The 72,089-nt window shown below is 23.9% G+C and overlaps 1 protein-coding gene across 1 annotated transcript; it reads right to left on the reverse strand.

Moving 5' to 3' along the window:
• Positions 1-9,866: 9,866 nt before the first annotated feature.
• Positions 9,867-49,233, reverse strand: LOC145842363 (uncharacterized). Its single transcript, XM_082949790.1, has 2 exons — positions 47,989-49,233; positions 9,867-10,067 (listed from the first exon to the last, which is right to left on the reverse strand). Exons 1-2 carry the CDS (start codon positions 49,231-49,233, stop codon positions 9,867-9,869), a joined length of 1,446 nt encoding a protein of 481 aa, XP_082805916.1.
• Between the last annotated feature and the right edge of the window lie 22,856 nt (positions 49,234-72,089).

Consider the following 72,089-nt stretch of genomic DNA (forward strand, 5'->3'; position numbering starts at 1 on the left):
TAAATTAAACACACATTTTAATTACATTTTATTATAATATATGATAAAATAAATTTTGTTTGTAGTTTAACCAAGTAAAAATAATAAACTAAACAACCAGTTGCATCTGCAGTTACTCTTGCATAAATTATTTTGCTTAATTTTAAATATTACGCTTATAGAACTTTTATGTTAACTATTTAAATAAACGTTAAAATTTATTTACTGGTTTTTATAAGTAAATTATCAATAGTAACTAATACTTTATTATAGCCATCACTTTGTTAAAAAAAACATGTTTAAAAATAAACAAAGTATAAAAAATTTAAATGACCTCTAATACTCCACAAGTAGTATAAGCTCATATGGTAGCTAGCATTTTACTGTTTTTTATCACTTTGTGACCAATATTTTCTGAATAAAATTTCTTTGATACACGTTGCCCTTCTACAAGACTTCTTATGTTATCTTTATCGTAAAAACCTGTAAAATTATCATGTATATAATTGTTATACTGTTAATTATACTGCTGCTTGAATTTCTATGAACTGTAAGTTTTTTTTTTCTTGTGTTTTTATCAACTAAAGTTTTTTCTTTAGTTTGCAAACCTTAAGGCATAAAATTATTTAAAAAGAATTAAAATTGTAATATTGTTTTGAAATTAAAAGTAACAGATATATATATTTTATAATAAAACCATCAAACAGGGTTGCCAAATGTTTTTGGCAAATTTTCTTCAGATTTTTTAAATTACCTCCAGGTTTTTAAAAGTACACATTTTTAGATCTATTTTTAGTTTAAAGTTGAGTTTAAGATAAAAAATTATGTTAAATAGTATAAAAATATTGAAAAGACACATCAAATGGGCTTTTTGAAAAAAAGTTTGATGATGACAAAAACTTTTAATATATGGTAGACTTTTTATGTCAAATCAAAATATTTCTACTTAGCATGTATAAATTGTCTACAATTCTAGGTTTTTCAAGTTTTTTTAGCCTAGATTGTCAAACTCTAGGTTTCTTAAGGTTTTTCCAGGATTTCAAGTTTTTTGGCAACCCTGTTCAAAATTTTGAACAAACTTTAACAACAGACTTATAAATCATAAATCCGTTAAAAAAACTTTAAAATATACTTGTAAGTTAAAATAAAAAGAATAAACTAATTAATCTATTAACCATCACTATATTTAATAAATATAATCATGGTTAATAGTAAAGTTTACATGTATTTTAAAAGTTACTTATACTTGTAAAAGTTTTATTATTATAAACCTTTTACAAGCTTTGTATGTTAACAATAAAAATATCTTCATTATTTATCGAGTCTATTTTTAAATAAATAAAATACTTTTAAACTAAATCTTTAAAAATGATCATATACAGTTAGTATTTATAAAAATAATTAAAATTAAGTTTCAGATAAAAATTATAAATAGATTTGTTTGATATATTTTTTTAAAGTGAAAATTTTAGACTAAAATATGAAAACATAGTAAGTATATTGAAAAAAAATCATTGTTTTTATAAACCTTATACTTTCTACAAAGATTTTTTTTTAAATTTAGGTCAAAAAAAATTAAAATAAATTGTAAGAAAAAAAACTAACATATAAAAAATATGCTTACTGTAGTTTATAAGCTTTGAAATATTTCAAAAAGCTATTCTTTAAAATATTGTAAAAAAATAGTTTTTTTGTTCAAACCAAATCTATGGTCACTATTGAAAGAAGGTAGATTTTTACAATCGTTGTATAAACACACAAAAGTCATAAAGTACGATTATAGAAAATAAACATATGATAAAGCTTCTTTACACCATATAAACGCAAAAAATTAAACAAAATAAACAAATCTAATCTCCTAATATGTTATCTAATTTGTGTAGTTTTTAGTTAACCCTAGTAAAAAAAATTTCATGGTTCTACAAATACAAAAACAAAACTTTTATTAAAATAATTTAATAATATACTTTTTTTTATAAATTTTACATTAAAAGACGTATTTTTCCTTAAAATTTTTCAAAACAGTACAAAAAGGCTAAATTTAAATACTTTCTTTAAAATATTTCAGATGTATTTTAATTAAAACCCTAAATAGTGAACTATCGAACTGTCATTTCACAAAAAAATAGCATAACTTTTGTAAAAACAATTGTAAATGGTAATAACATATTATCAAGAAGTAACTTATTATACTTTCAACTTCATATTTGGTAACACTTTGCTACATAAACATTAGCTCACTGAAAATTTAAAACAAAATTCTAAAAATTTTACTTAACCGAAAATTTAAAAAAAGTATATAATTACATTTTTATAAAATAAAACTAAATTTAACCTAACAGTACAAAAATACAAAACAAAGTCAATTTGTTTTCTCATCACATTATACTTAGATATAAACTAGACTAAACAATATCATTATTTTTTTCTACTGTTTACACTTATTATTTTATTATCAGTATTGTTTTTATATATTAAATCACAATATAAAAACGTAAAAAAAAGTTATTTGTTTTATGAAGTGAACAAAATTTACATGCATATGCAACATATAATTTTATTTAATAATAAATATTCATATCAGGGACGTAGCTAGCTTAAAAAAGTTACGAATCTACAAAAATTTAAACATATGAAATGACGCGTGATAACGTCCTAGCGGGAACACAGCTACCTCTAATGTTATTGAATTTAATTTGAAACTCTGCTGTTATGTTAATACAAAAAAATAGAATGTTGAAGTACGAGTGATAATTGTATACAAGGCAATTTATTTTGCTCCACACCCCATATGACTCTTTTTGTGCTGCCACTTGTGTAAACCCAGAAAACATTCATTAAAAATAAGTTTAAAAAAATTACAATTTAACTCAAAAACATTTATATTCATTAAATCAAACATTTAACGTAGTCAATAGTAACAACAAATTATGCAATGCAAACTTTTGTAAAATAAAATTGTATGATTTTGGTTTTTGAAGTTACAGCTTCCATTAAGATCAATTTTGCATGCAGCTTTTTGTCAAATTATAAGCTTTAACGCCCTAAATGTTACAATTTTGATGTATTTAATTCGTTTAATCTTTACGACACTAAAAACGCTAGAGAATACATACATGTCTAAATTGTCTCTCAGGAGTGCATAACTAAGTTTAAATGAATACTTAAAGCTAAGAAAGCAGGGTCTTTTTAAGCTGAAATAAAAGCAAGTTTTTTTGCATATAAGTATACGTTTCTGTAGATTTACAGAAACGTACAAAGCCACGTGCCTGATTCACATTAAAAAACATCAATTTCAAGTTTAAAATACTTAAATTAAATTAAAAAAAACATACTTAAAGTTTAAAAAACATTGTTGTTGTTTTTTGTAATACTTTTTTTAAGTAAAAGTTTTCATATTGCAAAAGAAAACTAATTAATAAACTTGAAATAGTTTTTATTTTATTGATACTTTAGCTTACTTTTACTAACTGTATATAAAACAAAATAAGTTTTATCAAGAAAATTTTACAATTTAGCATTTTATAATTTCTTTCTACTTTATATTTATATACTATAAAACATTTAAGTTTTACAAGATTTATAAGAATAACAAATTAATAACAATCTTAAAATTATATTTATCAACAAAACAAATATATTTCATGTTTAGTAGTTTATATTTAGAGAAGTTTTTATAATCATTTTAGCTTATAAACCGCATACTTAAACATATAAACTAGCTTTAGAAAAATTTCAAACTATTCATTAAAAATATTACTTAACAACTTTAAGATAAATGAATATTTACACTGAAAATTTTGTAAGAACATGTGAAACTTTATTTTTCAAAAAACATTATAAATTTTTGTAACAACTTTAAGTTGTGATTTAGTTAAAATATAAAAATCATATATAATAAACATTAAAAAGCTAGAAACTAAACATACTTTTAAAGTTAGAACAAACTACTAAACAATATCGATTTTTTTTTGATACAAATAACTCTGCTTAATTGTTGTTTTCTGAATTCGAAATCTTAATTATTTAATTTAGTTAAATACTTACTAAACGTTTCGTTTTGTGTATTCTTAAAAAATCGTTATTTATTAAGTGTTGAATTAAGTATAATTATCATAATTTGGTTTTGGTGAGTAAGCCATTTCAAAAAATATAAAATATATTTGTAAGATACATTGTCATGTATGTTTTTAGATATGTGATCATTTCAAATTTATACTTTGAGGTTAAAATGATTTAATATATTATGTAACATATAGGTATTTCACTTGTACGTAAACACTAATGGCGTATTTATACTTTTTTAGTAAAACAAATGACTATAAATGCTTTTAAATAAGATCCTCTGTATATTTAATATCTTCATTAGTATTTAGTTTTTCATTTTATAATAAAAAAAGTGTTTGGTAAACATTAAAAAAAATTGTAATAACAAAAAGTTGTTTTCTAATTTATGATAAACATGACAAAATTTCATGATGATAAATAAATGTATATAAAACTTTTACTTTAAAAAAAATAATTCAACATGCAATTTACTAGTAGGATTTTTGGTAGCAAAAACAGTATAATTTCCTTACTTTTATTATTTAGAATGATTAAACAATAAACTCAGAAATTTAGTGACAAAATTAAAATTAAGACCAAAACTCTTTATAAAAATAACTTCAAAGTTATAACTTGAACTTACTTCAGTAGTTTCTTGATTATTTTGTAAACCTTCATTACCGGTTCTCATTAATTCTGCAGCTTCATTTCTGCATTTTGTTCAAGTTCTCTAAAAAAATTACATATTTTCATAATTTTACTTTTTCCTTTTTTTCTAATAAACTTAAACATCATTTACAAAAGTTTAAATTTTTCATTAATTTTTTATACTTTTAACTTTAAAAATTTATACGCAGGAGAAAATTGACTTTCAGTTTTTTTATTTCTTCACTGTTTTAGTGTTAATAGTGTTAGTTTTTGTATGTGGTACTATTCTTCTAACTTAAAAAAAAAAATTAAACTATAAACAAATTAAGTTACGTAGTTCAAATGTTACTCCCTATTTGTCATTTACCACAATAGCTTAATCTTTAACGTTTATAAATAGAATGAACAAATTATTTAAAACTATAAGATTTTACAGCGACTGTTTATAAGTCATATGCCATACTTATAAAGTGTATATTTGAATAAGTAAAAAGTAAATATTATACATTATAAAGTTATGTCTAGCTATAAATCCATTCTGTTTATTTATCATACTTATTTAAAATTGCTCTAATATATAAAAATAAAAACTATGAACAATTTATGTTAAGCTAAAGTTTTGATACTATTACTTTTTAGTTTTTATCAATTATATGCTACTAGTGGTTAACCCAGGTTAAAAATTAAATAAAATATCAATAAATATAACTAAACATAAAATAAAATTGGTTTAATTAAGATAATCGCAGGCAAGAGTAATGTTCATATTTAAACTAGTTAGATTTGATCAGTTACCAAAGCTCAGTTTTAGTATATCTGGTATTTTTGTTTAATTAAATTTATGATATTTTTTTAAAGGTTATTAGTAAATCAAAAATAACATGACTTTCATAACTTTTTTAAATTATTTGTAACAAAAAAAAAAATTATAGTTTTATTTTCAAACATAATTTGATAAAATTTTCAAGTTTTCTTACTAAAACAGTAAAGCACTGTATATTGTTTCTATATAACTTTATTTCTAGTGGAAAAAATATTTACCTTTAGTTTCAAACACTGGAAAACCATTTTCAAAATAAACAGAAATTTCAGTAATTAAATTCAAGTGACTTATTTGTTGCTAACCTGAAAACGAAATTTATGTGGTTAAAAATCTAACAGAGTCAATAATTTTTATGATACTTATTCAACCATGTTTATCTGTTACAGCTAAGAGTTAATAATTATTATAGTTTATTATTTTGTATCAGGGTTGCCACCTGAGAAAATTTTTTTAACTTTTACTGACTTTTTATTAAAATTTTCTTGAATTTTCTTTGTCAAATTCTTAATTTAAACTTTTTCTAAAATACATAACTAAACATTTGAAACTTAAAAACGTTTTCAATCTTATATTTTCTTTTATCATTTAGTATAAAATTTGATAAATCTACTCTTATTTATTTTGAAAACTTCAGTTATTGTACAAAAAATACATAGTGCTTAACTATAAAGAACTTAATTATTTACTTAAACAAAAAACACTTTGATTCTAAAATCCTGCAAGATAAACTTTTGTGTATATATCAAAACTTCACTATGAATTTGTTGCCTCTCAAAAATGAAAATTTGGTAATCGAGCATGTTTAACTTTTTGTGCAGGGCAAATCACATAAATTGACAGCACCAAAAAATTAAGCTCCCTTTCTTTTACCACCGTCACGCTATTTATATTTTTCTGAAAACAACCCCTATGTAAATTGTATAGGACCTTAAAATTTTGACCTTTAAGTTTTTGGCTGATGCAATGTGGCAATCATCACAAAAACACATTGTATGTATTTTCATATAACTTAAAGAAAATTTCTTGGAGGATTTTCTTGGTTTCTTCAAAAAAAACTTTAGAATAACAAAAAATTATAAAAAAATACCAAAAATCTAAAAACACCTTAATGAAACTTTCTTCAAATGGTCTGAAAACGCGTAGAATGTGTTTTTGTGATGATTGCTACATTTAAAAATATTTTCAGCAAAAAACTAGAAGATCGAAATTTTAATGTCCTATACAATTTACATAGGGGTTCTTTTTAGAAAAATATAAATAGCGTGACGGTGGTAAAAGAAAGGAAGCTTATTTTTTGGTGCTGTCTATTTGTGTAATTTGCCACTTACAAACAAATGAACAAAGCAAAACTCCAATGTCCGGGCAACAAATGCATTCTACTATGGAAGTGTCCTTGCCACATATCACAAAAAGAATACAAAAACTACTTGTACAAGTTAGTTGTCTAATCAATGTATTAATAAAAAAAAATGGAAATTTTTTAATGAATATTTTACTATCTTTACCAGATGAAGGCATTGAAAAATAATTACTTTTGTAAGTTTCTAGGAAAATTTTGCAATCATAGTCTGACTTAAAAGGATTTTTAATTAATTTTTACCATTTGAAGACTTTTAAAAATAAGAAATTTTCTAAATTCAAACTGACAAAATCTGACGTTATTTCAATTTTTGTCAGATTTCCTGACTTTTCCTGCCTATAAAAAAAAACATTTTTACTGACTTTTTCTGATTTTCTTGTACTTCTAGGAACCAACTGTATATATAATGATTAAAAAATAAACAAAAACATTTTAGTATTATTAACAAACTTTTTACAGGGTTGTCAAAGTTTTTTTTTTTTTTTTCAATAGAGTTCATAATTGATTTTTAGCAGCCTTAAATAGCATAAACATTAAAAATATGATTTAAGCTACTTTGAAGATGTTTTTAATAAAAATTAATAATGGTACACACAAAAAAAAAATACTGTATAATAAATTTTTCATAGTAAAACAAATTTCATTAACTAACGTATGAAAATAGATTATAACTTTTTTTTAGTGATTTTTGTTAAAAATTTATATTTTTACCATTTTTTGTACAACATTTCTCAAATTCTTTTAGCCTAAGTTGTTAATTTTCAAATTTTTTGGCAACCTTGTTTTCATTAACTGCGAACAAAAAATTAAATCAACAGATTAGGTTAACTCGTCTAAAAATAACTATCAAATTTTAGGTTAAAAATTTAGTAATTTTAACAAAAACCTGCTGAGCTTTAAACAGATCCAAGTTTTAATATTTATAATCTGTTCATTAAAACAAAATTAGTACAAGCAATATATCAAAATAATTTATTATTCAAAGTTAACCTTAATTATTATCTAGTTTAAATGTCTTGAAGCCTAAATAAATTTAAAATAGAAAATTGCCATTATACCATTTTTTAACATCAATTTTTTAAAGTGTGAACATTATTTTCTACATAAAAAAACAATTTAAACAACGTTTTAAATTGGTAAATTAGTTAAAGTTTTTGAAATTTTCTTAAAAAAATTTTTAACCATTTTAGTTTTAGCCTCCTTTAAAGAAAAATAGTAGAACAACTGTTATGAGCTTTTTGTATTTAAAAAAATAAACAATAAGGGTTTTATAGTCATAAACAAAATCATGCACAAAAAAAAAACACTTGAATATTTAAAAAACTAAAACACTTAAATGATAGGGAGAAATAACAATTTAGCCAATTAAAAAAGAATTTACTTTGCAATATAATAACAGAAGTAGAAAGAAACACAGCTAACTTATTATTTTAATTATTGTCATAATCACAATATTTTGTTTTAAATACTATTTGAAATTTTAAAAACAATAATAATTGTAAAGAAATTTGAAAGAGTAAACATAATATTTTATATGTACATTTTAAAATATAGTATTTTTGAAATTTTAAAAACAAACATCCATAGACTAAAATTTTTAAACATTATGAAAATTAGTGTAAGTAAGAATTTCTTTTTATCTAACTTTATCACTATCAATCGATTTTATTTGTTTCAATAGTTTTTAGAATTTGTAATTTTTATGCCATTTAGAGTATGTTGTTTTTTTTTACTAATTTTTAATTGATTAGTGTACTTCGAAATCTACATTCAGTTTATATTTTACTTAACTTTCATAAATATTTTTTCTTAATTTTAGAGTAAAACAAAATTAATTTTAATATTTTATACTAATTGACTTTCTCAACACTTCCTTAAACTCTTCAAATTCTTCCTCCAACTTCTGCTAGTGATTTGGCTTGATTTTTTTTTTACTTTCCAACGATTGTAAGAAATATCAGAAATATATTTGTATTCACTCTTTTTCAAACTGATTGCAAGCTTGTCTACTACTACTTGTCGTAGTCATCAAATTCACGCATTGACAAATCCCTTACAGTTTTAAGGTCTAGTTCAAATAGTTTGATATATTTCTCACAAGCGTGTCTTCGCAAGTTGAGCAGATGGTCATTTCTTGCACTCATTTTTTTTTGTTTTATACAGTATATAAACGACTAGTGAAATACTATTTGTTATCACACAAAATAAAAACTAAAATGTTCAACTGAGAGAGTTTAATTCTATAAATAAAACAAAAATTTAGAGCTTGTTAAGTTTTTAAATAAAGGTTTTATAAAAGAACTGAATTTTTGATCGTTTAATTTTAATTTATCTGCTTAACAAATTAATAAAATAAATTATCAAAAAGATTAGATGTAAAACCTGAAGTTAATATTTAGATTTCAAAATAGACAGCTTTTAAAAAAAGCTTCACTTTTTTAGAGATAAAAAACTAGTTTTAAGTCAAAAATAAACAAAATTAAAACATAATAGTTATAACAAAAACTTAAAGATCAAGAAATATTTGAAATAAATTTTGATTTTAAAACATGGTTTATGTCAAGTAAGTTTCAATTAATCTTAAAATAAAAATGTTTAACTTGAGTTAAAAACAATAAAATAATACTAATAATCAAATTTCATATTTCTTTTTATTTAAAAATTCTTTTAAATATATTTCAACTTGTATCCATGTAGACTAGAAGTCTTAAAAGTCTTTGAAGAAATTAATAAATAAACCTGTTTTAATCTAATATCCTTATAAAATTTTACTACGTCACAATCTAACAATGGCATTTTTTCAAAATAGTTAAAACTTTATTATTTCAATATTAATTTTATTTTTAACAATAATTCACAGATTTAAATTTTATTTGTTATGTGCTATAACTTATAAAGTAATTTTTTAAATCTAACAACTTATTTTTTTAGTTTGTTTGTATGCATTTTTTTAGATTTTTTTCAGTTATTGGTAATATTTGCTTTGTTGAATCAAAAAGATCAATAGATTCAAGAGTATATATTTAGTGATTTTTTCATCACTGCCTTAAACTCTCCAAATTCTTCTTGAATTTTCTGCAAGTGAACTGGTTTGTATTTCTTAATTGCACTCTTCAACGTGGAAGCTCCTTTTTTATACTCATCACACTCTCTTTCGAAATTGTTGCAAGCTTTTGTGCAGTATTCAGTGTACAGATTTTCAATATCAGACTAATTTTTTGCACTCTTGAGTTCTACTTCGAAGAGTTTGATGTATTTTTCTACAGCATGTCTTCTTAAGTTTAGCATGTAATTACTGACAAAGGTATAATCCTTCATTTTTATCTATTTATAGGTAATTCATAAGCTATATAAAACTTTGACCTGTAAGAAACAATAAATATAAATATCATTAAAAAGTTTTCTTGTATTAATTTTTGCTACATTTTGTTGTTTGAAACTTATACAATATAAACAATTTTGCACAAGTTGGTTGGTTGAAACTTTAGCAGATTTTTTTTAAATTATTAAAGAAGTAGGGTGGTTTAAAACATTCAAGGCTGCCAAGTGATTTTGGTTAATTTCTTCCACGTTTTTAAAAATATACATTTTTGGTAGACATTTTTCTATTTTTAATTTATTGTTTAAAACTGTATATAAGTAGTATAAACAATAATAAAAAGTTACTGTTAAGCTACTTAAAATGTGTTTTTTGATAAAAAATTTTTTGATGATGACAAAGCATTTTATCATGTAAAGAAAATTCAAAATTCAAGGTTTTTAGTGATTTTTGTTCAAAATGTAAGTTTTTTTCTCAAAACTGCTCAAATTCCAAGTTTTTCAACCTAAATTGTGAAATTCCAGGTGTTTTCTAGGGTTTCAGGTTCTATTTTAACCCTGTCTGGACAAAATTTAAAAGCTTATAATATTTGTTAATAAAAAAACAGGTTTACCTGATATGTGTACTTATTTATTATTCTATTAAAATGCATATAACAGCATTTCATTTTTAAATAAATATTATATTCCAATAAATGTCATCTATATAAATTAAAATATAATAACAGTTCACACAAAATTTAAAAAAGTGTTTTTAAAATCTCACTAAAATAAAGACTAATATTTTTTTTATCAGTTTAGTAATATTAAATACCAAAAATATACATTTAAACATTTTAGTTTAAGATGTGTAAAGTATAATACTTAAGCATTATTATAATATTTATTACTGATATCCTTTAAATAAAAATTATTTAAAAAAAAAGTTGCAATTCTTTGAAGAAATATAATACCCTGAGTCATCCTGAGTTTTTTTGAATTCCTTAAGAAAATTTAACTAAAACAATTTTTTTAAATAATGTAGGTTCTTAAATATAAAAATATTTAAACTTGATTTATTCATAATCTAAAAAACTAAACAAATATTTCAAAAAAATTAGAACTAACCTGAGTTTTTTTTATAATATTGGCCTAACTGCCCTAAGTCACACTGAGTTTTATTTTTTTAACTACCTGGAATACTGAGTATCCTGAGTGTGGGACAACCCTGTTACAACTGTTACAAATTAGACTACAAAACAATTAAAAAAAACACACTATGACTATCAACTTTTGATGTAGTTACTTTTGCCAAAGTTTTTTAGACACATCATTGTAAGAAATAAATTATTTTATTTCTTTTTGTATTAACTTTTTTAAGCTCTGATTGTGATAGTTAAATAATGAGTTGTAAACAAATTAAAATACAAACATCTTATTTTAAAAAAGTTGTGACAGTGTACACTAGGTCGCATCTGTTGCCCCTCAAAAATGAAAATTTTGTAGTGGAGCTTAGTTTGATTTTTTGCTTGTGGCAAATCACAGAAAATGAAAAATATAGTTCCTTAGCTTTACCAATATCACGCAATTTTGATATTTTTCTGAAACAACCCCTGTGTAAGACCTTAAAAATTTTGACTTAAAAGTTTTTGGTTGGAAAACTTTTTAAATGCTGAAAATATCACAAAAAGAAAAACATCTAACACTTTGAAAAATTTTAACAAAGTTTTAAAACAAAGACATTTTTTGATTTTCTGTAATTTTTTTATCATTTTCATTAATTTTTTTTGAGAGTAAATCAAGAAGCACTTCCTTAACTTTGTTTAAGCTTCAAAATGTTTTGAAATAACACATTTTCAAGCTTTATGATTAGAGCAATTACAGCAAAAAAAAAAACATCAAAAATTTTTTGCTATTCTTATAAGAAAATACCATTTTTCTTCAGAATTTCAATAAAACAATTTAACATGTAGGGCTGCCACCATACTTTAAAATGAAAAGCGCTTTTGTTTTTGGTGTCAATTTACAGAAAGTTATTTCTCATTTGCTTATGCTTTCTGATTCATAAGTTAAAATTCATTAATTTGTATTACTCAATTTTGTGTCAAAGTTAATAAAATTTGTGATTAAAAGCATTTCAAATATTTCCATTAATAGTTTTTAGTTAGAGTTGTTTTCTAGGGTAAACTACCTTATATGAGCATAAACTATGTCATTACAGTTTCAAGGTTAACATTAATAAACTACGAGCGTGAACTTGGCTTGAATGGCTTTTTTAGTAATTTTTTTTAACCAAACTTTATATTCAATTATTTTCATTTTTTTTTATTCTAACTTGGAATTTTTTTTTTATTCTAAAGGACGTTTTTTACTTTGGTTTTCACATTAACTTCCATCAATTTGGGTTTAACTTTTGTAGTGCCCTTTAAAAATTTTGAGTTTTTTTCTATTTTTTTAATTCTACAAGCTTTTTTAAAAATATATAACAGAATACATTTCATTTTAAATTTATTTAAGTACTTTCAAGTAGGACTCGTCAGAAATTGTTTCCTACTGAATTTGAATGAACACAAATTGAAATAAAATTATACTACAGTTTTAAGTTTTAAGATATAAAATACTGTAATAATCAAAAAGTTAAAATTAAATAAATGCTAATGTTAAACAAATTTGGTATACTAATAAAACTCGGTAGATTTAAAACAATCTAAATAAAGAAGCGATAAAAATTTTAATATAAAACTATGCTTAAAAATAAACTTTAACAAAAAACTAATTACTTTAAAATTACTCATATAAGGATTTAAAAAGTCTAGTTTAGTAAACAAACTTTTTCTGCTTGCATAAACTGGGCCTTAAAGATTGAATACATAAAGCTTCCAGAATATGCAATTGAAAAGAGTTCTCCGCTCTCACTAGGACTGAAAAATTGTCCTTTTTATAATTTTTAACACACTCAGGATTGTCCAACAAATGTTGCCCAATCGCCGAGAAGTATTTTTTAGTTGGTTTCTCAGAACGGCCATTAAACCATTTTTTCAAGACTTTTGGAACATGTTGAAAGATTCTTATATGAAACCTTTGAGATGTTTTTCCCACGTAGTCACTACCACAGTGACAACTAAATTTATAGATGATGTTACTTTTTTCATGGGTGGGAGAAACATCTTTGTAAATTCCACTTAGTGGTCGATCAGTATACAAAACTGTTCTTAAATGAACAGAGCTGAAAACTTGGCTTATTTCCTCAGAAATTTTCTTAGAAAACCTCTCAGAAATATTTCCAAGGTAAGGAAGTTTTAAGTATACTGGACACTTCTGAGGACCAATCATTTTTAAAGCTGTTGAACTTCTAGCTCTTGTTATAACTTTCGAAACTAAGTTACCTGGATAACCAAGCGAAAGGAAAGTGTTTTGAAGTATTTTCTCCTTGCTTTCTTGAATTTAAACTGTAGTATAATTTTATTTCAATTTGTACCCATTCAAACTCAGTAGGAAACAATTTCTGACGAGTCCTACTTGAAAGTACTTAAATAAATTTAAAATGAAATGTATTCTGTTATATATTTTTAGTAAGTTATGCACCGGAAAAAAGCTCTACAAGTGTTTTTATTTTTTTTTTTCCAATTTTTTTTTAACATAATTATTACACTTAGTTGAAAATTTTAATTAATTTGGTATTAAAATTTTATTTTTTATACCATAAGCCTAAAAAAACATTTTCAGAAAAATTCCAATTTTGCACGATTTTCGATTTTTAGGTTTACAGACTTTAATGGAAAAATATTTTTTTTAACAAACTTGTATAGTTAACTTTTATGATGTAATTAAATTTTTTCCCAACAAATTATTGTTTTTAAAATATATAAATATGACCTATACAAGTTTTATCTAAACTATTAGCACTTGAGCAAGAAATCTCTCAATTAGCTTTGCTAAGAGTTTAGAGGTAAAACTTGTATGGGTCATATACTCTAAAAACAATAATTTATAGGGAAAAATAATTGCAACATGAAACTTAACTATAAAAGTTCGTTAAAAATAATAATTATTAAAAAAAAAAATTGTTTTTGCATAAAAGTCTGTAAACCTAAATATCGAAAATCGTGCAAAATTGAAATTTTTCTGAAAAAATTATTTAGGCTTATAGTATAAAAGAAGTTAGAAAAAAGTATTAATTACAAGTTTAAACTTAGTTTAATAAGTATGTAAGAAAAAAAAATTGAAAACAATTATTAACTTCGGAGAAAACTTTTAAATTTAAAAAAATAGAAAAAAAAAACTCAAAACTTTTAAACTGTCCCACAATAAAAGTAAAACCCTAATTTGATGGAAATTTTGTAAAATGCAAAGCAAAAGATCTTTTTTAAAAACAAAAAAAAGTTCCAAAATAGCATTAAAGAATTTGAAATAATTGATTTTAAAGTTTTGTTTATTGAGCTACAAAAAAAAAAACATCTAAGTTAAGTTCACGCTCGTAAATAAACTATTTAAAACTGAGCAACTATGGCGTTAAATTCTGTAAAATATCTGAATTCAATATCCTAATGAAATATTCTAATTATAACAAACATATTATATTTAAAATCTCAAAGTCTCTAGGTTATAGTTTCATTTTTAGTCTGTTTAGAATTAAAAACAATAAATAAAACTAATAATATCAAATTGAATAGACAAGTAATCTTTCTTTATTACTTTAAAACACAGAAACATGTACTAGTGTAATAAAGAAAGAATACTGCTTAATTTGTTATTATTATTAATTGCTGTGAAGTTGTTTCGTTCGGATCTTTGTTAAAAAACGTTAAGTTTATATTTTCTATTATTTAATTAGAGCTGTTAATCTTTAATTATATTTTTCTTAATTTACAAAATATCAATTAAAGCTTTTTTTGTGAATAAATAAAATATACAGAACCTATACTGTTCTTACTTAATTTATAATATCAATAGTTTATATTCATATTAATAACAGCCAGTCCTGAGACAAAACTAAATCCGTGAATCGATAACCGAAAATTATTTTCGTATACTTGGTCCATGGGAAAATTTACTATTTATTGTCGTTGAACAATTATAGTTATATTACAACAACTCTTAAGCACAATTTTTATTAATAGTTAAATTTAGTATATAACTTTTTAGTACTACATATATTGTACAGAAATCTAAGACAATATTCATTCAAAAACATCTTTATTAAAGCAAACAACAAATAAAATCGATTTCGGCTAACGCTTCGTAACTACTTTTGTTAGCAACTAATTTTAAGACTAAATTTTGAGTAATTAAATAGTCAAAGGTTGCATCAGAAAAAATCAATTAACACTAATTAGCATAATTGAACAAAAACTAATTAGACATTCACAATTCATAAATACATATATAAAGCATTTGATCAGTAATTTAACTAAGATAAGCAACAATAGAAATAAAAATATGAGCGACAAAATTTAAATAAAATTAAATAAAAAAAGAAATAATTTACTTAAAAAATTTTCGTTTAATTTAATCTCTAACAACTTATAAAGATTTAAATTATAAAAGCATTGTTGCTTACACAAATTAGGTTGGAACGTTTTTATAAATAAAGATTCTAAAACACTTAGGTGATAATCGTTACGAGCTTTACTTATAAATAAAAATTTTCTATCACTATAGTTCTTTGCACAATCTGAATTGTTTTATAAGTGTTCGGCAATCGCTGATAATCTATTAGATGGTTTTTTTAAACCAGTGTCCATCCATCTTCTGAGGGATTTAAAAACGTGTTGGTCCCTTCTTATATGGAATCTCTGGGACGTTCTGCCAATGTACACACTGTCACAGTGGCATTTGTACGTATAAATAATTTTGCTTTTTTCATGATCGGCAGTACGGTCTTTATAAATTCCATTTAAGGGCTTTCTTGTAACATGACTGATTCTTAGTTGTACAGAGTTAAAAGTGATGTTTACAGTGTGTTTGACAGTCTTTTCGAGAGCAGTTGCTACTTTACCGAGTTATGACAATCTCAAATATACAGGGCATTTACTACGACCAAGTTTAACAGGTTTTTCAAATTTTGAGATTGTATTGTTAATTTTCTTTCTGACTATATGTGATGGATAACCAAGAGCTTCAAAAATATTTTTTATTTTATCTAATTCTTCTTTAAACAACTTTTTCGAACAAATCTTGTGTGCTCTGAATACTAAACAGGAAATCAAACCGAGTTTTTGTGATAAAGGGCAAAATGACTGAAATGGAATACATAGACCAGCAAATGTTGGTTTTCTATAAACAGTAGTAAGCAACTCAGAAGATGTACGCAACAGATGTACGTCCATGAAAGGTAAGCAATTGTCTTTTTCTTTTTCAATAGTAAATTTTAAATTTGGATCTAAATTCGAATTTTGCTAAACAATTCCTCAATGTTTATTGATTATTTCTGATGTAACTTCTAACTATTTATTTACTCAAAATTTAGTCTTAAAATTAGTTGCTAACAAAAGTAGTTGAAAAGCCTTAGCCGAAATCGATTTTATTTGTTGTTTGCTTTAATAAAGATGTTTTTGAATGAATATTGTCTTAGATTTCTGTACAATAATAGTTAAATAAAAAATATAAAAAGTAATTATCAAATTTATGCAATTACAGACACTATTTTCTAAAAATTTCATCAAATTAAAATTAACACTATTGATTGCTCAATAATAGAAATTTGTCAAACAAAAAAGCTTATAAAAATAAAAACGAGGACACTTTAACCGTAACAGACTAAATATTTAAACATATTTAGAATTTTATGGAGCTTTTTTCACTGTAGGCTGATATAGTTAATGAGTAAACTTCAAGTTACAACGAAACATATCAACAACTTTTAATTGACTTATTAAAAAAAGTGGATTATTTTATAAAATGGCTAATGTACTAGGAATTTCTGTAACTAAGATATTAAAAGAATTTTAAAGCTAGTAAAGTATTAATAATAAAACGTAAAAAGAAGTTGTGTTTATGCATCTATTTGATTTCAAAAAAAAAAAATAAATAAAAGTATAAAATGCAGTAAAATGAAAAAAGGATGATTGGAAATAGAAAGCTAACTTGTTAAGCACAAAATCATGAAAACTTTTAATTGAAATTCATTAAATTAAACTAAATTGAAAAATAAAATTTTGTATAAGTTTTATAAAAGTTACTCTTGTATCGAATTTGTATTTATTAATTACAAAATAAACATAACTTCAATATATAATACATTCTAAAATAAATTTATATTTTACAGAAACCCGTTAACCTATGCTGTTAATTAAGAAAGAGAAGGTCGTTTATTCTGTAAAATAAGTAAATTAGTCATAGTTTTTCTAATGCTATAGTCTTAGTTTAATAATTTTGTAAAAATACAATAAGCTTTTTGTAACATCCAAATTTTAATTACACTTCGTATAACTCTCTTTTATTTAGTTCTTTTTATAAATTTGATAACAAATTGAACTTTATGCTGACCTTAACTTTAATGTCAGATAAAATTGATTTTATTTTAGAGAGATTAATAGTTTTCGATACACATTTCATAACTTTATTTTATTTTGAATATTTTTTTTAGAATAGTGTTTAAAGTTGTGAAGATTCCTAGTCTTATTTTGTATAGCTTCATTAAGCTTTTTGTTTTAGATTTTGGATTTTGACTGCAAATTTTTTAGCTAGCTATTATTTAGATTGAAGTTGGTTTGCGATGACCAAAAGATTTTTTCGTGCACCCTTGGACTAAATTGTTTAATGTGTTTTTGTTTGTTCAATAAATTTAATGTAATATATTAGTAAGAAACCATTTAAAGTAATTCAAATTTTTAATGTGGAAAATATTAAAAAAGACATCACATAAATTTGAAAAAAAGTACAGAAAACTATGATATAAACAAAAAGTCGGAAAATTGTAGACCAAGTCGGAAACCTTTTAGTCGAATGGATAGAATTAACGGCAGAGTTATTCTACTTGTTTATTTTTGAGGTAATTTAGTTACCAAGACCTAATGCTAACTCACAAATTGAGTCTCAACAGTAATAGAGATATTGTAAAAAAACATTTTAAATATTTTAAATTTATATTTTAAAACCAGTTTTACAATTACCTTTTGTGTAAAATATGTTGTTTTTATTTTTGTTTAGTGTAATACTTTTGATCAAAAAGTTTTTTATTAAGGATCGTGTTTAAATTATGTAAAAGAGAATTTTGTCATTATTTTGGTAGCTTATTTATTTTAAATTTTAATTTAAAAGCGTATATAAATTATTTTAAACGCAAAAAACTTTCGATTAAGTTTATAGATAGCTGCTTAAAATCGAAATAACTTTTAAGTTGTAAAATTTTAAACCAAAGAAGAAAGTTTTAAGAAAGTACTTTTTAACAAATAAAAAGTTGCTAAAACATTTATAATTAAGTACTATAATTAGAAGTAAACTTGAATACTAAACATAGATCCAATTCGAAACTAAAGACTTTTTAGTCTTTAAATTAGTATTATAAACAAAAATATGCGATTATTTTGTACAATTAAAAACAGAAAAAAGAAAATAAACACCTTCAGTTTTCTAAATCTGCATCTGTTTAAATTTCATCAAAATTTTCAAAACTGTTATTGTTTGAAATTTAGTCTGATCATCCTTCAAGACATTATTTGTTTCTCTCTCTTTCTCTCTCTTGTTTGAATTTAGACGTTCTTGTTTTCGTTTTATAGTGTAATCTAAACTCTATTTATTTCTAGTTTAAGTAGAAATTTTTCTAAATTTTCTTTTAAAAAAGGAATAAATAACGTGTTGATTTTACAAACAATATATTAAATAAGTGATTAAACTATGCGTCATTATAATTTACTAGATAATGTTAGTTAAGTTTACTTGTATAGTCCGTAATCTGGATTTTACAGGCAACTTAAGCTTTAGCTTGAGACCCACATAAAGTAAACAGATTAAAACAGTTTTTCTGCGAAAATTCTATATGAATGTGCTTTTAACTTGATTTAAAGTGTACAATAGTACTTTTAATTAAGTCTTATGATGGTTTTGCTCAAAAATACTTTACATATACAGTGTACACTACGAATGCTAATGAAAAATAAGACCTGTAAGTTGTAACTGAAAGTTTATTTGCAGGTGGCAATCATTACAAAAATGTATTTTTCGGAATTTTAGACGATTTGAAGAAAGTTTTACAGGTATACTTTTTTAATATTAAGACTAAATAGTAAACATTACATAAAATCCAAAACACTTACGTGAAACTATCTTCAAAATGTCTAAAATTCCGCATAATTTCTACTTGAAAGGTTACATGACTATTCAAATTCTGACAATTCAAATTCCGACAATTCAAATTCGGACAACTCAAATACGACAATTCAAATTCCGACAACTAAAATTCTGACAATTCAAACTCCGAAAACCTAAATTCTGACAATTTAAATTCCGACAATTCAAACTACGAAAATTAAAATTCGGACAATTCAAATTCCGATAACTCAAATTCGGACGATTCGAATTCCGATAATTCAAGTTCGGACAATTTAAACTACGACAACTCAAATTTGGACGATTCAAACTACGACAACTCGAATTTTTATCATACAAACTCTAACATTTTAAATTTTCAAACTCAAAATGTAACAATTAATGTTTCGATAATTTAAATTCGGACAATTAAAATTCGAACAATTTAAATTCTAGCAACTTAAACTCCGACATTTCAAACCTGACAGTTTTAACTTTGACAATTCAAATGCTGTCAACTAAAACTTCGATAAATAAAACCAACAACATAAAATAAAAGTTTCAACAATTATTTATTTTTATAGCAAATAACCATGTTTCAGTTTTTGCTATTTAAGCTTTGACAGCATTGATTGTTTTTTTTGTTATTATTTTAAATAATAAATTATAGTTTTTAAATAAATACAAAATATAATCAAAGTAAAACTATATTTAAAAAAATTTTAACAATAAGAATTTATTTTAACTTAACTTTTGATTGTATATCTCCATACTTGTCGTTTTTAAGCGATGTATTTTTAAATTTGTTAAGATTTTTTTTTAAATATTCAAGATGTTACGTCCGGTTTTTATTTTCTTTTTTTACACATTAGGGTTTTGCAACGTATGGCCCGCGGACCGGTTCCGGCTCTCAGAGTGAAAATGACCGGCCCACTAAAGTCAATATGACAAAACTTTTAAAATTATGTGTAATAACTCGTAAGAAACTTTATAAGTATGTAGTGTACGACTCGATAACCAAAAAGTTCCTTTGTACCCAACGTCTTTAGACCAAACTTTTTGAGCGCTTTTTATTATCGTTATTAATATTAAAACTATTAAATATTAATACTGATAATTTATTTACTTACAACAAAAATACATATTTTTTAAGATTACTTAATTTTCATGTCTAAACTATTCAAAAAATTTTAATTATTTTTATATATAGTCGTTTATTTCTCTTATATATTTTTTTATCTAACAACTTGTTTGTTTTTTTTTTAGAAAAACTTAAATATTTTTTAATAAATAGAAAATTGATTCTATAGAAACTTTAAAATCTCAAATCTAAAAAACAACGTTTGATAAAATTTATAATTCTCATTACATAATTTATTATAACATATATGTACATTTTAGTCGTCTTATTTAAATAGTTCAATCGTCGTAGTTTGAATTATCCGAATTTGAGTTGTCGTAGTTTGAATTGTCCAAACTTGAGTTATCGGAATTTGAATTGTCGGAATTTGAATTGTCCGAATTTAAATTGTCCGAATTTGAATTGTCCAAGTTTAAATTGTCGTAGTTTGAATTGTCGAAATTTGAGTTTTCGGAATTTGAATTGTCTGAATTTGAGTTGTCGGAATTTTAATTGTCCGAGTTTGAATAGTCGTGCACCCATTTGTAGTTATGGTTACATGTAAAACCAATCACACTAAAACTTTTAAACAAGGACACATGTTTTGGTCCAATATAATTTATATTGAGCTAATATTCAGGAAATAAAAAATTACACTTATATTGTTCTTCACATATTTTGTATCATAATTGTCACAAGTAAAAAAAATCAAGCTGAAAACTCAAAGACTTCATTTTTAAGCATCCTAATGTACATGCAATTTACAGAATTTTAGAATACGTCGATGTCAAAATCTTTGCCAGATCCAGATTTAAAACTAAATTAACTTTAATTGGAACTTGGTAGAACTATGTTTTCAAACTAATATTTAGCAAAAACATAATACAAACCATTATCTAAAATAACAAATCAAAGTATTGCCAGGTTAAGGCCATACTTGGCACTCATTGGTGTTTGGGTCCGATAGTTAAAAACCTAGTTACATAATTATTTGTCGTAGAACTTTTACTTATGTAATCAAGAACTAGAGAACCACTGATCATCTTTACTAGCATAGTTCATTTACTTTTAAAGCATTTAAGTTTCTTACGTTGTTGTCACTTTTTAAAGCAAAACAAAAACAGCAAGAGCCAAGCAAAATTTACTTAAGTAAGTCTAAGTTTATGGTAAAATTTGAAAATAATAACTTCAAAACACATAATTGAAAAACTGATTTGCAGTTTTAATAGATAACCGTTTAAAAGTTATACAGGGTAAGTTAAGTGTAAGCTAAAGGGTAAGCTACTATTGGGCCACGTGATCATATGTGATATTTGAATTTTATGGTTTATATAAATAAAATTAAACGACCACTTCAGGGATCCAAATCTGGAATTTTCCAACTCGTAATCAGACGCATTATTCATTGGTCAGCTGACAAGATTGAGTTTGTAAAGGTTATATAATTATGGTCTACAAAAGTTTTCTACAAAAGGCAACGAATTCAGTTGAATTCAATTTTGCAGTGGTCTTCCATTCTAACTACATTTTTTTTAATTTTTCGTTTTTCTTTTAGTATTTATTTATTGTTTTTGAAATTTTTTAAAATTATATTAAATGTAAAACAAACAAATTCTCTCGGATAACTGCTTGGCTAGTTGGAGAAGGCATCTAAGTAATAATCAGAAGATTCCGTGATAATTATACCAATATTAATAACCATCTAACTAAACTTAATAGATTTATTATATGAAGTTATAATACTTGATACTAGTTAAAACTGGTACAATAAAAGTACTACCCATTCTGAATAAAAAAAAAACTATCTAATCACTTACTTAACTTAGATATTTTAATTATATTATCGTTATTTAGTTCGTGTTGCATTTATCAATATTCAATTTAAATAAGTTTAATCAAAAAAAATTTATTCAAGTTTTTCTATGCAAAAACAATTATTCGTTAGTACAAAAACAAATTCTAGAGCACGTTGAAATTAAAACAGAGCATTAATTTCTTTGGAATTTAGATTATTTTTACAATAAAAGTTATTTTTTGATGCTTTGATAGAATTTTCATCTTTTTAATATATATAAAATTTATGAGAAACTCTACAATTTAATAAAAGCAAATTTTCTCTATATTTTATTCTATTTCATATTTTTTTAGTCTAAGTATTAAGTTTTGGACAAACTCATTATCCAACATATTTTTATTTTTATTGTATTTTTTATTTTTGGAAATCTTAGATTAAAACAAGATTTTTTTTACTTTAAAATCTTTATTAAAATAATTGTTTTACAATTTTTCGTGAAATTATAAAATTATTGTTTACATGTTCTATAAGTATGTTTTTAACGTATAATTTATTTTGAATAAAATTCGATTTTTAGCTGAACTATTTTAACTGAAACTGTTTGACAAAGTAGTTTGTCTACCTATCATTTAACACTATTTTCGATTATTAAGAATAGTTAATTACTAAATTTTATTACTATTTGTTTAGACACGTTTCTAAAGTATTGCGTAAACATAACATATGAGGTAAGTTTGACACTTTAAAATTTATATAAACCTTAAATTCAAAACAGAGTCGGCAAATTGCAGCCCACAGCCAAAATTCAGCCTTAAAGTAAATTTCAACTAAATAAATAATTGAAAAGAAGTTTTTGTGCAAAATTTTTTAAAAACTCAATAACAAGCAATAATTAGTGTTTTATTTTACTTTATGTAATTATATTCTTTTTTATTATCTGTTTTATAACGGAAGAATTTCTTCATAAAATGTAGGGCGCGAGCAGGTTTTCCTTTTAAACTAGACTGCATCTTTATAAATGTGAAAATGTTTTTGTAACAATATCTCATAAATGAGGCTCATTTACAGACAAGTAACAACTCAAATCTAAGTAACCATACTATTTACAAATTTACATAAGTTTAAAAAAGAGACCAGACCGGCCGCGACTCGAACCCGGAGTCTTCTAATCAGAAGTAAAACACCTTCTGAACTGGGCCACTCAGTTGCCTGAGGTAATTGTTTTTGTATGGTTTAATAAGATGAATAAAAAAGACGACCACGCTAGAAAATTTAACCACATCAGACGCCTTATCCAAATGGGTCACGTGGTCGACTGAGAAGTTTGATTTGTAATGTTTATATAATTATGTCTACAAAAGATTTCTACAAAAGGCCACTAATTCCGTTAAGAGGACTAAATTTGCAGTGGTCTTTTATACTAAAAAAAATCATTTTCAAAATTTCTCTTGTTTTTCTCTTTAAGTATGAAATAATGTATAGCCAGTATTTAAAAAACATTTGAACTATTTTATAAATAAAACAAACTAAATTCTCTCGGACAACCGCTTGGATAAATGGAGAAGGCTTCTGACTTTTTATCAGAAGATTCCGGACTCGTGTCCCGGCGTTATCCCAGTTTTTAAGCTTATGTAGAATTAATTAATAAAAACGTTACAAATTCAACTACATCAGATGACCGCGTTTCCCAATGGAGAAGGTGTCCGGCGTCTTATTGTTTAAAATTATGTAGAACCAAAATATTTAGCTTAGTACAGCAAACTAAGATATAATATAAAGCACATTTGAAAATTTCACTTTAGTTAATAGTAATGTCAAGTTAGACATATATATTTAATTTATCATAATCTATGTGACATACGTATGCTTAAATAAAAATCGGTAGCACAAACATAATTAAGTCAGTAGCCTAAGAAGCATTTTTATATTCAAAGTATGTATAAAGTAAGTTTGTCACATATTCATTCGTACTTACGTATGGTTTCATAAACTATTGTTTTGACCATACTAATATATTGAAATATTATTAAGAATACAAATCTAAATATTTATTTTTCAGTATCAATAATAATTACATCATATTTTTTAAAGAACTAAATCAAAAACTCAAAAATGACAAACGTTTATAATTAAAAAAAAAACTTTATAAAATTTTATATCTACGTTAAGTGCACAATTTGAAAACTAAAACTTTTCATTTAAAATTCGCCTATCAAAAATTTTCATAAAAACAACTTTTAAATGATTATTTAACTTGAAGGGATTCATTCTTAACTTTTGGAAATTTTTGAAAAATCATATTTTTAAAATCTAATTTTTGTTAGTACTTGATTTTAAGTTTTTTATATTTAATATAAAGTATTTCGTTATGCACTTAAGATTAAAAAGAAAGGCAAAAATTATCATTTATTTAAATTATTAATTTAAAACTTTTAATTATTATATTTTAAATATGAATTAAACTTGGTTTGATATTAAAATTTAAAAATTTAGATTTGAATTGTTAATAAAATATTTCTGAATAGTAATATGTTGAAAACCATAGTTCATGAAACCATAGGTATGTAATCATAAAAATGTAACCAACCTACTTTAAACATACTTACATTGACTAAATATAAAATTTTTCTAACGCTACTGACTTAATTATGTTTGTACAACATTTTTTTTTATTATAATTAATATACAGCGATTATGATGAATTAAATATAGATGTCTAATTTGTCATCAATAGTAATTGAATACAATTTTTTTTTGCAAAATGATTAACTCGATAATTTAATGCTACTACAATACTTTTCCTTGCATAAAAATATGTTGAACAATGAGTTTGTCTAAAACTTCTTACTTGTACTAAAAATTGACGACATAAAATTAAGATATAGAGAACATTTGCTTGTATTAATTTATAAAGTGTCTTAAAAACTCTTAATATATTGAAACGGGAAAATATACTTTATTAAATAATGTTAACAATTTTATTTAGTATAAATTATTTTTGTTATAAACTGATATGTATTTTGCATAAAAGTTTTTATAACAAAATAAAATCTAAAAAATAAGTTATACTTAATTAAAAACAAATATATTTCAAATTATAAAACTGGTTTAGTTAGTAAAGTTTAGACTTTAAGATTTTGACTGTAGAGTTTTGAAACTTTAAAACAAAATTAAATGTGACAAGCACACCTGCATAGATATCTGAAAAGTAAATAAAAGAAAATTTTGAGTTTACGCCAGGACTCGATCCTGGAGTCTTCTTATTAGGATTCAGATGTTTTATCTATTAGGCTGAAAGAGTTTATTTTGGAGTGTAAATATAACAAATGTAGTCAAAACTTAAAAAAATAATGATCAATAATTTAATATTTTAAGGATTTTATTTTTACTTAACAAATAAAAACATAAAACAAAAAGAAATATTCTACATTTACTGTAAAATTTATAGAATTTCTTAAACAAAACCAAAAATAAACTTTGTGTTTTTTGTTGTGCTAGTTTGTTCGTGTAACCAAATAGTGATGTAACTACATCAGCGCTCAATTATTTCTCCTAATAATATCTCCATTTGAAAGTGTCATGTCTTTTTCGTATCTTTTATACGTTGTTTAGTAAAAAATTAACTTATAAAATCCTTATCAAAAAATAACTTTATGTACATATTATTTTAACTCTAGTATTCCTTGAGCTTGTATTTCATTTCCAGAATTTGGTTCACAATATATTAGTTTATATCCTTATTATAGAACTTTAAGGATTTTTACCAAAAATTTTTTCTAACACTCATTTAAATTTTATTTTAGTTTACCTTTTTTTAAGCTTATTTTGCTAATATTAAATAATAAAATTAGAATTAGCAATGTTTTTGAAGTAACTGTAATTTATTTTTACAGAAAATAAACAAGATAAAATAAGAGAAACAGATATTAATACTGAAAACATATTAAGTATATTTGACCATGTTTAAAATCTTGTTTTAAATGTTTCTCTATGACTACATATATATTCTTTTTACTTAAACTTATTACGTCTCAAAAAACAATTAAACTCGTAGTTCGTTACAAATAAAAGTTTTAAATAATTGTTTTTCTAAACTTGTAAACGCTTTTAAAAATTTTCAGTAAGTACTAATAGTACATAAAACTCCCGTTTTGTTTCTATGTAAACATGTGCCCGGAAAAAGTTTGAACAAAGTGTTATGCTGTTTAAACTTGTTTAAGTGCTTTAATTTTTTGAAGTAATTTGTTTTATCTTGTATTTTAAATTTTAAGCTTCTTTTATCTCATCTACTTAAGTATACTATTATAAATATGATAGTGAACTAGAAAAAGACAATTATTTTTTTGAACATCAATTGATTATAAAGTATTTTGATTGTTAGAGGTCAATTTAACTATTTTTTTATAGTATACTTATCTTTGATATAAAAGTAATATTTATGTTTACTTACATTATAAACACAACTCGTGTTGTTGCTGTAAGAAAATAAGTGAAAACAAATAGTTAAATTTTGTTTTCTTTCACAGTTTTGAGCAATCTTACATAAAAAAGTTCATCAAAGGATAGTATATGGTTTTGTTATACTTATAAAATTTCCTATGAAAACACCGTTCTTTAGAATTTGTAATATTTCATTTTAAGTAGTTTTTTACCTGTTTTATTTTTATTACTCTTTAATTAATACTATTAAAATGTTGGCTTATTAATTACTAATGTATTGTTTTTAATTTAATGTATACAAATTTGGTGCTGAAATTTAAAACAGTGTTAGATTAAAAATCCCTTAATTGTTTAGTATTAACATTTTTTAATATTTATTTTTATTTTTGGGTATATCGAACAATTTTAACTTTTCTACTTTAGATTTTTATTGGAGTTTTTTAGCAAGATAAAAGAAGTATTTTATAAAAGACTTTTATAAACACTAAATCTAAACCATTGAGACCAGACATAAGACTTGTATGTTGAATAAAATAATAATAAAATAAAATTTTAATTGTTACACAAAGTTTAAAGAAATATTTACAACCATTTTTGTATTATTTAATTGGTCTAATATAAATAGCAGATAAATTCGATTTGCATTTAAACAATTTAAATCGTAATTAAAAATGTTTTTGCTTCGTTTTGCCTCTTTATGAAAACAATAATATGCACAGTATTTTTTTTATTTAACTAATATATATTTCACCGATTAAAACAATTTAGCCCAATTCTATGGAGTCGTTAAAATTCATAAAATGACTTACATTTATTTACTTCATAAAATAACTTTTGACCCTGCAAAAAAAGACTTGTAAAAAAGACCAAAATTTTAAAACGCCAAAATAAACATCTAGCTTGATCTAGATCAGGGGTCGGCAGGCAGTTGATGGTCGAGGGCCAAATTTCAAGTTTCTTAAGTCTTCGCGGGCCGCAGTTTTAGTTTTAGTGACATTTCAATAATCTTATGGTTTTAGTTTTATTCACACTAGAGAAAATTTTTACTTTTATTCACCTTATTATTTACAATGACTTTTAGCTATACATAGAATGCCTATTTAAATTAATATTGATTATGATTCACATTGACTAATATACTTTAATAAATATGTACTAATATTGTTAATAAAGTATGTACTTTAATATGCACTTAATAAGTTAAACTTAATACTTTTTTAATTTTACTTACAACCTAACTCTCTAAAAAAACCTAACTTGAAAGACAATTTATGGGTTACTTTTATACATTTGTTATATCATCAACACTTTTTCATATTTCTAAGAATATTTACTTCGAAAAAAGTTTTTGTGAGTTAAATAATTTACACTCAATAAGAAATTTAGTAATTAGTTAACATCATAAAATTAATACCTGTTTGTATTCTAGAAAGCTAAAACAAATAATTTAACATAATTTATTCTCAAATATTTTAATAATTAAATATTTTATCAGTAATTAGACTTTTACATAGTTTCCACTTAAAAAGCAAAAATGTCTGAGATGCATCAAACCAGCTTAAATTTATTTAAATTTTAAAAAGCTAATAAATAGTTATTAATCAAGCTTAAATACCTAGTTAAAATATCATCATTATCAAAAAGTACACAAAGTGTAAAAAACAAGAAAAAAATGCAATTAGTAAACTACACAACAGTCATAAAAACTATTCTGAGAATTGGAATATTTTTTTAAGTGTTTGAAATAAAAACTTCACACAAACCTGAGTTTTCAAGCTTTTAAAATAGCCTGTTTGTGTAGCAACCCAGTTGATATAAAGTTCACTACATAAAGAAATAACAAAGGTTATTAACAGTAAATAAATTACATGCCAAAAATATATAAGTCAGCTGGAATGGACAATTAAGTTTCTTAAACAAGTTTAACAGCAGTATAAAATTTTATTTAGTCATTAGCAAAGTAGAATTTTTTTTTTCTATTAATCATGATAGCAATTCTTTATTTGCAATAAAAAATATTGCATTTAAAAATATTAATTGTAAAATATAAGACGAGCTACAAGAATAAAAAAAGCATTAGTTAGGAGTTATTGCGAGAAACAATAAAAAAATCACCAAAGTCATTTTCGACTAGAGTACATTATATCTTCAGTAACTGCAGAATAATCAGAAAAAATTGTTAAGGCAAGTAATAAAGTAGCAAAATTAATTACCTAAAATGAGATATCGTTTATAATTGAAAACTTTTATAAATAATTGATGTTGGCGGTAATGAAAAACTTTTGTTTATTTCTTCAATGACAACATGAAGTCGTGTTTAGGAAATGCATTAAGGTTATAAAGTCGCATAAATCCATTTAGGACTTTAATCAAACTGTTAACATGAGAGCAGTGATAGAAATACTATTGCTCATCTGAGAATTTTTTTTAGAGATATTTTTACTAACTTTGACATTTTAGTAGAATTTCTTGGTTTAGTTCCAACGCGAAGCACAACAATCCGTGAAATTTTTCAAGTAAAGGTGCAATTTACCAATACGGAGTTTTTGGAAGTACAAATCCTTTTTTTTTTGTATAAAGTTTAATTAAAGTTTAAAAAAGTATCTTATAACATTTATCAATATTAAAAAATACTGTTAAGCTACTGTAATATATTTTTCAATAAAAATCATTTATTTGGTAACTTTTTTGAGTCAAATCAAAATTAATTTTAATGTAGAAATTGTTTGAAATTCCAGGTTTTTTCAAAAATTCTCACATTCAAGTTTTTTTTCTAGAATTTTTAACCGTAAATACACAAATTCAAAGCTTTTCCAGGATTCAACTTTTTTGGCAACACTGATTGTTCATTCTTTAATGTACACAATAATATAAATAATATTTTGAATTATATCAGCTGCAAGACTTAAAATTTAACATATATTAAAACTCAAACTAACACTGTGGATTGAGCAAAACATACATCATAAGTTTAATTTGCCACTCTTTCAAGCAAAAAAGCCAGCTTGAGTCAACAAAAACATTCCAGATATTTTTGTATACAAAAAGCAATTCTAGCCAAAAACTTAAAAAATGGCTTAGTTGGCCTGAGATTTGAAGTCTTCAAATAGTGATGTGTGGCAATGTTTAGTTGTTTATTTGCTTGAATTTGAACTATTTTGATTAACAATGTACAAACTTTATAAATTTACAATCCCTATATCTAGTTTATATTACATAGGTAGCTCCAAAAAACAACAATTGTGTGTATTGATAAGCATAAAAATTAACTTAGCTTGAAAAAAACAATGTTTGAAAAATGGAATGTATACCTAACAAAAATTATATTAACTTATGTCATATATATTGTTTTAAATGTGTCTGTACAAACTTAGATATGACATGTATAAATAAAAATGTTAGAAAGGTATGCATAAACTAAACTTAGACTAACTAAAGTATTAAACAAAAAGTTGTTTAAAGTATAAGCATTTTTTGAAGTTGGTGTGCATAGAAAACTTATAAAATATTAAAATGTGTCAAAACAAAAATCAAATGAACCTTATTTCTTATCACTATGTTATTTCAAATGTTATATTATAACATTAATATAACATTTACAAAATTAAAAAGTTATAAAAGAAACTGAGGTATAAAAAGTATTGAAAAAGAATATCTAAGCTATAAAGAAATAACACTTTAGTTAATTACTGTGCATTAATTTTGTACAAAATGGAAACTATTTGCATTTAGTTTATTTAATAGATAGGTATTATATAACCAACTTATTAAATCCAAGCACTCTTGACACTCTTTTTTCAGATAATTATTTACTGCTGTAAAAAAGAAGTATTTATGAAACTGAGAAACATATCCTGTTAGAACCCTAATCTGTCTTTTACACATTTTTAAACTAAAGCAGTAATTTCTTGAAATTATTTTAAAATGTTATAGAGAGACTTAAAATCAAACTAATCAAATTAAGTCGAATCACCGAAAAAATTTAACTAGAAATATAGTTTTGCTCAGCGGGCCACATTTACATGCTCGCGGGCCACAAAAATTTCTTTCGCGGGCCGCATTCCATTCAAAAAAATAACATGCTCGCGGGCCGCAGATTTACCCTTCGCGGGCCGCAATTGGCCCGCGGGCCGCAGTTTGCCGACCCCTGATCTAGATGTTAAAATTCCAAAAAAAAAAATCAGAATTAAAAAAAATAAATGCTTTTCTATATATCAAGCTGCAATCTTTAAATTTAAACTTTTATGCTAATAATGTAATTAATACAAATAGGATGATATTTAGCAAGGCAGACTTTAAAAATATAAGTTTTATCGTTAGTTAAACAAATGTTCCGGCCAAAATGAAACGAAAACTTCTCTTTTATTGAAATTATTTAAATTAACTCTATATAAAGTTGTTTATGTAATAAGAACTTAAAACAAAATGTAAAAAGTGTAAATATTAAGTATATTTCAAATATTTTAACAATTAATTAGCTATAGTAAATGTGCTAAGGTTGATAAAATAATAATAAAAGGCTTTTTTTCTAGTAAATTTTAAACTGTAAAATAAATTTTAAGGTTTTAGCTACATTTACTACAAACTTGATTTAATTAGCTCTACAACTTAAAAAAATGTGAAACGTTATTTTTTGTTTAGAAATTATTGAGTAAAATCAATTTTATAACGTAAATACCGATATTAATGCTTATAATTAAGTGCGATAACCAAAAACCAAATTTGTTAATGAAAATTTCTTTGTTTAAGACATAAAGTTTGCTCATAATTTTAATCTAAAAGTTTTTTTTTTTTTTTAAGTAAAAAAGCTTTTTTTATTGTTTAAATGCTATTTTTCATGATTGTTACGTACCTTTTTAGATTTTTTACTGAAGCAATGACGAGGTCTTTGACCAAAACTTAGTTTGTAGATTAAAGTCTTGAAAGAATAAATTTATAAAGTTTGCTTTAAATAGTTATCGTTGATTTAAAATTAGTTTGACAATTGCAATATTACTTTAAACTCAAAAACAGTTTTTACTTATACTTAATAATTGATTAAACGATTAATTTTCAAATTTCATTTAGTTATTTTTATAATTATATAAACTATAAGTTTAACTTGTTCTAGAAAAACAGTAAAGAATTTATTACATTTTTCTAAATATAGGGTTGATCACGCCAATTTGATCATCAGACCACAAGTTTCGGTAGACTGAGACCGGTTTCGTCCTTATTAGGACTCATCAGTCAGTCACAACCGAAAAACTTGTAGTCGTCAATCTACAAACGGTTTATCATGCTTTCACATGAATCAACCATTTGCTAGCAATGATCAGTGACGTCAGCATTCTCATTTGCCGTGCAACGTTTAAAACATTGTCCACTAAGCAAGACATCTGGCACGCTCGTTTTAGTACGATCAACAAAAAAACATCGGCGAAAGTCAGCAGAGCATAAGCCTGGACTTTCGTTTGCCGTGAGACAAGCTCAAATTTAACAATAGGGGGTGATCAATTGTTAAACTTGAGCTTGTCTCACGGCAAACGAAAGTCCAGGCTTGTGCTCTGCTGACTTTCGTCGATGTTTTTTTGTTGATTTTTCTAATTATTTTCATGTCATAGTATGAATTTAGTATAAGTGAAATGAAATATACAAACCAAGGGTTAGAATCCGTCCTAGAAAATTAAAACCACACGCTATCAATTCCTACTTAACTTAATCTTTTGTATATTTTTTATTTAATTTTTTTCTCTTTTTTAACCCAAAATCCTTACCTTAAGTCGATTAGCGGTTTTAAAATTTAATTTCACGGAATGATGTTATTATTGTTACAATAATTCATAACTAAAAATTTTGTCTCTGATTCTATAGTTATATCATACTATTTAAACACTTTAAGTTCAACTAGTTTTGTCCTTGATATTATAGTTTTAATTTACTAATTGTAGTAGGGGGTTTTCTTTCAAACTAAAAAGGACGCTATTTCTGAATGTGATAAGCTTGTATAAAACACTAAATCAGTTAAAAATAGAGTTTTTTAGTTTTACAACAATAAAAGTCCACTAAAAAGTATCTAGTAAATTATTTTAGATATTTAAAAATAGAGCGATTTAAAAATAAATAAATATTATAAAAATAATAAAAACTAATTTGAAAAAATAATGAGCTTAACAATTCAAAGCAAAATGCATTAAAAACATTTTATAAGAATTAAAAATAAGAAGCACTTATTTATTGAATTTCATAAGTTTACAAATTTTTTTAATTTCACTTTATACCAAAATCTCATAAAACACACTTTATTAAGATAAAAATATTCTACTAAGTTTAATTTCTTTATTCCACAACATCACCGTATTGAAATTATAATGCTTAATAAAATTAATGATCAAGTCTAATATTATTTTCTAAAGTTAATCAATTCTTTTCTTAGAATATTAGATAAGCTAGAAAACATTAGCTAACAGTTTGTATAAATAATAGCTAATATTGATAAACTTTAAATTTCAATTTAACTTTTTAGATACAACCTGTCAAAGTCAGGGAGTACAATAGGTTTATTATAATATGAAAAAATTAAAACAGCAAAGTATACTATTTTTTCTAAAATCTTATATTCACTTTCAATTTAAAGTAATTGTTATCAAACATATTTAGCCTAACATTTATATAGTTATTTGCCTTAACTAAATAAAAAAGCTCAATGTACAGGGATGTAAAGAGCTTATTTAAATAGATTAATGCAAATTATATATTTTATTCGTGACTGGTTTCGGTGGCAAATCATTGCGACCTTTTCAAAAATAAAATATTAAACTGCATATAACAATGTTAGTTATTTATACTGTTATTTTAAAACTTATTTATGCCTGAAAATATAAACAAAAACTAAAATGTTGCATATTCGAAAATTCAAGCATGTCAGAGTATAATTAGATAAAACTGGTACTAGGTTTAAATAACGAATTGAATTAATATTAATATAATGAGTTGAAGAAAAAAATTAAAAAATGAGTTCAGCGCTTTAAAAAAAAAATGTTATAGAGAGACTTAAAATCAAACTAATCAAATTAAGTCGAATCACCGAAAAAATTTAACTAGAAATATAATTTTGCTCAGCGGGCCACATTTACATGCTCGCGGGCCACAAAAATTTCTTTCGCGGGCCGCATTCCATTCAAAAAAATAACATGCTCGCGGGCCGCAGATTTACCCTTCGCGGGCCGCAATTGGCCCGCGGGCCGCAGTTTGCCGACCCCTGATCTAGATGTTAAAATTCCAAAAAAAAAAATCAGAATTAAAAAAAATAAATGCTTTTCTATATATCAAGCTGCAATCTTTAAATTTAAACTTTTATGCTAATAATGTAATTAATACAAATAGGATGATATTTAGCAAGGCAGACTTTAAAAATATAAGTTTTATCGTTAGTTAAACAAATGTTCCGGCCAAAATGAAACGAAAACTTCTCTTTTATTGAAATTATTTAAATTAACTCTATATAAAGTTGTTTATGTAATAAGAACTTAAAACAAAATGTAAAAAGTGTAAATATTAAGTATATTTCAAATATTTTAACAATTAATTAGCTATAGTAAATGTGCTAAGGTTGATAAAATAATAATAAAAGGCTTTTTTTCTAGTAAATTTTAAACTGTAAAATAAATTTTAAGGTTTTAGCTACATTTACTACAAACTTGATTTAATTAGCTCTACAACTTAAAAAAAATGTGAAACGTTATTTTTTGTTTAGAAATTATTGAGTAAAATCAATTTTATAACGTAAATACCGATATTAATGCTTATAATTAAGTGCGATAACCAAAAACCAAATTTGTTAATGAAAATTTCTTTGTTTAAGACATAAAGTTTGCTCATAATTTTAATCTAAAAGTTTTTTTTTTTTTTAAGTAAAAAAGCTTTTTTTATTGTTTAAATGCTATTTTTCATGATTGTTACGTACCTTTTTAGATTTTTTACTGAAGCAATGACGAGGTCTTTGACCAAAACTTAGTTTGTAGATTAAAGTCTTGAAAGAATAAATTTATAAAGTTTGCTTTAAATAGTTATCGTTGATTTAAAATTAGTTTGACAATTGCAATATTACTTTAAACTCAAAAACAGTTTTTACTTATACTTAATAATTGATTAAACGATTAATTTTCAAATTTCATTTAGTTATTTTTATAATTATATAAACTATAAGTTTAACTTGTTCTAGAAAAACAGTAAAGAATTTATTACATTTTTCTAAATATAGGGTTGATCACGCCAATTTGATCATCAGACCACAAGTTTCGGTAGACTGAGACCGGTTTCGTCCTTATTAGGACTCATCAGTCAGTCACAACCGAAAAACTTGTAGTCGTCAATCTACAAACGGTTTATCATGCTTTCACATGAATCAACCATTTGCTAGCAATGATCAGTGACGTCAGCATTCTCATTTGCCGTGCAACGTTTAAAACATTGTCCACTAAGCAAGACATCTGGCACGCTCGTTTTAGTACGATCAACAAAAAAACATCGGCGAAAGTCAGCAGAGCATAAGCCTGGACTTTCGTTTGCCGTGAGACAAGCTCAAATTTAACAATAGGGGGTGATCAATTGTTAAACTTGAGCTTGTCTCACGGCAAACGAAAGTCCAGGCTTGTGCTCTGCTGACTTTCGTCGATGTTTTTTTGTTGATTTTTCTAATTATTTTCATGTCATAGTATGAATTTAGTATAAGTGAAATGAAATATACAAACCAAGGGTTAGAATCCGTCCTAGAAAATTAAAACCACACGCTATCAATTCCTACTTAACTTAATCTTTTGTATATTTTTTATTTAATTTTTTTCTCTTTTTTAACCCAAAATCCTTACCTTAAGTCGATTAGCGGTTTTAAAATTTAATTTCACGGAATGATGTTATTATTGTTACAATAATTCATAACTAAAAATTTTGTCTCTGATTCTATAGTTATATCATACTATTTAAACACTTTAAGTTCAACTAGTTTTGTCCTTGATATTATAGTTTTAATTTACTAATTGTAGTAGGGGGTTTTCTTTCAAACTAAAAAGGACGCTATTTCTGAATGTGATAAGCTTGTATAAAACACTAAATCAGTTAAAAATAGAGTTTTTTAGTTTTACAACAATAAAAGTCCACTAAAAAGTATCTAGTAAATTATTTTAGATATTTAAAAATAGAGCGATTTAAAAATAAATAAATATTATAAAAATAATAAAAACTAATTTGAAAAAATAATGAGCTTAACAATTCAAAGCAAAATGCATTAAAAACATTTTATAAGAATTAAAAATAAGAAGCACTTATTTATTGAATTTCATAAGTTTACAAATTTTTTTAATTTCACTTTATACCAAAATCTCATAAAACACACTTTATTAAGATAAAAATATTCTACTAAGTTTAATTTCTTTATTCCACAACATCACCGTATTGAAATTATAATGCTTAATAAAATTAATGATCAAGTCTAATATTATTTTCTAAAGTTAATCAATTCTTTTCTTAGAATATTAGATAAGCTAGAAAACATTAGCTAACAGTTTGTATAAATAATAGCTAATATTGATAAACTTTAAATTTCAATTTAACTTTTTAGATACAACCTGTCAAAGTCAGGGAGTACAATAGGTTTATTATAATATGAAAAAATTAAAACAGCAAAGTATACTATTTTTTCTAAAATCTTATATTCACTTTCAATTTAAAGTAATTGTTATCAAACATATTTAGCCTAACATTTATATAGTTATTTGCCTTAACTAAATAAAAAAGCTCAATGTACAGGGATGTAAAGAGCTTATTTAAATAGATTAATGCAAATTATATATTTTATTCGTGACTGGTTTCGGTGGCAAATCATTGCGACCTTTTCAAAAATAAAATATTAAACTGCATATAACAATGTTAGTTATTTATACTGTTATTTTAAAACTTATTTATGCCTGAAAATATAAACAAAAACTAAAATGTTGCATATTCGAAAATTCAAGCATGTCAGAGTATAATTAGATAAAACTGGTACTAGGTTTAAATAACGAATTGAATTAATATTAATATAATGAGTTGAAGAAAAAAATTAAAAAATGAGTTCAGCGCTTTAAAAAAAAAATGTTATGCCTTGAAATTTATCTTAATGAAATTAAGAATTGTATAAAATTGTGATTTTAAGCCAAGAGTAAACAAAACATCAATAAAACTCAAAGTCGCTGAAAATTTCAAAATCAAATTTTTGTTTTTAAACGTCATAGTTAATTTTGTTTTTAATAGAAACATATTAATAGCCTTTAAATTATTAAATGATTAAATTCTTTGTTTATAAAAACATTTTAAACTTCCTTTACTTATAAATTAACTCAGGAAAATTCTTAATAAGTTGATTTTTTTTTCTTAAAACACAGGTTGACAGAGGGCAGTTTTATGTTATTAATCTCAGGATTGTTTACAGTTTACAGCTTACAAATCTCAGGACAGTTTTTTTTTTAAAGACTTTAGATGAGATTTAGATAACTTAGCTTTATAACTTGTTATTTTATAACCAATGTACTTAAATAAGTAAATTTGCTAAAATATTATCTAAAATCTCAGGGCAGTTTATGGTGACTTAAAGAATGGCAACTCTGTTTATTATCAGTTGTCTATTTTTTTTTAAGCTAAGATTGATTATTTTTAATCCTGTATAATCAAAAAAGTTTTGAATAAAAACGTAATTGGTATTTTTTATAGATTTTATATCTAGAAAATACACAAAAATAAAAGTCAAGTAAGTTGGACAGTTTCTCAGCTTAAATAAGCCAGTTATCAAAACTAACAGAGGCTAAAAGCTTTAATTGAAACAACAATGGACAACCCTAGTTCTTTCAATTAGGCAATAGTTTAATTTAAAAAATTATTTTTTTTATTGAAAATATTCATTAAATATTTTAAACACTACGTACTTTTAAAACTTTATTGAAGTAGTTTGTTATGTTTTAGCTTTGTTAATATGCAGTGCCACAACTTTAAAAATTTATAGTTGTTAGAAGTTGTTAACTAAAAAAATTTAATCATGATTTAGTTTTTTTATGCTGATAAATAACTAAGCCAATTAAATAGTTAAAAAGTTAAGTAATGGTTCTGTATATTGTCTTATTATAACATTTTTTACATAATAGGAATCACATAAAAGGTAGTTAATAATGTAAAATTGATGACTGTTTAACTTTAATAAAAGTTGCTTTAACATCTTACAAAAACAAAGAGTATAAATACACATTAATATTTGATCAAGTATGTACATTTCTTAAATTATTTAGTAGAGTCAGTTTTTATTTATTGTTATCACGATAACATTTTAATGATTTTAAGTATTCAGATATACCTACATTCTAGAGAAAACTAATTTATTAGAAATAAAAGATTACATAATTAGGTTTCTTATATTTTGATCTTTAAACAACTTATATTTTTTATAAAAATTAAATAAAAACAAATTATACAGTAGTCTTACTTTATTGTACCAATATATGTTTCTGTGTGTTAAAGAATCAACACACTTTAAGTGTGTTTTTAATGGAAAGAATAATAATAAGTTGTCCTTTCCGTTAAAAACCCATTTAAAGTATGTTGACTCGTTAAGACACAGAAACATATGTTGGTACAATAAAGGAAGATTACTGTATAATTAGATTTTTATTTATTTTCCAGTGAACTTGTTTCAAATAACAAATTTTGCATGATAAAAGTTCAAGATTTAAAGTTTAAAATGATTATATGTGAAACTTCATAATAAAAAATGTTTATCTTATTCAGCTTTATATTAGACTACATGTATGTTGTGTAAAAGATACATACAGTGAAATAAGTTAGTTCTTTTTTTTCAGTAACTTTACCACATTGAAATTACAATCTTAAGAAATAAATAAATAAATAAGTTTTTTTTTAGAAATTTTGTTTATTAATACTCTTAGTAATAAAAATGGATAAATTATCAAAAATCAACAGTTTGAATGAGGGTTAGTTTAATCTTATACATTAAATATTTATAAGTTAAACAATTTTTATTGTTTTACCGTGTTAAAAGTCAAACAAAAATTAAACTACATAAGTTATATGTATGTATTTTTTTTAATTTTCTGCTTTAAAATGATTTCTGTTTGTACATTGATTACATATTTATTTAACTGAATTTACCCAAGCTGAATTCTTGATGTCAGGTTTCAAAGAAGTTATTAAACAACAAAACTTAGAGATTCAATATTTACATGACAAGAATAATAGATTGGAAAAAGAAAAAGAGAATCTTGCTGATGAAAATTGTAAGTTGTCAGAAACATTAAGAAGTTAGAAAAAGAACTTCATAAAAAAAGCGAAGAGTTTGTTATGTATAATTTTATTAAATATTAATTGTACTTTATATGTGTACTTGTTATTAAATTTTTAAGGATTAATGTTGAAATAAGCAATTAAAAATTTTAGCATAAAATTATTATACCATAAACTAAAATAACTATATATTTACAGTTTTGAAGTGCAAGATAAAATAATGACAAAAGCATACGTTCTATTAGTGGAAAAAATTAAGTCATTAGAGAAAGACCTAAAGTTGAAAAATACAAAGTAAGTTCTAAGTTGAAGTAGTTTTTTATTTGATAAGTTTAATTTTAACTGACTAGACGAATTTACTCCAATTTGTCTGAAGTTTAAAGAAAATTTAAAGCTCTTTAAGAAAATATTTTTGAGTTTTTTATAGTTCAAGTATATAGTCATTATTAAAAGGTTATACTCATGTTTTTTTTCTCAATTACAATATCTACTTAGTTTTAAATTTCTTGTTTAAATAACTTTGTTATTGATTAGAACTTAAAAACCTATAAGCCTAGTTTTGTTAATTAAACAATGTAAACTTTTTTTAAGATTGCAATGTTTCCAATCTTTATTTGTTGATAAAAGGAGTGAAAAAGATTTAATTTCAAAAGTCAATGAAAATAGTGAAGGTATTTTTGAACATTTAACAAAGGAATTACTAAAACTTTATTAATTTATTAATTTATTAAATTTTTTGAACTTATTTTGTTACCTTTAAAAAATAAAAATAAAAACTGTTTAACATAAAACAGGGCCAATAAGAAAAATTTCTGATTTTGAAAAAAGTAAACAACTGAGTGTAATAAAAATAGAGCCAGAAGAATTATGTGATTCAAGTTTTAATCAAACTAAAGAAACTGAAACTACTTGTAGTACTTCTAAATTCTTTAAAAAAAGTAACAATTATTGTGGTATAAAAATGTGTTTGAGTTTTGTGTATAAAAATTATCAGCCAGTAGGTTAACTAAAATTTTATAACATAACTACTGACTATTACTGACTAAAGATTTATAATACAAATTTACAGAAGACATAATTGGTGACAATGGAACTAAGGAAAAAACTTCTCAGGAAATTCAACAACAAATTGAGACTGATGTTCAAGGTTAATAATTAATTTTGTAACTTAATGTTATGTCAAAAAGCAAGTCTAGTATATAAGTGTTTTATTTGCTTTAATTTTCATAACTATTTTTTTTTAAATATTTAGTTGTTTTTCTAAAAGAAAAAAAATATCATGCTATTACTAAGTTAAAAAAAAAATTAGAAATGTGTAATTATAATCTACATTTATTTTACTCATGTAATCTATTGTATATATATTATCAAATGTATTCATGTATTTATGTTTTTCTACAACAGAACTATATAAACTAAATTTTTGTATTATTTTTACTATTTTTGAAAAAAAAAGTTTTTAAGCTTTTAATCAAACTTTACAAGTTTTTACTTGTGAAGAATTTTGTTTTGAGCTATTTTTTTAAGTGATGTTTAGTAAAACAAATGATCAAAATTTTATATAGTTTGAAAAACTAAGTAAGTTTTTTAAGCAAAACTAAACTACATTTATTAGCAAAATATTTTTTCTAGATTGTAGAGGTACCCATGCTAACAATGATGATAAGTTTGAATGTCCAATTTGCAAAAAGAAGTTTGCTAATAAGTATATTCTTAAACAACACAAGAACATACATGATAAGGTGCATCAATGTGAAAATTGCCTGAAATGTTTTAAATGTAAAGCAGATCTAGTTATACACATCAGAACTCATACAGGTGAAAAACCTTATCAATGTAAAGTTTGTCAGAAATGTTTTCAATGTAAATCTGATCTTAATAGGCACATCAAAACTCATACTGGTGAAAAACCTTATCAATGTAAAACCTGTAGTAGAAGATTTACTCGAAAAGAAAACTTAAAAAATCATGAAGCAACTCACAGTGATGAGAGAAATTATAAATGCAGAATATGCCCAGATGGAAGAAGCTTCAAAACTAAAGGAAATTTAAATACGCACATGGTTTTTCATTATGATCCTAGATACTCTTGTCCAAAATGTGGTAAAAAGTTTTTTACTTCAGCAGATTTAAAAAGACACCAAAAAACAAAAATATGCAAATTATATATGTTCTAAATAGTACCAACAAAAAAAAAAATTTTACGTTTGACATTCTTTTGTTTAAACGTAAAGTCTGTTATTTGTAAATTTACCAGTATTTTTGAAGCTAAGCGTATTTGAAAAAAAAAAGTTTTATAATAATCAAGTTTATACTTTATTAAAACGTTCTGAATTAAAACATTTTGTACTTCAATTTGCATGAAAATGTTTATAATTTTTTTTATGAGTACTCTATTATATAACTTTTGGTAGTAAGTATATAATCATAGTTTGTTGGTTTTTTTTTTATGTGATAATAGCAGGCTTTTTGAAAATATTGAATTATTTGTTTTAAAAGTTTTATTTGCCTCGCTTGTATATCAACAATACAAAAGTTCCAGACAAATGTGTTCAGTTTGTGTACGTGCTTTGGCTTCGGTACTAATTGTTTCCTTTCTACCTTTTATTTGTTTGAACGTTGATTAGCCATGTCTGTTGTACTTAATAAATACAGTAGACATAGTAGTTAATAAAATGATAGTTTCTCTAACCATGGGACGTGTTAAGTATTTACATTAAAATATAAACACAATTTATTTATAATAGTTTCTTCTATGCAATTGTATGATCAGTTATTGGGAAGATATTAAATAAGAAAATTTTGTGATAACTACACAGCGTATCAAATAAATTATAAAAGAGTTGTTATACTTAAAGATGTACATTACGCAAAATTGTTGGACTGAACCATAAAACGTGTTAAAGTTATAAAACATCAAAAAATATAAAATTAATATAAAATATAAGTGCTAAAAACTGAAAAGTGTAGTTTACTTAAAATAAACAAAAAATAGAACAACTTCCAGTAAGTACTTCAAAAATTTAAGTAAGTTAAATGTCAAGTTTTATATAAAAACATTTAGATAATTCGAATTCTAGCAATTATTAATAAAAAACTATAGTTAACTTTCAAATTAGAAACTTACGACAAGACATGGTAACAAGCGCCTCCTTTTAATTAAAACTAAAACAAATTTATGGAAATCCCCGGTAATAGGAATTAAATTTATTATGAAAGAAAATGTTGTATATAACAAGTCATGAAGAAAACACAATTTTTGTAAACATAATTTAGATTAACAATAAAAAAAACAAATTATTTTTAAAAGTATGAATGCCTCTAATGTTAGTTAATGTTTTTTTTTCTAATAAGGTTAATTTTTTAGACATCTAATGACTAAATTAATCATAACTAAATTGTTAACTGTTAGTTGTAAGTAATGATGGAATAGTAAATTTGAGAAAAAAAGTATCTTCCACTATTAGATAGTAAACTTGACTAAAAACTTAATAGTATTGAATATAAATAATGTTATGGATTGTTTAAGTTTTTTGATTTTTACATCTTTAAGATTTTATTTTTCTCAACTTTGATGAAATAGACAAAACTGATGATTTTTAGCTAAACATCTTTTTTCAAATCTACTTTTATTTTCACTTATATATCAAACAATTTTAATTTCTAAACGTAAATATAAAATAAGAATTTTTCACTTGTTGTAAGTTTTTCACAAATTATTTCTTTAAGAAATACAATCACTATATATTCATTTTTTTAGAACTTAATAATTTTATTTACAACCTTTAAACTATCCTTTATTTAGATGAATTATTATTTTTTTTTAATTTTTAAGGTGGGAAAGCCATTGGATCTATTTTACTATATAAAAATCTTGTAAATTACTGTATGATCTACAAAGTGTTATTAAAAATTATAGTACACAATTTAAGTTTTTTATAACTAGTTTTGTAAATTAAGAGTGGCTAACAGGTATAATAAAGTGCTTTTTATTCTTAAACCTAATATGTTTTGCTTATTTTTTTATTAATTCAATCACTTATAACCTTTTTTTTTTGTCTTATGAGTTGTACACACGCAGGAAAACTCATGTTTGTTAAAAAATGATGAGAATCTCATGCTAACTTAAGTTGTTTTTGACACTTAATGATTCTTATGCTAGTCATTAGAACTTTTTCTTGAATTAAAATTATTTAATTGCCTTAATATTATAAAATTGCTGTTTTAATGTATTTATTGTCAGTTGGTAGTAGTTTTATCTTTGAATTATATAAACTATATGTAAATGCTCATATAAGTTGAGGGTATCCCTGTTATCAAAGGTTGATAACCATGTATCTTGTTTGCAGTAAATACTTGAGAAATTTTTTAAGCTCTTTAAGTTTTAGTTAATAGTTTAGGTAAGTATCTAATGACTTAACTATTTTGTTTAATGTACTAATAATATTTAAGTTACAGAGTAAATATAATATTTTTAATAACTCACCAGACTCAGAAGATAAACCACCTTTAGATGTTTAACCACCCAAAAATAGAGATATCTGAAATCTTGGAAATCAGTTGATGACTTAAAAGGTTTTTTTTTTATCTGTAACAATTTATAGTAATTTAAAATACAAATTTGAGTATTTATACTTTGAAATCAACTACACAATTTTTTTTTTCTGGAAAAATTTAGCTTTTTTCACTAAATATTTTAAAGTAAAGGTTTTTAAAGCAGATGTAAGATTTTCATTTCTGTTTTTTATAAAAAATGTTTTTTTAGTTACTTCTTAAAGTATAATTTGTAATTTGAGTTTAAAATTGCACAAATAATCATTTATCATGTAAAGTCTAAAATCCTATTTCACTTATTATTTGAAAATTGGTATTTTTTAATAATCTTGTAAGTATTGTTATTCAACAGTTAGCAATGAAATTTTCAATATTTTCCATAAACTTAGACTATAATTTTTAAAAGGTTATAATCAGATTTAGCAAATATTTAAATAAAATTTTTCATTTCAAAACAAAATTTGCTTTTCACCAAGTAAATTAAATGGTTTAATGGAGTCATAGGGATGAAGGGAGGCAAACAACTTGTTAATAAGATTTAGTTTTATTTTTACTCAATTAACTACGATATCGGTTATTTCTTTATGAAGTATAAGATAAACAACTAGCTTCACTTAAAACTTTGGTCATAACATGCTTTGTACTGTACTATTATAAATTTCTTACTTTTATTTTAAACTTTGATTTTTAAAGCAAAAAATTATAAATGAAATTTAATATTGCGAAATCAATTATTTTATGCAATGTCTAAATACCTTTTTATTTTATTACTTTAAAATTCATTAATATTTTTCAATTATAGTTTCCATAATTTATTAAATACTATTATTAAGCACTATTTAATAGTTTAGTAACAAATTTATTTTATGTTATTACTATACTTAGACTTGAACTTTTTGATGTTTTTTTTTTTTTTTTTGATTTTGAAAAACTTGGTTTTGTAATTTTATTAATTAAATCATTTGGTTAATTAAGGCCATAGGGAGGGGGAGGGAAATCTGTTTATAACATTTAGTTTTAATTTTTCCTTATTAATTTGACATAATTTTTTTTTTATAAAAAAAAGGAACTTAATTTTTTATATAGTTCATAAAGTATTATAAATTGATTTTTAATAAATCCTTTTATGACAAGTGGTTTGTAATATTATCAAGATCTCTTTCTGAGAGTTTGAAGTAAATTGTTTTAAAGTTGAAAAAGGTGGTAGACTTTTAGTTTTTTCTATAAATGTATCTAGAAAGTATATTCTAGCAAATTCTTTTTAAATATAGCCAATATTTTTTTTATAATTTCGATCCCTTATGGCATTAACAAGTTGTACACACCTTGTATATAACATATTACAAGCTTCTTAAGTAGTTTTATTCATTGAATGAAGCCTTATGCTTTTCACCATTTTTAATGATTAATTGTTATGTTTTTTGGTATGAACAATAAATTTTTTATATGTTACAATGTTGTCATAATTATATACCTAAATTTTTAAATTTTATTTTAAGCAAAGGTGTTATTAATAGAGTGAAAGTTTTTTTATAACAAAAGTCGTGACTAAATAATCTTAAAATTATAAAAAAAGTATTTAAAGCATGACTTTGCGTAAATATAAATCATGACTAAACTTTTACTGTATATTTATTTATTCATTTTATTTTACAAACAGATTATGTTAATATTCTTCTTCAAAAAATAACGATCGAATCTTTTCAGGTTAGATCTGCAATAAACACACTTAAACAGAATCTGAAAGACTTCATTTACACGCCAAATTCAAGTAAGCTTAGCTTTGATAACAAAGCAAATATAACTAGTTTTTTTTAATTTAAGCTTTTATTAAATAAATATTTACTTATAAACGCCAACAAATGTACTACTACTTTCTTATAACCAAAAATTACTAACAATAAATTAAAGATTTAGTCTAATCAGTTTTTGGTTAAATTTAACAACAGTGAAGTTAATAAATGTTATTTATTTTCTAATGATTTAAATAGTTCTTATTTTTCCATATAAATGAATTTTTTAAATAAAATTTTTTTCAATTTTCAATTTTTTTATAGGTCCTTTTGTGGAAGAACCTAACTTTCATTTTGAAGTCAACGAGATGTATGAAAACATCACATTTAGTTAAAAGGCACAGGTAAAACCACTCAAAACCCATGTTGTATAGTCAATTGTATTTATTAACAACTAAACTAAATAGCTTAAATTTTTTTTTAAAGATTATGTATCTAACAAGAATTAATAAATGTCTGATTTTGTTTTTACTTTACTATTAAAAAATTTCAGTCAAAACACAAGTTACTAAAATATTTATGTTTCTCTTAAAATAATTATTTTACTTCCAGTAAGTTGTCATACTTTCTGTAATTGCATTTCAATCAAAAGTATAAATTATTATAAATGCTTTATTTTAAACGCCAATTAAAATAAGTAAAGAATGTTTAAAAACTTTCATATATTTTACTAAATAACTATTTGTTTAATACAGGTCAAAAATATTTTTACAAGTAAAAGCGCTTATAATACTTATGCTCATTGAAAATGACAATCACAAATTTTAACAAAGTCATGCTTTTCTTAAAAGACAAAATACTTCTCATATAAATCTATGAAAAAAATGAGAAACTTCACTTAAGTTTAAAGTATTTTACTTGAGTTATTGTATACGCTTTTTACTGTTTTCAGTTATGCTTATCATGTTTTTATTCGAAATTCTTTAATATATTTATTTACAAAATTTTATATGTAAAATGCACAAATTTCTTAAAACAAGAGTTAATTTTTGCATTTCGTAGTAACTTAAATAAGTGCAATGATGATTGAACTGTTAAATTTCACTAAAATATGTTTTTGTAAAATAAAGGTTTTGACTTGAAGTTTTTTTTGTCTATTAAACTTTGAAAGTTCTTATATTTGTAGTTTTTATCATGTATTTTTTAAAATTTTGTATTAAATTTTAAAATTTCATATAAATCCTTTGTGTTCCTTAAAGAAAATTTTAACAAACTAGTTTTAGCTCAAATCCTTTTTTTTTTTTTGTGAATTTTTAACAGCTTTTTTGTTTTATTTCTGAAATTTAAACTTAAACAAAGAATTAAACTATCCAAATTAAAATGTTTTCGTAAAATTGCTACAACTCCCAATTATAACAATAAAAAAAGTTTAAGTTATAGTTTTGTAAAATGTTTTTATGTTGTGCACTTGTTCATTAATAAACATATTTAATAAGCTCGTTATCTATACATCAGAAAAATATTTAGAGTTTTTAGCTGTTAATAATATAACTTACTTTTGTGTTGAAGGTTTATATAATATTTTTATTTACAATATCTCCCAGTTTGCCTTTTTTCACAAACTTTGAAGCTTTAATTGAATAAATAAATCTTAAAGCACATAAGTAATTAAAAATAAAGTTTGTTTAATGGCTTATTATACGTAGAGAAAAACCATAAAATAAATTTTAAAACTTAAAGCTAAGTAAAGTAAGTTATAGATAGTTATCTCTAAAATTAATTTTTTCTCTCCATGTTAGCTTTAGTCATTAAACACATTAAAGCTGTTTGAAATAAAGTAAAGTTCCTTTTAAATTTGAATCTTTGCTTTATATTATAGCCACTAATATTGAAAGAAAAAGTATATTAACTAATTTAAAACTTTTAGTTGCGAATTCTTTTAATGTCATAAACTTTAGTTACATAAGTTTGTAATAAATTATACAAGCAGAATAATTTTTGAATTTTAGTGTTAAATAATGTTTGTTTACATAAGCATGATAATTCAAATTATCATTAGTTGATATTTTAATTAAGTTGTTACAGCAACAAAAATAATTAAGAAACTATGAAATTTAAGAAAATGTAAAACAAGAGGTGAAAGTTCGCTATAACTTAAAAAAATTACAGACTATTATGAAGAAATATGCGAATAGATAAAGCGTACCATTTGTTTTACTCAATAGTTTCTTTTTTTAAGTACCATTTAACTACAAGACAAACAAATTTTTTCATTATAAACTTTATTAAAAACTTAAGCGCTTTCGGAATGTCCAAATTCCCTTATCAAAATACTAAACACTCACTAGTTAAAGTAACACAAAATAAATTGAGTGAAATTATATCATTTGTAAAAATACAACTAATTAAAACGACAAGTAATTAACAAAAATGGATTTTTATAAACAATTAAGACAAAATGGATTATTTAAAAACATTAATAGTTACTCTTGATCCTTTATCAGGACCAAGCTGATTATTCAAATTTGGCTGCAATTTTTTAATTAGTAAAGCTTCTGAAGATAATAATTCATTATACGAAGTGCACGTTTTAATAACCTTGAAACAATAATAAATATTTTTACAATTAGTACAAAATACACAATTTTCGACATGTTTAAACACCGCACTGTTGGTTGGAGTCACATGTTCTTTAATTCTGACGAAAAGTTGTCTTTCTGTCTCACCAATGTACTGGTTGTCCAGATCACCTGGACACGTAAATTTATAGACGAGACAACTTTGATACAAGCTACTTATTGAATCTTTTAGAGAGAAATATTTCCCTACTTTTTCTGATCTATAAGTAATGCGTACTTTTACCCCAATGCTTTCAAATATTGCTTTTATGTTCTTGGCGAATTTCTCTGACGTCTTTTTAACATATGGTATTGTAAAAAATTGTTTCTTATCATCTTTATTCTCAATTAATTCTGTCTCAAAGGTGTCTTTCTTTTGTATTTGTTCATCGATAAACTTGGCCGGAAATGAGTTTTTCATCAACAGCTCTTTTACCTTTTGCCACTCGTTATTTTGTAAATCTTCTGTAACCAGATTTTTGATTCTGTGATTCATGTTTTTTACTAACTTTCTCTTCCACGACTGCGGTACACACGAGTTAAAATTCATGAGCACGCCCGTGCTTGTTGGTTTTCTGAATATTGATGTTATAAACTTGTTGTTTTTTATTGTCAGCTGTGTATCGAGATATGGTAGTTTACCTTCTTGGCAAGTCTGGATGACAAATTTCATGTCTTGATGCATATTGTTGAGTTTTTCATCAAACTGATCTATTTGTTCTTTATTTTGGAAAATGCAGAAAATGTCGTCAACATATCTGCAGTACATTCTTGGCCTTGCAGTTTTGTTGAGCAGCTCTGTCTCTAATTGACTGACAAACCAGTTGGCCAGTAAAGGGGCAAGAGGAGAGCCCATTGATAAACCGTTTGTTTGTTGATATACGGTCCCATTAAACATAAAGATGCTCTGTGAGCATGCTCTTAGAAGATTTTTAAATACTGTTTGAGTCATTTTTGATCGAGCAAATATTGAACTAGGATTGTCTATGTATACTACTTTCGTAACTTTATTAATAGTCTCCTCCAACGGGACGTTGGTATACAAACTCTTGATATCAAATGTGACACAAATGTCTGTGTTCAATGGTCGATAGTCTTTCAATTTTTCAACAAACTCAAAGCTTGAGTTAATAATCCAGTCACTTTTTAAGTATGGTTTAAGTTCTGTCTCTAGCCATTTACATAAGGCGTATTCTGGGGTTTTTATTGCTGATAGTACTGGTCTAAGAGGACAATTGGTTTTATGGTTTTTAGCAAAACCGTACATTTTTCCAGGCTGTGTTCCTTTGGGTATTAACTTATAGTACACTTTGTCAGTGACTAATGGTTTAATGTATTTGTATACAAGTCTGTATATAGTTTTTTCTTTTAAGTACCAAGGTGCTCTGCTGTAGTTAATATAAATATAATTTATAACAGTTTTTTTTAATGCAATTTTATGATCAGTTGTAGGAAAAATATTAAATTAGAAAATTTTAAGATAAATATAGAGCATATCAAAAAAACCATAAAAGTCTTATTATGTTCGAAAATAAAGTACAAAGCGCAAAATTCATTACTGTACCATAAAACGTGTTAAAGTAATAAAACATCAGTAACTATAAAATTAATACAGAAAATAAGTAAAATAAACTGAAGAGTGTAGTTTACTTAAATTTAACAAAAAATAGTACGATTTTCGAAAAAGGAGAACTAAAAGTAGGTTGACGGGAACTTGTTCTCAAAAACTTTGAGCTCGGAGATCTGAGAATGTGCAGCATTTTGACGTTGTATGTGATGTTTAAGGAAAAATACAAAAATTATATCCAGATAAATAAGTTACAAAAGTTGAATTGAAAACTTTTAAATCAATCAAATTATAGCTATTAATAACAAAAAATATATAGTTAACTTGTAACTTAGAAACTTACGAGAATAGCACTTAAAAGTTTTTATGATTATAAGTATACTTAATTATCTTTTAGTATAAAATTATAAATTCACAGCTATGCCTTTTGCTATAAAATCAAACATACAAAAGAAGAAAAGAAAAGAAAAAATGAAAAGAAAATGTAAGTTTTAATAAAAATAGTTGTTTACTTCTAATAGATCTAATCAAAATAACAAATTATACTGAATAGTAAAAACTTACATACTATAATCACTAAATTAAAGCATTTAAGAAAACTATGAATATAAGTTCAAATATAAAACATATTTTTAGTTTTTTAAAACTTTTATTTTATAGCTTCACTGTGAGGAGTTGTTTTTAAAGATTAATGTTTATTTCACAAATTACATTTCCTTCCAATATTATAAATAAGATAATATAATTTTATGCCTTACTTTGATTAATTATGTATTATATCAAAACTGTTATAAAAAAAAGGCTAAATAAACTTTTTTTAGTTTTAAAGATAATTTTTAATTAAAATTCAAAGTTAAAACTAAAGCTTGCTGGAGTATTTATTCAAGTAAACTAAAGAAAAATTAAGTTGAAGTCAGTTTTTAAGACGTAAAAAAATCTCTAAAGATAAATATCAAAATTTAATTTCTATTCTGTTGACGTCATCATTAATTTACCACAGGTAAGCGTTTTTTTTTAGTATTTATTAGTTTTTATTCTGTTTAAATTATAATAACGTCAGTTGTGCCATTTTAACTTTTTAGAAACTTTAGTTGTTCTATGATGTTTCTATATTTATACAGCTCTAATAAGCTGATTACTACTTACTAACGTTAATATCAATATTTCAATAATTTTAGAAGCTCACAATTTCACAATTTGTTCAACGTAAACCGTCTAACAAAAGTATTTTTCAAATCAACTTTTAGTTTTCTTAAAATAACTAGGACGTCTTTGTATACTATAATACTCAATCTTATATGTGAACTTAGTATCAAGTAATATCTTCTGTTTAAATTACAATGACGTCAGTTGTAACATGTTAACTGTTTAGAAACTTGAGTAGTTCTAGGATATTTATTATGTTCTAATAAGCTGATTACTACTTACTAACATCAATATTTTCATCTCTAGATGAAACGTCAAAACTATCTAACATAAGATACTTTGAAACGTCAAGAGCATCTAGTCAGTATTTTAATTTAGTTATATTGCTTCTTAAAAAACTCACTTTTATGACTAAATAGAGTTTAATTTTTTTTTAAATCTTTAAATAATTAGTAAATAATAAGTAAATTAGTAAATATTAGTAAATAAACTTAAGAAAAAATGAAAAATTGCAAATTTTCCCAGTAAATAATTTATGAACTCAAACAATTATTATATGTCTGTTAGTTATAGTTTTTTAAAAGAAATGCCATTTAGCTTAGTTAACAATTCTGATTATAAAAATATTTTTTGTTATATTTATAATCTATTTAAAAAAAATATGTTTCCTTTTAGAAATAAAAATAATACTGAACTTTTCTTAATGAATAATGACAACCTAGATAGAGAATTTAACTTAAATGCTGAATCAATTGATTATAGTACTAAATACATTTCTGCTAGAGAACTTGAATTAAAGAAAAGTAATGATTTAAATGAGAAAGGTTTAAGTTTTCTGCATATAAACATACAAAGTCTTAGTAAAAATAAATCTCTCCTTAAGGAGCTAATGTCCTCATGCAATCTTTTTCCAGATATCATAGGTATAAGTGAAACAAAACTTAATACAAACAGCAATATATATTTGATATCATTGGAAAATTACAATCTACATTTTGTCAGCTCTGAAACCAGATCTGGCGGTGTGCTTGTTTATATAAAAAATTCAATTTTATATACAATAATACAATATCTTAAGTTTACTTGCAGAGAATACATATCACAATGGCTATGATTTCTGTAGAAATAAATAGTAATAGCAGTAAAAAAATCTTAGTAGGGCTAATTCATAGACTTCTTGGAAAACCTATTCACAGATTTAGTAAAAATTTTCAGATTTTTTTATGAAAAACATAAATAATTATAAGGATATATGTACTTTTAAAACAAAATTTAATATTTTAAATGACAAAATTAACTCAAGGGTTTGGCTTAACAAATCTTTTCACAGCACCAACTAGAATAAATAGCATGGGAGGTACATTGACTTATCATTTTTATTGTTCTTGTTCTGAAAAAGTCACTAGTTCTTTAATATTAATAAGATATAGCAGACCAATTTCCACTTTATATTAAACTGAAAAATTGCAGTTTAATTATAAATAACCGAGAGAATAAGAATAAATATATAAAAGACTTCTCAAGAATTAATACTAACAAACTTTTAAATGATGCTACTCAAGTTTTCAACAATCATGAAACAGATAGATTATTAAATCTAAAAATTCTATAGATACCAAATTTAATTACTTAATAAACAAAATTAAAGAGATAACTGACCAAAATGTTCCAAATAAAAACATTTTTAAAGCTAAACTAAAACTAAAATCTCAACCCTGTATAACAAAAGAAATACTTAAGTCCATATGAAGAAAAAATAAATTTTATAAAAACACTTTCAAAAATAGTTTTAATAATCTAGTAAAGCTACAGGAATACAAAAAAATACAGAAATAAACTTACAAAAACATTAAATAATTCTATAAAAGCATACTATGAAAACAATCTAGAAAATTCATACAAAATACATCTAAAATTCGGAATGCAATAAATAATATTATTTGTAGACAGAAAAAAGACTGACATATTCCACATAGAATAGATGTGGATCAAAAGTCTTACACAAAACCAATAGACATAGTAAACAAACTTAACATTCACTTTTTTAATATTGGAAAGCAAACTTCAACAAAAAAAGATAACCCACTAGGTTTTACTGACAATCTCAAAAATGTTAGAAGTAGTTTATTTTGGTTTGATGTTACAGAAACTGAAGTATCTAATATTATCAAGAGTTTAAATCAAAGCAAAGCCAGAGCTGAAATTGTAGATCCTTAGGAAAGTAAACAATCTTATATCCCCATTACTAAGCAAATTAATTAACCAAGCATTTTATGAAGGTGTTTATCCAAGTAACCTAAAACTTTCAAAAGTAATACCAATTACTAAATCAGGATTAAAAACATTACCACTAAGTTATAGACCCATTTTATTTCTTTCTAGTTTGAATGAAATAGTTAAAAAAGCAATCTATGATCGCCTTTACAGTTTTTTTTTAATAAAGTTTTAAACAATTCTCAGTTTGACTTACGACAGAATCATTCCACTATTTTAGCTTTGTCGAAATTTGTTGGGGTTCTGTTCAATTTTGATAAAGGAAACGCAATTTGTGCAGTCTTTTGAATTTAATAAAAGCATTTGATAGTATCGATAAAAATATCTTACTAAGGAAATTGGAATGTTATTGAATTATGCATCTACTAATCAGCTCATATCTAGATGAAAGAAAACAGTCCATTAGCTTTGGAGGATATGAGTCATCCTGTGAAAAAGTCAAGTTGAGGTACCACAAGGATCAGTATTAGGACCGTTGTTATTCCTATTACATATAAATGACCAACAGAATAGTACTAGTCTTAACGTCCTGAACTCTGCGGATAACATACTGTTATACAAAACATATACAAAAGACACATATCTAAATGACAGTAAAAACTTTGACACAAAACTAAAAAAGTTATCAAATTGACTTATGGATACAAATTTAATAAAACAAGAAGCATGATTCTAAATCAATCAAAAAATAGTTTTTTGAAAAATAAAGATCTTAATGTAAAAATAGGTTTAACAGTTATAACAATCACAAATAGCTATAAATATTTGGGAGTAATTATAGACAGAAATTTATAATGGCCAGAACACATATAAACTATAAAAAAAAAGTTACAAAAAGCAGTAGGTATATTATATAAAACCATACACTGAAAAAGCATTATATTTAATCTTTAATTCTTTGCTTATGAGCAATGTTAGATATGGCTTGTTGTGCTGGGGAACAGCAATTAAAAAATGTATAAATGATATCAATGTTCTCATAAATAGAGCACTTAAATGCATACACTATAAAAAATATGATGATAGTGTAAGAGAATTAAAAACTCAGAAAAAAATATTAGATGTTAAAAGTCTGTATCTATATGAATTAGGTCTGTTTATGTTTAAGTTGAACAATAACTTGTTACCAGATAACTTAAAAAATTGTTATAAAAGTGTAAAAAATGTCCATAGTTATATTACCAGGTCTTCAGAAGCAGTTGTTTTCCTACCTAGATTCGATAGATAAATAGGTCATAAATCACTATCCTTTCAATGCAGTAAGTTTTGGACTAAGCTACCATTATGATTAAAAAATATGAGTAATTTTGGAAAGTTCCAGGATGAACATAAAGTTATCTTTTAAACTGTGATTCTTAAGGTCAAGAGTGATCATTCCTGCTCGTTTATTTACTTTTATTTAAGGAGTTGATAGTATTTGTCATTTATTACTCAAATTTTTATCTCTTTTTTTATATATTTGTTTTTTTTTTTTTGTACGAAAGTTGATTTGTTTGGTTACAGTAACATTGGTTTAGCTTAGGTTTTAGAATTCTCTATCTAGTTATTTTTTAAGATTATTCTTTAAGGTTACTAATTCGAATTAAGTTCAGAATATTTACAAAATAATTTTTTTCTTATGCTTACAAACTTTTTTTTTAGCATGCAAATGTAAGAAATAGTTATAGATGTTTTTACTTTAGCAGAAAATAAAGTATTTAAATAATTAGCTAACATAGTTGTTTTAGGCAAACTTAAGTAAAATAATTAATTATTACGTTATGTATTTATTTTGAGAAAATAATAAAAAAATAAACGTATTTTTGTGTTTTCAAATGGTGCTTGCTTTCTATTATTAGTTTTAGACATGGACAAGTATTCAAAAAAAAAATTAAATAGAACGAAATTTGTTGTTGTTAATATCATTATTGTAAAACTTATTATTGTTTTTTTTTCTTAATATCGTTATAAATTTTACAGTACTTATCTTCATATTTTCATTTATTAAAGTTAAGTTTAGTTATTGTAAAAATCACTTCTTTAAATTGTTTTTACTGTTCAATTTAAACTATTAAATACAACAAAAATTACCTTTTTAGCACAATATACTTATAAAGATAAAAATTCGTAAAAATGTTTCAGCGTATTACATTTTACTTTCGTTAAAGAAGTTGTAACTTTTTTCAATTTGGTTGGTTTAACAATAATTACAGTACAATAAAAACATTATTTCTAGTACATTTTATTATAATTTTTGAAAGATTAAGTATCCGACTTTTTTGTTAATCTCTTTTGTATTTAAAAGTTTGAAAAATAACTAGCTAAGTAATTCATAGAAAAATTGCAATAAAATTATATTCTAGTTAAAATTAAGAAGCACTTATTTGTCGAATTTTATAAGTTGATAATTTTTTTTTAAATTACTCTTATAAGTAAGTATGTAGTTTAAACCTTATAAAACTGAAATATAGTAAAATTTTAATATTTTAGTAAAATTCATTTTTGTATTCCATAACATTACCACATTGAAATCATAATGCTTAATAAAATTAATAATCAAGTCTAATATAATTTTCAAGAATTTTATAAATAGTTCTGTTATTAGATATATTAATAGATAAGCTAGAAAACAGATAAGCAAGATATTTGAATGAATAATATCAAACTATTAGTTTTTAATAAATTAAAAATTTTTGATTAACTTTTAGATACAACTGGTCAAAGTCAGACAGTACAGAAAGGTTTATTATAGTAGGAAAAAATTAAAACAACAATAGGGACTATTTTATTAAAATCTAAATTCTCCTTCGTTTTTAAAGTAACTGTTTTTAAACAATTTTAGCCTAATCTTTTTGAAATTTAATAACTATTTCCGAGGGAAGTTTCAAAAAAAAAAAATTCTATAAAAAAAAGATGTTTGTCAAAGCTTTATTTTCTTATTGTTTTAAAAAACTATTCTTCCTTTCAATAAAGATTCCTTTGTACTCTCTAACTGTGAATTAACATATCTAAAAATTAATAAGAAGTTTTTATTAAAGTAAAAGTAAACTTTTAGCTATAATAAAACTGTATAAAATAAATTCAGCAGATTTTATCAAATGTAGGTGTTAAAAGCAAAGTTTTATCTTCAGGTATACTTAAGATTTAGTTGTTTTTTACCAGATAGTTAATTTTTTTTTAAATAACATACTATTACCATTAAAATTAGAAATAAAATTAATTATTTTGTTTTTGAAAATACTTCTTTTAGCTATATTCAGGGATGTCACACACTCAGGGTACTCAGAGAAAGTTTGGGAACTTTTAATTCTAAAATACCTCAGGGACAATCTGGGTATTTCGATTTTTTCATAAAAGTAGAATGAGGGTAGTTTTGATGCTTAATTGAAATCTTAGGGTATTTTAAAGGTTTTTTAAAATCCCAGGATATTTTTTAGAGATTTAGTTAGTTTAGTTTTCATTTTTGGTTACTTTATACAAATTTCGTAAAAGAAGTAAGTTTTTATTTTTTTTGAATTTTTTTTTAATTTTTTTAAGAATCAATCAGGGCAGTATTTTCGACTCAAAGAGTGGCAACCCTGTATATTATGAAATCTGTGACTTTTTTTTATGACAAAATTGTTTATTTGTTTACCCTGTATAGTTCAAAAAAAATTGCCAAAAAATTTAGTTGCTACTTATTATAGATTTATAACTAGGAAAATGCAGTAAAATAAAATTCAAGTGAATAGGACAGTTTCTAAGCTTAAATTATGCTAGTATCTAACTAACAGAGGCTAAAACGATTAATTGAAACAGAGTGTGACAATACTAGATCTTTAATTGAGCGATAACTTATTTCAAAAAGCTATTTTATTAAAGTTTAATTTTTTAATTTACTTTAAATATTTTAAACACTACATACTTTTAAAACTTTAAAAGTGTAGTTTGTTTTGTTTTAGCTTTGTTAATATGCAGTGCCAAAACTTTTGTAGATTTATAGTTATTAGAAGTTGTATTTTCAAAAATTTAATCCAGGTTTATATATTTATGCTGATAAACGATTAAGCCAGATAATTAGTTATAAAGTTTAGAAATACCTGAGTAAAATTCTTATAGTTATATGTTTACTTAAATAGCAATCAGGTTAAAGATGCTAAATGTATGTAAATTTAGACTGTTTAACTATAACACAAATTCTTTAATATCTTAAAAGATTAAAAGGTATAATTTAACATTAATTTATGACAAAAGTATGTATTTATTTAGTAGAGTTAGTATTTAATTATTGTTGTCACTATAACATTTTAGTGAATTCAATTATGTATAAATACCTACATCCTAGAGAAAAAAATTAAAAATTAAAGTTTGTATAAATAAGCTTCTAATATTTTAATATAAAAAATAGAATATCTTTTAAATATTTTTTTATACATAACAACATTTTGCAAGATATAATTCAAGAACTAAAGTATAAAATTTGTGCTGTGTTAAACTTGCTAATATTTTTTTTTACTTCAGACTTATATTAGAATACATGTAAATCAAGTAAACCGTAGAAAAAAAAAGTTAAAATAGGATGAAGGTAATCTGCCTCTTTTGGTTTTAAAGACCGGACAGGATTGAAAACTAGATTTAACATAAAAAAAGGTTAGAACTAGGGGCGCAGCGTTGGGAGACACACTGGCGCATGCGTGCGATCTAAAAAAATAGAAAGAAGTAAAAAAAAGAATGTATAATCTTTACTCTTTGTTATTTATTTTTTCTGCTTAATTTGCTTTTTTTTCAACTATGTTTATATAGTATTCGAAAAGTTTAACGAACTTTTGAAAACAAATTACCAAAACACTGATTCGGTGCGTAATCGTAAGTGTGCACCGATTTTGATGAAAAACTTCAAAAGGAAAAGAAAAATTAACTTCAAAAACCTCATAAGAATTTAGACTAAAAAAGAACGCAGACGAAAAAGAACTAAAAAACGAGAGAAGTGCATTGAAGTAGTTCAACACTTATGATTGATTCTTTTTCAGGGAAAAATGCTAACATTTTGTAAACGAACCATAAAGCTAAACCTATCTTATAGTGATAATGAAACAAGAATAAACGAACTGTAAAAAAAAGCAATAAATAACTACTATAAAAGTAAATATAAACTAATTTTAAATATAAAAAATATTAATAACATAATTTTAAAAATAAATAAGAAAAAGCAAAAAAAATAAATAATTAAATAAAAGATAAACAGTTTATGCTCGAATTTCAGTTTTTATCTTAGTATAGAAAAAGTTTTGTTCAAATTTCACTAAACTTAAAGCTTTTAATATAAATATTTCCTTTTTTTATTAAGATAAATAAACAAACCAAAGTGTGTTATGCTATCAACCATAAAGATTAAAAATTTATAAATTTTTGTAGCAAGTTATTTTAAAATTCGTTTAGTCACAATATAAATAAATCTAACCAACTCGTAGAAAAGACCTTTCACAATTAATTTTTAATCTAAAAGACAAAATTGATAAAATTTAAAATAATAAATTTATTTAGTTTTAAATTGTAATTAAAAATGGTGTTTATAAAAATCTGCTTTTATACCAACTGTATGTAAAATTTAAAAAATGCTTTTTCATAAATATCTTAGATTAACTGATTTTTATAAAAGAGAAAAATTGTATTTCTCGTATTTTATTCAAAAAATTTGAAAAAGTTGCAATTTAAAAATTTATCTATTAAACATTTTTTTTGTAACCCTTTAGTACATAAATGACATAATATTAAATACATGGTTAAAACAGGTTTACCATAGGAATCAGTGGCGTAGCGTGATATTTTGGTCAGGGGGTGCGCAATTTTTTTCTCAAAAAATCCTCTAAATTAAAACTTTGTAATTAGATATAAAAAAATTTTATAAGTAATATAATTGAAATAAATTTATTAAGTAAAATAAGTTCGATAACTGTTTTAAAAAATACTTATATATTACAAAACTAATCAATTAAACAAAAGTATAAATTTCATTAGAATTACTTATACTTGCAAAAATGTAAACTTACTAAATAAAAATTGTTTTTATTACTTACAGTAATTTTTATATCTTTAGAAATTTATATATTCAATAAAACGAAAGTATCTGTTTTATTTACAAAAAAATATCAATCTCTATAATATACAATACAACAGTGATAACAACATCTCATTACACATAATTTTAATAAAGTTACACAGAAGTTAAAATAGACCAACTTTATAACTGTTATTACAGTATATTAAAACTTTGCAAAATACTTAAGGTATACTTTTTAAATTTAATTCATTTGATTGTATTTGTTTAAAATAAAAATCACAAACAAAATTTATTTCTCATAGGCCGACACGCTTTTTCTTGTATGTTTACAAAAATAAAGTTCAGAAAACAAGTAGTAGTATTAACAATGTAGCATGAAAAAAAAATTGTAAAATTGTTTAATTTTTCTTAAAGCATGACGTATTTTTGTAAGCTTTTTTTAGAAAAATAATCTGCCATAAGGTTATACTACAGCGGTGCGCTATATTAATTGCGTGCTTTTTGAGTAAAAATTCTTATGAAATTAATGAACTTATAAAATTTTTCCTTATGGAGTTTTTGATCAACATTGGTGCGCATTTGCAATTACGAACCGAATCAGTATATTGAGTAATAACATATACTTTCCTAACTTGTCACTAATTGGTAATCAAAATTTCGTTTAACTTTTTGAATACTAGATAAACATAGTTAAAAAAAGGCAAATTAAACAGAAAAAATAAACTATAAAGGATAAAGGTATTACATCCTTTTTTTTACATTTTTCTTTTTTTGGGTGGCACGCATGCGCCAGTTTCCCTCCCCACGCTACGCCACTGATAGGAATTAGATCAAATTGAACATTAATATATTAAAACAACTTGATTTTAAATTCTTATTGGTTGATGATTTGTTTAGTAATGAATTTTGTTAATTGACTTAATTTTTTATAGTTATTTTTCATTTGTAAGTTAAGCTGTTTTCCTAGAAAAAACTTACAAAAACCAATTTTTTTGTAAAAAGTAATTCAAAAACGTTTATAAAACATCTTGAAACGAGGTTTTGTCACATAAAAACAAAAAATAGTTATGAAATTTAATCAAAAAGTTTTTAAATATAAACTTACAATAAATAAACTTTTTGACGAAAATAAACACAGAAAGACATTTAAAAAGGTAAAGAAGTAAAAAAGTTTTTTTAAATTGCTTAATTTTGTAATATATAAATAATGTTTTGAACAGTGATTTCTAATCTATTTTACTTAATAAATTTATTTAAGTAATACTACTCATAAAAAAGAATACAATAATAAATATAGCTAATTTAAAAATTCTTAAGTAAGAGGGATCTTTTAAAAAAAAAGTTGCACACCTCTGACTAAAATACCACTCTTCGCCACTGGTTAGAACCATCAAAAAAATCAGTCCAGTCATTTAAACACACTTGGAAGAAATCTTTCGTTTATCAAAAAACAAAAATATTTTAAATTCTGTTGACAACAAAAGTAATATACCAGTAACTAGAATGATTTTAATATCTGAAACTAGATAACTTCAGTTAAAACATTATAATAAAACTATAACAAAATAACTTTTTTACTAAAATACTGAATTTTATACATTTACTTTGAGATTAATAGAACACTTATATTTAAGATTAGTCAGTTAAGTTTGATATTTTTGTTACTGCAACTAAGAAAAACTATTTTTATGAACATCAAACAATTTAAGAAAATCCCCTAATGTTATACTTGATAAAGGATACTAAATTTTGATGACACTTTGTACTTTTTATTAAAACTACTCTTCAAAAACACTGTTTTAGTTAGTTTTACTTCGTTACTATCCATCATTGTTTTCTATAGTCTAGATTAGTTTTTATGGGTTCATTCATTTGTTCAAAATGGTCTTTTATTTCATGGTTAAGTGTATTTTTATTGTTTTTCCATATATTTCTGTAGGCATTCAACTTTTAGTAAAGCTGTTAATAGTTTGTCCAATGTATAAATTTTTGCATATGTTGCATGTAGCTGCATATATTCCATAATTTTTGAAATTTAAATCTTGTTTGAATTTCATATTTTGTATTGTTTTATTATTACTTGTCATACTTTTATTAGAACTTCAAAATTTCCACATAAAGCACACTTTCCACATTCAGCTGTTTGTTGTTTTTTTTTATATGTAAAATTATTTTTGTTTATTAATACATTTTTCTGTGTTTTTGGTCTCATATAAGTTAATCTGAATAATTATGTGTTATTACGTTGTTCAATTTTGTTAAAGTTTATGAATTGTTTAAAGCTGGTTGCCCAAGTTACTTTAATACTTTGTTCTGATTGTTTTTTGTTATTTGTTTTAAGACCTTTTTACATACTTAATCTAATTCATTAAAGGTATTGTTTATTTTAAACTAAAACTTGATCTACTGCAATTAATTTTTAAGTTAATTAGTGCGTTTTCATAATCTTCTTTTTTCTCATTTAAATTATCCCTCTAAAAACATGTGTTGGATGGTTAGAATTTCTTTAAAAATGTTGCTGATTTTGCTGTGGGCTTAGTGTGGTTTACTGTTTAAAATCTGTTTGTCTCAAGGCTATTTATTTTATGTAAGATATCTAAAAATTTCAGTTGATTTCCTTCTTCTGTAGTTGAGACTTTTTTAATTGTAGATTTAAATCATGAGTTTGAAATTTTTTGGTTAGTTTTTGAATAAAGTTTGATTTATTAGCATGTCTTCTATGTATCTTTTATAAATGTAAGGTAAGTTTTAAAAGTTTACTTTTTTGGTTTAAAAGTAATGGGCAATATTTGCCAGTGAGACGCTAAAATTTTCTTCTATAGGTATTCCTTGATTATTTTTGGATAAATTTTTTTTTTTAATTTACATAATTATTTTCCAAGCAGAATATTATTGTTTCTACTACATGTTTATTTTGATTATTATTATAATTGGTACATACTTTTAGGCAATTTTCAAGGGAGTTTTTTATCAGAATTCTTTTGAGAGGTAGGTATAGATTTTTAATGTCTGCTGTGTTTATATTAATTTGTTCTTTACTTTCTTTTTTTTTCCAATAAATAATTATTCTAGGTATTTGTCACTTTCTTTGCAGTATTCGTTTATTTCAGTTTTACATTAGTTTATTGCAATATCTTTTATAAGGTTTTGAAGCATGGTTGTAATTCTAGATAAGAAAGTGTTGCCTATAGAGCAAATCATTCTTGTTGCTATTTCTCTTATGTTTTTTTTTGACTTGTTCTGGGTTTAATTTATAAATTTGTAATGTTGGATAGATATGTCCTTGGTTATCATTTTTAGAATATTTAACTTTTTGACCTGGAATTTTTGACAGTATTCCACTTTTGTTAATTTTTTTCCTATTGTATAAATAATATGTTTTCATCTGTTACATTAATTTTGTTTAAGTTTCCTACTCTAAGTTCTGCTTTTACTTTGGTTTGATTTGTAAAATTTGTTTAAAATGTATTTGTCCTGATTTCTTCAACTATTTTAAACTATTCAGAAACTATGTGCATATAATCTTCAAAATTTAGTATCACAATATTTCCATCTTTGTCTGAGTTAGGTATGACTATTTTATTTTGATTTGTTATTCTACTTAAATTTTCTTAATGCTATTTTCATTTCATTATTCAAGTTATTTTCATATTAAAAATTTTGTTTTACTTTTTCTTACAAGTCTTCAACTTTTTTGTGTATTAGATTTGTGTAATTCTTTATTTTTTTGCTTTTGTTTGTTTGTGGGGATAAAGTAAATATGGGATTTTTTATTTTATTAGAGTTTGTGTTTTTTGATCTGTTTCTTCTATGTCTTTATATTAATTAAAATCTTTCCACTAGGCTCTTTTTATTTGTTTTGTAAGGAATTTTTACTCTTTTTTCTATTTCTTTTGTCCATTGTGGTGTAGGAACAAGTTCAGTCCATGGTTTAGCAGTATTAGTTAGTTATCTGTTATATTTCTACTTGATTTACTAAATACATTTTCTTTACCTCGGTCAATAAGATTTTTTTTAAAGTTTTTGTCTTGGTCTGTACCTTTGTTTACAATCCAGTGAGAGTAGTATCATATTGTAATATATGCATCTTCTTAAAAATATCTCTTACTCTATGTTGCAGTATGTTTCCAAAAGTGTGTATGTATTTATACTTTTAATTTATTTATATATGAAACCAAAGTAAAAGCAGAACTTAAAGTAGAAAACTCAAGCAAAATTAATGTTACAGATTAAAACATAACATAACACGCAATAGGAAAAAAAACTAACTAAAGTGGAATAATGTCAAAAAACACAGGTCCAAAAGCTAAATATTTAAAAAATGATAACCCAAGACATATCTATCCAACATTTAAAACTCATAAATTAAACCCAGAACAAGTCAAAACAAAAAACATAGGAGAAATAGCAACAAGAATGATTTGCTCTATAGGCAACACTTTCTTATCTAGAATTACCACCATGCTTCAAAACCTTATAAAAGATATTGCAATAAACTACTGTAAAACTGAAATAAACGAATACTGCAAAGAAAGTGACAAATACCTAGAATAATTATTTATTGGAAAAAAAAGAAAGTAAAGAACAAATTAATATAAACACAGCAGACATTAAAAATCTATACCTACCTCTCAAAAGAATTCTGATAAAAACTCCCTTAAAGGGCTTAATATTTACTGGCTTAAAGTATGTACTAATTATAACAATAACCAAAATAAACATATAGTAGAAACAATATATTCCACTTAGAAAATAATTATGTAACTTTGAAAAACACCTTATACAAAAATAATCAAGTAATACCTATAGGAGAAAGTTTCAGCGTCTCACTGGCAAATATTGCCCATAACTTTTTAACTAAAAAAATAATGTTATTAAATTTATTTTACAATTATAAAAGATACATAGACAACATTATCCGGCTAATAAATCAAACTTTATTCAAAAAAAAACTCACCAAAAGTTTCAAATTCATGATTTAAATCTACAATTTAAAAAACTCTCAACTACAGAAAAAGGAAAAGAACTGAAATTTTTAGATATCTTACATAAAATAAATAGCCTTGAGACAAACAGATTTTAAACAGTAAACCACACTAAGCCCACAGCAAAATCAGCAAAATTTTTTAATGGCAATTCTAACCATCCAACACATGATTTTAGAGGGATAATTTTATCAGAAGCTAATACACTTAAAAAATTTAATGAAAAAAAGAAAATTATGAAAATGCACCAATTAACTTAAAGATTAAATGCAGTAGATCAAGTTTTAGTTTAAAATAATTAAACAATACCTTAAATTAAATTGTTAAATTAGATAAAGTATGTTAAAAAGATCTTACAACAAATAACAAAAAACAATCAGAACAAAGTGAAAATTAAACTTTGGCAACCAGCTTTAAGCAATTCATAGTTTTAATAAAACTGAACTATGTAATAATTCATAATTATTTAAATTAACTTATAAGAGACCAAAAACACTGAGAAATGTATTAATATACAAAATCAATTTTACAAAAAAAAAAAAAACAACAAAACACTTGAATGTGGAAAGTGTGCTTTATGTTGAAATTTTAGAAATTATATTAAAAGTATGATAAGTAATTACAAAACAATACAAAATATCAAAACCAAACAAGATTTAAATTGCAAAAATAATGGAGTATATGCAGCTACATGCAACATATGCAAATATTTATACTTTAAACAAACTATGAACAGCTTCACTAAGAGGTGAAATGCCCACAAAAATATATGGAAAACAATAAAACTAAACCATGAAATAAAAGATTAATTTGCTCTAATTATACATTATAAAAATTTTCACATGGAAAATATACAAGAACAGATTAAAATAGATACACAGTCCAGTTTTTAGAAAGCCCTATCAAAACTAATCTAGACTATAGAGAACAATGATGGATAGTAACTAAGTAAAACTAACTTAAACAGTGTTTTTAATAAAAAATAAGGTTTTTAATAAATAAAAGATCTTTTTTAAGTGTGTGACTGAGACTGATTTTATTGATAGTTTTAACCTTATTTTTTTGTAAAAAATAGATGTAGTAAAATAAGTTTATTCTAATAAAATAGTTTTTTTCAGTAATTTTACCACATCATAATTACAATCCCTAAATTATAAACAAACATTTAGTAGTTTTTGAAATAGTTTTTATATATTAATATTTTTATCATAATGGATAATTTCCTCAACAGCAACAGTTTAAATGAAAGTTAGTTATAAATCTTGTACATTTAATAGTTATAACTTTAACTGTTTTTTTATTGTTTTACTGAGTTAAAAGTCTAACAAAAATGAAACTGCACAATACATATATATTAGTTTTTCTTCTTAGAATGGTATCAGTATTTAAATTGGTTATATATTTTTTTTAGAATTTACCCAGGCAGAATATTTGATGTCAGGTTTCAAAGAAGTTATTAAAAAGCAAAATATAGAGATTCAACATTTACAAGAAAAGAATTGCAGATTAAAGAAAGAAAAAGAAGTTCTTTCTGATGGAAATTGTAAATTATCGGAAAAAATAAAAAAGCTGGAAAAAGAACTAAATGCAAAAAATGATCAGTTAGTTGTGTATAGTTTTTATCAAATATTATTTGTACTTTGTAATTTATGAAAACTATTCAATGGTAAAACAAGCAGTTAAGCGGACCAACTTTTTTTTTACTAAAAGTAATATTGAATCTAGTATGAAAGCTTGAAATAACAACTACTAGCCAGTTTTCATAAAAAGTATTATTTAAATTTAGAGATATTGTAATTTTTATAAAAAGTTTTCGATACAAATATATGGACACAAACTTTTTGGGGTCAATTTTTTTGGAAATTAAAAAAATAGCTAAAAACCTATCTTCTCCTTCATTTTTTGAGCTAGAGACCTCAAACATTCAGGAAACCTTCCTTTTATAGTTTAAAAGACTTTGAATGTTGGAGTATATAAAGTATTTAAAAATAAAAATTTTAGATTAAAAAAACCAAAAAAATTGGTGGTTTTTTGGTAATTTCCTAGGATGATGTCGCACCAATATCAAAGTGAAAATATTTTACACTTTTTATTTTATACTTTGATAAGATAAGTATAGAGTTGAAACATAAGGTTCATAATTACTCAAATCCGAACAAAAAACTTTTTTTTTAAATTTTATTAGTTATTTCTTTGTTATCAATGTTACCCCTAAACCTTACCCTTGATCGATAGCTTTTTTTTGTTTTTTTATTGTTTTATCTTTCAGTTTTCTTTATTATAATAAATTTTATTATATTTTATTTTTCATTATCACTGCAACCTCTAACTCTTATTCTCGATCAGAAGCTTTGTTTTCATTATTTTTTTTTTTTATTTACCTCATGGTCTTTATGATGAGGTTTAGATTTAGAGCTTATCATTTCTATACTTGTCCTATCAGAGTGTAAAATTAAAAGTGTAAAATATTTTTTTTTGATATTGGTGCGACATCTTCCTAAGAAATTATCAGTTTTTTTAATAAACATTTATCTTTAAAATAAAATAATTCCTGCGTTCAATTCCTGCAATTTAAAAATAGGGTTTCTGTAAAAATTTGAATAAGATTGCTTAAAAAATGAATGAGGAGATAGATTTTTAGTGAAATAGTTTTTTTGCGTTTTTTATTTGCAATTTCCATTAAGAACAAATTGATCAAAGACCAACTTTGATTTCACAAATAATACTTTGAATTTTTTCTAGCATTAAAAAATTTCTGAAAGCTTAGATAAAACTATATAGAATAAGATCAACTTGTAAAATTCATGGTATACACTGGGTTTTGATAACTTATGGATTTATAAAGACAAAACCTTTACAGAGTTATAAAATTTGAAGTTGTAAATTTATATGATTAAGTTTATTGTTCTTATATTTAATAATAATGTTCAAATAAAACCAGGGGGTTAACACTAAAAAATATCTGAAAACATTGTTGTTGTTGTTAACACAGTTATATTATGATGACATAGAATAAAATTCTTTTTGTGAAACATACTTGTTTAAGCAAATAGAATGAGGGTTAGGTTTAAGATGTTAAATAAAAAAAATAATTAGTTGAGAAATATTCAAAGAGAAGTAATCTAATATTGATCGAACTCAAAATAAATAAAAAAATTTAAAAAAATTAAAAAAAAAAACTGGAAATGGGTATGTTATAAAGCATGCACAACTTATTAAATATCTTAATAAAATATAATTTACTAAAAAACTCGCTTGAAAAAGAAAAAAATATGTTTATAACAATTTAAGACTGATAATGGGAATACTAATATAATACATGTACAAATATTCTAACATCTTAAAAAAATTTATACTTGTGCAGGGTTGCCACTCGGTCAGGAAAAGTCAAGAAAATTTTTTAAAAATAACAAAAGTCAGGAATAAATGGGGGTTTATGAAAAAAAGTCAGGAAATTTGATAAAATTTAAAAATAAGTTAGATTTTGTCAGTTTAAATTTACAAAATTCCTTGTTTTTCAAAGCCTTCAATTGGTAAAAATTAATTAAGAGTCCTTTAAAGTCAGAAAAAAATTCCAAAATTTTCCTAGAAATTTACAAAAATATTTTATTTTATTTCCAATGCCTTCACCTGGTATAAATTAGTAAAATATCCTTTATAAAACTGCAAAAATTTTCTATTAACATATTGAACAAGTACCCTTGAACAAGCAGATTTTGTAAGCTTTTTAGTATTGATGATCTATAGCAAGGACACATTCATAGTGAAACTGTGATATATACACAAAAGTTTATCTAGCATAATTTTAGAATCAAAGTGTTTTTTGTTTAAATAATTGATTTCTTTATAACTAAGCAGTTAGTTTAGTATTTTATGTAATAAGTTAATGTATACTTTGCCTCTTAATAATTTTTTTAGATTTGTTTCAAATTTATAAATTAAGTTATAAGAGAGGTAGATGCCAAGATTAAGTTTGCTTATTGTTTGTAATTTTTGGAGAGTAATTTTAGTTTTTAAAGTAAATAAGAGTATATTTATTTGTTACAAATTTTATACTAAATGATAAGAGGAAATATTTTATAAAACAGATGTATAGTTTAATTTTTAATTTCTTTTTATTACAGTTACTTAAGTATATTCTTTTTTAATTGATTTTTGATTTAAGGATTTTATATTAAATAGTTTGGGTAGTATTTTATTAAACTAAGTGAACAATTTATAAAAGTGAAACTGATTTAGAAAAGTCAGGAAATTTTGGTAAAAAGTCAGGAAAAGTCAAAAAATTTTTCTCAGCTTGATCAGTGGCAACCATGCTTGTGTGAAATATAATCTATAAATATTCATTAAAGTATTGTGGGTATAGGTTATCAGTTCGTTTCTCTTGTTAAAAGTTTTACTTTTGTCTGCTAGGGTAATATGGTGTCTTTCTTGGTTACATAAAGTGCACATGTTAGTATGGTTTGTGTTAAATTTTACTGATTCTACTATTTTCCACTCAGTTGAGTATTTTATATGGTTGCTGTTTAGATCCCATAATTAATTTGCAAGTTGGTTATAATTTTTGAGTTTGCTTTTAAAAGATTTGGGGAAAGAGGACTTGTGTTCATTATATCTAGACTTGAATGTTCTTTTGGTTGAACCAACGTAAATTTTGTGGTCATTTACTGATGTGGAAACCTTAGCTAAATATATGACGTTATTTAGGCAACACTTGTTATCCACGGAAGCAGTTTGTTTTTAATCTACAATTACAAAGTTTTTGTTTTTATCTGGTTTTTTCATAAGTTTTTTGTAGTTTTAATTTATAAGGGCCATAGCAATTGGAGTTTAGCAGTATGATCATTTTATACAATTTCTGTTAATTATTTTGTGGTAGATGCTGTCTTTGTTAAAATGCTTATTATTTGTTAAATCCAGGAAAAGCTTGCCAATTTTGGTCTGTGCAGATTAACAAATGGGGGGTTGTATTAAATGCAATTTCTTCAGATATTTTTTAATGTTTGTACTATTAAATTGTTTGTAGGTTAAATTATATTTATAATTACTTTTGTTTAATGCATTTTGGTATAAGGCTTTGATGTTATTGAAAACTTCTTCATTATTAGATAGTTTGCATAATCTTTTTTCAATTTTTCAAACATTTTTGTTATATTGTTACGTATATTTTTAGAGTGGTTGAAAAGTATTGTTGACGTAGTTAGTTTTGGAATTAGGTTCAAGTTAGGGACTGTAGGTTTTTAGGGACAGGTCCAGGAAAACGTCAATAAATTCTGTACTAGTGTTGCAAATATCAATTGTGATTTCAAAGCCTATTGAAGACAATTTTTTTAAGAGTTCTTTAATTTATTCAAGGGTTGTTCAAGAGGATTGTTTTATAATTGCAAGACCATCATCTGTATATAAGCCTATATTTGAAGGACCTGTAATTAGGGATTATTCACTTAAAATAGATAAACCTATTAAATCGCAGACCTCGGCGCCCTGGAATGCACCTATTGCTATGTCAAAGTTATTGTTATTTGAATTTTTGATCCATATTCTGTTGTCATAAAATATAATGGTTTGGAAAGTGTGCATAAGGGTATCTATTTCTTGTTTGTTGAAAGTTGTGTATTATATCATAATGCTGCGCTCCAAATTTTATGGCCCATATAAATTCATACAACAAAAGACTTATGAAAAAATCAAGTAAAAGCAAAAAACTTTGTAATTGTAGATTAAAAACAAACTGCTTCTGTGGATAACAAGTGTTGCCTAAATAACATCATATATCAAGCTAAGGTTTCCACGTCCGTAAATGACCACAAAATTTACATTGGTTCAACCAAAAGAACATTCAAGTCTAGATATAATGAACACAAGTCCTCTTTCCCTAATTATTTTAAAAGCAAACCCAAAAATTGTAACAAACTTGCAAATCACCTATGGGATCTAAACAGTAACCATATACAATACTCAACTTAATGAAAAATAGTACAGGGTTGCAACTTTACCTGACACCAGGATTTTGACAATTTAGGCGAAAAAATGACTGGAAAAGGCTTAAATTTGGGAAATTTTGAAAAAAAACTGGAAAAACCCTGAGTTTCGAAAAAAAATCACTAAAAACTCTGTAAAATACCTGGAATTTTAATAATTTTCACATGTTTAGATGTAAAATTTTGATTTGACTCTAAAAATCTATCATATAAATAAAAAAAAAATTGTCATCATCAAAAAATTTTTTTATTAAAAACATAATTAAAGTAGCTTTACAGTATTTTTTTAATGTTTTTATACTTTTTAACACAGTTTTTTACTTTTGACTTAACTTTAAACTATAGATGGACTCAAAAATGTGTACTTTTAAAAACCTGGAAGAAATTTGAAAAGCCTGGAAAATTTTTGAAAAAACGGGTGACAACCCTGATAGTAGAATCAGGAAATTCTAACATGTTCACTTTATGTAACCTAGAAAGACTCCATATAGCCCTAGCAGACAAAAGAAAAACCTTAAAGAAGAGAAACGAACTGATAACCCAATGCCCACATTACTTAAATGAATATTTATAGGTTATATATCACATAGGTATAAATTTTTATAAGATGTTAGAATATTTGTACATGTATTATATTAGTATTCCCATTATCAGTCTTAAATTGTTATAAATATATTTTTTGTTTTTCAAGCCAGTTTTTTAGTAAATTATATTTTATTAAGATATTAAATAAGTTTTGCATGATTTATAACATACCCATTTCCAGTTTTAAATTATTTATTTTGTTTTTGGTTAGAATTATTATATTTTTTTGACTTAAAATATTAGTAGAATATACTCTCTTTGATTATTTCTCAACTAAATATTTTTTTAACTTAATATCTTAAACCTAACCCTCATTCTATTTTTCCATAACAAATATTTTTCACAAAAATCCAATTTATTCTATGTCATTATAATATATCTGTGTTAACAACAATAACAACATGCATTCATAGATTTTTAGTGCTACCCCGTGGTTTTATTTTAAACATTATTAATTTTTTATAGCTACAAAGTGCTTAATAATATTAATTTGCAACTTCATAATTTCTAACTCTGTAAAGGTTTTGTTTTTTTAAATCTATTAGATATCAATACCTCATTATATACCATGGTTCAATTGTATTTCTTTATGAACTATAGTTTAATAGTTTTTAAATTAAAGGTTGTTTAGCATCAATATAATTTTTAATTAATTTATTTATTTAAAAAAAAAACTTCATTCAATCCAATTTTTAATTATTTGTCATTTTTACCATTATTATTTTACTACAGATTTGAAAATCCGCTCTGCGGTGAAACTTAGTAATTGTTTTTTTCTCAAAAGTAATAAACTATTAATTATCAATCTTAATTGTGGATTATTTATTTGTTTTGAACTCTATAGTTAAATAATTGTATATTTACAGTTTCGAAGTGCAAGATAAAATAATGACAAAAGCATACGTTTTATTAGTGGAAAAAATTAAGTCATTAGAGAAAGACCTAAGGTTGAAAAATACAAAGTAAGTTCTAACTTAAAGTAGTTTTAACTTGTTAAGTTTATTTACAACTGACTACACGAATTTTGTATTAAGTTTAACGAGTATTTACAGTTTTTAGTGAAATTATTTTAGAATTACTTTGTTCAAAGTTAATAGTTATTATCAAATTGTTATACTCATGTTTTTTTTTAGTTAACATTTACGTTTTAAATGTTTTGTTTCAAATAGTTTTGCTATTAATCAGATCTAAAAAACCTACTAGCAGAGTTTTATTTACTAATACAAAGTATATTTTTTCAAAGATTACAAAGTCTCCAATCTTCATTTGTTGATAAATCGTCTGAAAAATTCTCACCTTCAAAAGACATTCAGATAAGTAAAGGTATCTTTGAATACTAACCAAATGTGTTTCACGAAATTTTATAAATTATTCGATTTTTAAAACTTATTTTGTTCATTTTAAAAATGAAAATTTCTTCATACTAAACATGGTCAATGATATTACAAATAAAATAATTAAAGTGTTTTTAACAAAACAGAATTAAAAGGAATAATATCTAATAATACTGTTTTGAATTTTATCAAAACATCATTTTGATTATATTTATGAATTTTTACACGTTATACT

The sequence above is a fragment of the Thalia democratica genome, chromosome 8, assembly GCF_965202585.1.
Source record: "Thalia democratica chromosome 8, ktThaDemo2.hap1.1, whole genome shotgun sequence".
NCBI lineage: Eukaryota > Metazoa > Chordata > Thaliacea > Salpida > Salpidae > Thalia > Thalia democratica.

What these genes read in the sequence shown, in the direction of transcription:
- LOC145842363 (XM_082949790.1), bottom strand. Translation starts at nt 49,233, where the DNA reads ATGTACGGTTTTGCTAAAAACCATAAAACCAATTGTCCTCTTAGACCA. An exon ending in TTAAACATGTCGAAAATTGT is followed by an intron (nt 10,068 to 47,988) that starts GTATTTTGTACT and finishes GCAAAAAATTAG; the next exon opens with TCTGATATTGAAAATCTGTA.